Source organism: Populus alba, chromosome 15 (assembly GCF_005239225.2).
Source record: "Populus alba chromosome 15, ASM523922v2, whole genome shotgun sequence".
Taxonomy (NCBI): Eukaryota; Viridiplantae; Streptophyta; class Magnoliopsida; order Malpighiales; family Salicaceae; genus Populus; species Populus alba.
In genome coordinates this window covers 6,881,570-6,953,658 of record NC_133298.1, presented here as the reverse complement: position 1 = coordinate 6,953,658, position 72,089 = coordinate 6,881,570, and the positions used below count along the sequence as shown (strand labels likewise).

Below are 72,089 nucleotides of genomic sequence, written 5' to 3'. Positions count from 1 at the left end.
AAGCCATTCTGTCAATCCTCCTCCCATCCCTTTACACCTGCACCAAGCATTGAAGCTTTGCAGCTGAGTGCTTGTCGGAATCCTCCCCGACAAGTGATTGTTGGAGAGGTCCAAGAAAGCCAGAAAATTTAGAAAAACCATTGTGAGGGGAATCACTCCTGATAATTGGTTTCCTGACAAGTCAAGTGATTCCAACTGTTTCAACTGCCCAATCTTTAGAGGGATTTCTCCAGTCAAATTATTTCCGGATAAATTCAGTGCAAGCAACAGTAAGAGTCCTGTTATTTCTTCTGGAATTTCACCTGTTAATTTATTTCTTGCAAAATTAATGATCCTCAAAAGTCCTAGTGTGTTTCCATAACATCCTCTCTTCCTTTCCATCCAACCCTGATCTTATTCTGATATATATCATAGCCACCTCCATCCCGCTTGTAAAGGGGCATGTAAGGCGTACTAAGAACAGCATTATTTGCAGGGAAATATTCTGACTCTGTTTTTTGAACCATGGAAGTGAGGTTATTAAGGCACTTTGGAATGACTCCTGAGATATTGTTTAGAGATAGGTCCAAGATCCGAATATTTGATAGGTGACAAAGATTTGGCGGTATGCTTCCACTGAATCCATTAGATTGTAGGGAAAGGATTTTCAGAGATGGCATCCTTTCTCCTATCCAACCTGGTATTTCTCCTTGCAACTTATTTGAGCTCAGGTCTAAAAATACTAGAGAACTACAATTCCTCAAAGACAAAGGTAATTCTCCAACAAAGCTATTATTATGCAAACTTAATGTTTGAAGATGGCGCATTAATCCAATGGAGCTGGGAATTTTACCCGAAAAGTTGTTGCTGGCCAAATTCAAAACACCTAGACTTCTGAAATTCATTACACAATCAGGAATCCATCCCGTCAACAGGTTATTTGAGAGGTCAAGGACAATGAAGGTATTACTTTCAATATTACATAGAAAAGAAGCTGGACCTGAAAACTTATTGTAAGAGAGAAACAAGGTTGATGCGATATTTGATGAAAAAAGTGGTAATGGACCCTCAAACTGGTTGGAACTCAAATCTATCTCTAGAATATTGGAATATTTTGATGAGAAATCTGGCAAAATTCCACTCATCTTGTTGTGAGAAAGGTTTAAGTATTTCAAGTTGGAATTCGACAAGTTCCAAAACCAATTAGGGATTGTATCTGAAATTCTCGTGTTCGAGATATGCAGCTTCATTAAATTATTTTGATTTCGCAGCCATTGAGGGAAACAAGGACCCAGATCACAAGACGAAAGAAGTATGTGAATCAATTGAAAAGAAGGAGCCCAATTAGACTCAAATTTCAAAGCTAGAGAGTTACCAGATAAATCCAATACCGTTAATTTGGAGAGATTTGAAAAGTGAGCTTCAGACATCACACCTTGTAGGGAATTCCCTCCAACATGCAATTTCTCGAGCTGAGATAGGCTTCCAATACTTTCAGAAACATTCCCATCTAATCGATTGTTACTAATCACCAACTCTCTCATGGAAGTGAATCTTGTGATGTCTAGCAGTGAACCTTTAAGCTGATTTCCGTTTAGTTGTAGAATTTGTAGTGAGCTCTCCACGCATCCATGCCAGTCTTGAAACAACTGAGGCAGCTCTCCAGTGAGATTGTTTTCACTTATATTCAGTACATTTAAATTGCACATACGCCCAAATGAACTCAAATCACCTTGTAATTGGTTATTGGATAGATCAAGAGTCCTAAGAGAAGTCATGTTTGTGAAAGCATCTGGAATTGAACCTTGTAAATGGTTATTTGAGAGGTTAAGATCAACAAGGCTGTTACCGAAGTTGGCCAACCAATAGAATATTGAAGATGTAAGCTGGTTATCAGAGAAATCAACGATAGCAAGAGATTCAGAGGAGTTTACAAGAGAAAGAGCTGAGAAAGAACCGATAATTGAAAGGTTAAAGCCACTCAGATCAAGATGAGTAACATGACCAGTTCGATTGTTGCATCCAACTCCTCTCCATTTGCAGCAATCCCTCTTCTCTTCTTCACTTCCCCAGGTTGAAAGAAGACCAGAGTCATCAATAAGGTCTTCTTTAAACTTGAGAAGGGCTTGTCTCTCCCTCTCTATGCACTCGAAAGTTGCCCCTTTCACTCCAGAAAAGAACCCAGGTGCAAGTTTCATGAGCAACAGAAGCACAATAAGCACAAAAAGAAGATGAAACGACTTGTCGTGATTTATCAGCAGCATGATCACAAAAAAAGATAATATCGAAGTGGGTATGGAAGTAATAATTGAGAGCAATGAGAATTTGGCGGGTAATTTAACTTTGAATATCCATTCACTTCACAACTGCTCTATATATAATATTAAATCTCTTTGGACGCTTACTGATAGGGTGTTTAAAATGAAAGATGCCTAAGCTTCCACGTGAAGTGCAAGTCTTGATCAATGGAAATTATTTAGAGCATCAAGTCTTGGTCAAGGTCATCAATAGCCCACACATTCTCTCTTTCCTTTCTTTGGTTGCACCGTTGTGGTTTAAAAATATTTTTTAAAAAAATAATTATATGTTTTAAAATTATTTTAATATATTAATATAAAAAATATTTAAAAAAAAAATTATTTTAATATATTTTTAAACAAAAATACTACCTAGTTACTTTTATGATAAATATTTTTTTTTGCATCAACTTATATTCTGGAGTATTAAATTATATTCTAGAGGGGATATTATAGTCAACTTGTTCTTTTTTATAATTACGAACTTAAATCTATTACTCATGTTTTTCTTGTCCTTTTTTTTTTTTTTTAATAATTTTTTTAAAAATAATTTTTACTCATGTGATTTTTAAATTTATCTGTTCATAGGATGAAAAGAAAGTCGTGGATATTGATTTGAGCGTTGATGAAAAGCAGAAGATGCTACCGTGTTCTACAAATCTCCACGTGGCCAAAACACTGCTTCTCTAAATTTATTTGGACATTTATTAATAATATGTGCCCCTTACTTTTGGACAAAGATTTTCAAGTCACCTTTGTGTTTAAGAAGATGCCGCGTGAAAAAAAATAATTTCAATGTTTCAATGTTTTATTCATCTTATTATGTTGTCTATAGCCTTAATTTCATAGGCAAAAACCATTTAATGTTTTCCTAAAAAAAATTTATTTGGATATATTGTTTTTGTTTTTCAAAAAAAAATTAAAAAATATTTTTTAAAAAAATTATTTGCTTTAAATTAATTTTTCTTTGATACTTTCACATCATTTATCATTTTTAAGTGTTAATGTCAAAAATAATTTTTTAAAAAATAATAAAAAATTATTTTAACACATTTTTAAATAAAAAAATATTTTAAAAAAATAATCTCTACTACATTGCTTAATATCCTCTAATCATGCATGCCCCATGCTTTTAGGCAAAGAATTTTAAAGTCATCAATATGTTTAAGAAGATGTCACTTGCAAAAAATGGTTTAAATGGTTTAGATGCCTTATTTATCTTATTATATGGTCTTAGCCTTAACCTCATAGGTAAAAACCATTTATTGTTTCCCTAAAAAAATTTATTAGGATATATTTGTTTTTTTAAAAAAATATATTTTTAAAATCATTTAAATATTTTTTCTTTGCTTTGAATTAATTGTTTTAGTGCTTTCAGATTATTTTAATGTGCTAATGTCAAAAATAATTTTTTAAAAAAATAAAAACTATTATTTTAATACATTTCTAAACAAAAAAAAAATTAAAAAATAATTTTTACAATACTATTAAACATCCTCTAATCGTGAGTACCCCATGCTTTGGGGCAAAAACTTTTCAAGTCATTAATATGTTTAAAAAGATGCCATGTGGAAAAAATAATTTCAATGGTTCACATGCCCTATTTATCTTATTATGTGATTTATAGCCTTAACCTCATAGGCAAAAATCATTTATTGTTTCCCTAAAAAGTTTTTATTTAAAAATATTTATTTTTATGTTTCAAACATATTTTTAAAAAAAAATTAATTTTTTTTTACTTTAAATGAATTTTATTTTATTTTTTAAAATCATTTTAATGTGCTAATATAAAAAATAATTTTTAAAAATAAAAAATAATAATTTAATACATTTTTAAACTAAAAAAAAATTTAAAAATCAATCTCTACTACACTATTAAAGATTCTCTAATCATGCGTGCCCTATACTTTGGGCAAAGACTTTTTAAGTCATCAGTGTGTTTAAGAAAATGTCACATGGAAAAAATAATTTAAATGATTCAGATTCCTTGTTTATTTTATTATGTGGTTTATAGCCTTAACCTTATACACGCCAAAACCATTTATTATTTTCCTAAAAACATTTATTTGGATATATTTGTTTTTATATTTTAAAATAATTTTTTTCTTTGCTTTAAATTAATTTTTTTCTTGATGTTTTCAAATTATTTTAATATGTTAATATCAAAATATTTTTTCAAAAATAAAAAATTATTATTTTAATAAATTTCTAAAAAAAAACGCAAAACATTCTCTAATTGTGCATGCCCCATACTTTTAAATAAAGATTTTTCAAGTCATCATGTGTTTAAGAACATATAAGAAATCAGCACTTCCATGTGAAGTGCTTGCCTTCATCAATGGAAATTATTTAGGGCTTCAGTCTTGCTAAAAGTCATCAATAACCCCACGGTTTCTCATTCCTCAACTACACTGTCAAACTTCGTGCTCAATATTTTGGGCAAAGATTTTTCAAGTCTTTCATGTGTTTAAAAACATGGCAATGGAAAAAATCAAAAACAATTTAATGTTTTCCTACATTTTTTTATTTGGATATATTTATTTTTGTGTTTTAAAAATATTTTTAAATAAATTAAATTTTTTTTCTTTGCTTTAAATTTATTTTTCTTTCTTTGTGTTTTTAAATCATTTTAATATACTAATATCAAAAATAATTTTAAAAACATAAAAAAATATTATTTTAATACATTTCTAAATAAAAAATATTTTAAAATATAATTTCTATTAAACATCCTGAAATTATATATGACCCATACTTTTGAGCATAGACTTTTCAAGTCTTTAGTTTGTTTAAAGAGATGTAATGTGGAAAAAATAAAAAAACATAAATTGTTTCCCTAATGTTTTTTATTTTAATATATTTGTTTTTGTGTTTTAAAAATATTTTAAAAACATTTAAAATTTTTTTTATTTACTTTAAAATAATTTTTTTCTTTGTGATTTTAGATTATTTTAATGTATCAATATCAAAAATAATTTTTTTTAAAATTAAAAATTATTATTTTAATCGATTTCTAAAATAAAAAAAAACTATTTTAACAAATAATCTCTACCACATTATTAAACATCCTGGAATTGTGCTGCCCCATACTTTTGAGCAAAGACTTTTCAAAGTCTTCAATATGTTTAAGAAAATGTCATGTGGAAAAAACCATTTATTATTTTTTTTTAATTTGTTTATTTAGATATATTTATTTTTGTGTTTTAAAAGTATTTTTAAAAAATTAAAAAAAAATTCCTTTAAATTAATCTTTTTTTCTTTGTATTTTTAGATTATTTTAATGTATGAATATTAAAAATAATTTTTAAAAAATAAAAAAAAATATGATTTTAATACATTTTTATACAAAAATATGTTTTAAAAAATAATTTTTATTATATTGTTAAACCTCTTAGAAGGAATTGTGTGTGACTTATACTTTTGGGCAAAGACTTTTCAAGTTTTTTTATGTGTTTAAGAAGATGCCACGTGGAATAAATAATTTCAATGGTTTAGATGCCTTATTTATTTAATTATGTGATTTATAGCCTTAACTTCGTATGCAAAAACTATTTACTGTTTTTTCTATAAAAAAAATTATTTTAATATATTTATTTTTGCGCGCCCCTTGCTTATGGGAAAATACTTCCAAGTCATCAGTATGTTTTTAAAAAAAGGTCTTCTGAAAGGAAATTATTAAGAGCTTCAAGTCTTCGTCAAAGTCATCAATACCCCACACGTTTTCCCATTCCTTTATTTGATAGTCATTCCCTCCCGCATCAACTTATGGTCTAGGGAGAGTAGCAAGTTCAATTTTTTTTTTTAATTTAAAAGTATATTTTAATTTATAACATTTTAATTTTTTTCTATTTAATTAGTTTATAAATTATTTAGTTTATAAATTATAAATAATTTGGTCCAACATGTGATAGAGCACGGGAAAATATGCACGTCTACTAACCTTGTAGGCAAAAACCATTCATTATTTCTCTAAATTTCTTTGGACATTTACTATAGTGGGTGTCCATTACTTTTGAGCAAAGACTTTTCAGGTTATTAATATGTCTAAGAAGATACTGCGTGGAAAAATTTAATTCAATGATTCAGATACCTTATATATCACATTATGCTGTTTCCATAAAAAAATTTATTTCCATATATTTATTTGAGTTTCAAAAATATTTTTAAAAAATTAAAATATTTTTTATTTTAAAATATATATTTTTTAATTATTTTAATATGTTAATGTCAAAATTAATTTTTAAAATATAAAAAATATTATTTTAATATATTTTTAAATACAAAATATTTTTTACAAAATCTCTACTACATTGTTAAACTTCATGCTCCATAGTCCATACTTTTGGATAAACACTTTTCAAGTCTTCAGTGTGTTTAAGAAGATGCCACATGGAAAAAACCAAAACCCATTTATTGTTTTTCTAATTTTTTTATTTGAATATATTTATTTTTGTGTTTTAAAAATATTTTTAAAAAATTATTTTTTTTCTTTGTTTTAAATTAATTTTTTTCTTTGTTCTTTTAAATCATTTTAATATACTAATATTAAAAATATTTTTTTAAAAAAACACCAAGTTACTTTCCACAATCAATCTTAGATTGATCCAAATAACTGTTAATGGCAGCACAAGTGACAGCCATATCTATGTTAAGAAGACCTCCCTTGTTATTTTCAGGGATATAAATTGTCGCACCCTAAAAAATAAATCCAATAGAGGGTTCGATTGGTGATTTTTTTTTATTTTACTGATTTGGTTCTTTGGGAGTCGCTATCTAGTATTTTGGTCACTAGGAACCCTAACTGGTTTTTCAGAGATTCTAAGGCAAGGGACTGGTTGCGTAAAGAGAAGGTATTAGCACCCCTAGTACGCCCTACCGAAGGTAAGCTGCTTGGTGTTTGGTTTGCTCTATAATCTATGGTGTTGGTGTTTTCTATTCCCGTCAATTTATTTTGGATAGAAATCTAAGGAGATTCCATGTGCTTTGAAAGCTCATTTTTCCCTTAGTATTTCAAGAGTTTGCGACTCGTAAATCGCAAGAAGGAGGAACAAATTAGAAATCTAAGAAAATTCACAACGCTTAAAAAAAAAAATCTTGCCTTAGTATTTCATACATTCACGGCTCGTAAACCGTGGAGGAAAAAAATTTGAAATTTTGAAATGTCCTCGATTATAATCAAGGCTTCTTTCAAAGATGTGTGCGGATTTATTACTCCCACTAATATTTTGGATATTCGTCCTTTAAGGATTTTTTTATCCAAACATTAGCGGTGAATAATAGATGAATTCCCCTCAAAATAAAATTTTTTATAGTTTTTGAAATATTGGCCAATACCCTTTGGAGTTTTACAAACATGTTGTAAAATCCAGAAATGTAAGAAAATAGTTTGTGTTTAAGAAATCTATGCAAAAACACATTTTCAAAGCTTCCAATATTTTTTTTTTGTAAAAAGAACATTCAAAACATGTTAGAGTATTGGCCGTATGCAACACGCAAGAAAACAATTTTTTTTTTAAAACCTTTTTTTTTTTTTTTTACAAAAACGGGTATTTTAAACACTGAATTTGTATCTCCACAGTATAAAAATAAAAATCAATAAAAAAATCATAAAAAAAATGTGCGGGAAAAATCAACAATATTTTTAAGGAAATTTTTTAGAATTTTTTTTGAAAGTAAAACGACATTTTTTATCTTTGAAAATCTTGGATATCTTGACGAAAAATCGGGTATTTTAAACACTGAATTTGTATCTCCACGGTATAAAAATACAAACCAATATAAAAAAAAAATATATATATATATATATATATATATATATACATGCATAATATAATATAATAATATAATATAATTTATAAATATATTAATATATTAAATGGGCTGGGCCGGTCTAGCTAACTGGGTCGAACTCGGCCCAAAAGGGATTAGGCCAATCTCGGCCCAACAACTAATCTACCTCGGTCTTGGCCGGACCCAGCCCAGATCGTCGGCTTGGGCCAGAAACACTCTGGCCCGTCCCAATAGTTCTGGGCCAGAAACCATCTGGCCCAGAGAAGAAAAAAGGGGGGGTAATTATTCCCCCCCCCCCGCCTCCTGCATGCAGAACAATTCTGCATGCAGGAGGCAATTTATGCAGGCTTCGGGGGAAAGAAAAAAAATGCGCAGGGGGGGAAAGGAAGCGTACCTGGCGCGGTGGAGACGATGGCTTGCTGGTGGTGGAGGCGGTGGCAGTGTCCTAACTCACGGCGGCTCCTCACGGCGATTTCCAAATAGTCCGGCGACGTCCTCTCGTTTTTTTTTGCTTGGTTTTCGTTTTCTGAATTCCCTCCCGGCTTCAAAACTTCCCCTTTGCTCTCGGTTTTTTTGGGGTTTTCGGTGACTTTCTCCTTTGTTAGGTTGTTTCTCTATCATCCTCTCTCTCTTCGGTTTTCTTTGTTTTTCTTTGGGTTCTTTTTTTTCTTCTTGTGTTCTCTCCTTTGTCTCCTTTTCTGTTACTTTGTTCTCTATTTATAGAGCCAGTGGGCGTGGCTTTTCACTGTGGAGCCAAGGAGCGGGTCGCGCAGCGGCTGGTCGGGGAGCGGCTGTCCAGGCGGGGCCTCCCTCGGTTTCGGCAACGCGGCGGGTGGTCGGCCAGTGTCTTCTGTCGGTGGCTCAATGGCGTGGGGCCTCGGTTGGTCGGTGGGCTAGAGGGACCGACAAAAATTAAACAATGCAATCTTTTCCTTCTTCCTGCTGTATGTTCGGGGGGGAAGAAGAAATGGGAACAGTGCCGTTCAAAATGGCACCGTTCAGTCTTCTCTTTTTTTTTTTATGTATGAAACGGCGTCGTTTTGGAGAAAACGCGTCGTTTCATTTAAAACAGGCGCCAAAACATTTGTTTTTGAATCAGTCCTTAATTTATCATTTGTTCTATTAAGTCCTTCAATCGAGTCCTGATTTTAAGAATAAAATTCAATTGCGTCCCTGCCAAATTCTGTCATCGCCCCTATTGTTGGCCGCGTTTTTCACTTTAGTCCTTGGCCTCTGATTTATGCAATTTAGCCCTCAATTGATCAATAAACTTTCAATTTCTTCAATTAAGCCCCTGAATCAATTCCAAACAGCCCCTTCTATCTCCGCGCCTCTTCTAATTTGGTCCCTGGTTTCGGATTTTCTCAATTAAGTCCCCAATTGGTCATTAAACTTCAATATTTATGCAATTAAGCCCCTGATTTGATCCAATAAACTCCTAAAAAATATATTTTGGCCCCAGAACTTAAATTTCTTCTAATTAAAGCCCAAATTGACTTAAAAAATCAATTTTCCTTGCAATCAAATCCTCTATAAATCCAATTAAAAATCCAATTAAGTCCATAAACATCCAAATTTGGGCTTTTCTCCTCAAAATTTAAATTTTCCTTCTAAACAGGGCCCTCATCCTTCAAGAATATACTATAAAAAATCCAATCTTTGTATTTTTATACTCCTTGACCAATTTTCTGACCATCTTCTGAGTGCTTCTGCCTTCCGTTATTTTCTAACCTCCTTTGGCTATTTATTTTATTTATTTTTGTGGGGACCCGAAAATGGGTTACAACATAAATGTTTCCGGATCTCTTCAAAACACTATCAAGTTTCGAGACAGAGTATGTACAACTACATGTTTGTAGCAAGAAACAAAGACAATTCAGGAACATTTTTTACTACATTTCACTAGGAAGAGCACCATAAACAGGCAATATGATCAATTCAGGAACATTTTTTCATAATCCTTTCATCCTCTCATAAAGAGACTGACATGCAAAATCAATCTCCTCATGCCCTGTCAAGAATAGAAGTATGTCACCTTCAAGTTCTGTCAAGTGGATTTGCAAGACACTAATCAGAGATGCATCTAAGTAGTCACTTTTTGGCTGTTTGTGTTGTATTAAACTAAATCCAAAAGAGTAAGGATGACAACCACCGATTGCAACTACCAACTACTAACTGCAGTCGTCAATACACCATCACCAACCATTAGATAGTTAAGTTTGATTTTTCTTACTTTCAATTTGTGTATAAATAGATACTTAAATTTATGCTATTATGTATGAGAAATATAAGAAAGAAACACTAAAGAGAAAAAGAGGGTTTGTTTAAGAGCTTTTAGTTATTTGTAAGTTTTTTGTTGTTAAAATAAAATAATGTGTTTTATCCTATCTGAATATTTCAAAGCCACTACTAGTGATCTTTCCCATCAATAGTTTGGTGTACAATATCTCCATGGGAAATGTTCATAAAATTAAGTCAAGGTTGATGTATAAGATTAGCTGGATATATATATTTTATAATTTTATAATTAATAATACTTAATGAACACAAAGAAAAGAGAGAGAATCAGTTCGAAAGTTTTCACTTAAATTCTTTTTAATTCTCACTCTTCTGTCTTTATTATTTGTGTATATCTCTCATATATTACAAGTAGCGATATAACTTAAACACTACTAGAAATTTGCTTAATAGCAACGGATTTATCGACGAAATATTTATGTCGGTAATTTGAGGTTGAAATTACCGACAAAACTTTTTCCGTCCATAAGAAACTTTCCATTGGTAGTTGTCGATTGAATTACAGATGGAAAGTTTAAAATTAAAAAAAAAAAAAAGACGGGTCGCTGACGTAGAGGTTTTGGCTGGGTGATTTTTACTGAAGGATTCAAAACGGTAGCCCCATATAGTGACGTGACCAGTTCACCGTTAAAAATGCCGACAGAATCACCGAGAGATTTGAAATGGCAGATCTGTACATTGACGTGACCAGTTCACCATTTAAAATGTCGATGGAATCACCGAGGGATTAGAAATGGTAGATCCGTACGGTGACATGTCGATTTTTTTTGTCAGAATAGCTAACAGAATAATCCGTCTGTGAGTCCGTCGGAAAAAGTTAATATATGCCCTCTCTGTCGACCCTCTCCTCCCCTATTTCTCCTTCTTCCTAATCCCAACTCTCCCCATCTGCAAACAACCAGCCCCCCCTCCCCCCCCCCAAACAAAAATCTCCCTCATCTCAACACACCAAGTTATATTTCTTAAAGTTTTGTGGTCACAACATCCGCATTCTGATTTACCGACGGATTTTATTAATTTTTGTAAGTAATTCTATCTTTTTAAATTTTAACATTTAAATGTCAATTTTATTTTTTTTTAGTATATGTATTTTGTTAGTAGATGTATATGTTTTCTTGTTATTTCTCAAACAAACTTGTAGTATATGAATGTATAATTTTATACCTATTATGGTTTGTTTTAGATTTTATAAGATTGTATTTGTTTGTAAATTGTTAAAACTTTATGGAATTACCAAATTACATATGCTGTTTTGAAATAATTAATAGTTTGCTTAATGGGTTCGTTTTAAGTTTTATCAATGGTATTACGGAGTGGTAATTTTCATAAATTTTTATATATTAATTTGTATGGACATTGATAAATTATAATGAATATTTAATATTTATGAGAAGTTATGATTGGTTTGTTGGATAATGTCGAGGTAAGGTAATATTTTTGCAAGTTTATTTACCTAACTTAGTTCATTAATATATGATGTCATCATAATTTTATAGAGATTCGATATAAGTCATGGATGTATCGAGAGTTACCCCAAGGATTGCGGAGGATGGATTATTGTAATGGGGTTCAGGGTTTTATTAATTTCGCAACATCTATTCCCATAAATTTTACTGGAGGCGGTATTAGATGTCCATACAGGAAGTGTCAAAATAAAAAAGTATCTGCATCCAGATGTTCTAATGATGCATCTTCTACACAAAGGGTTTATGGAGAATTACCAGTGTTGGTATGCACATGGAGAAGTATTTGTTAGTAAGAGGAGAATGAGAGAAACGGTGTTGGGGTCAACTTCTAGTGCTAGCAACGTGCATGAAGCAACAAATAACAACACTAATCCTTACAGAAATATGGTTATGGATGCAATGAGAATGAATCAAGGTAATGTCAGTCAATGTCCAATCGTAGAAGAAGAACCTAATGCAGATGCATCTAGGTTTTTTGATTTGTTGAAAGATTCTAACGAACCATTATGGGATGGCTACACAAACCATAGTAAATTATCGGCCGTAGCACAGGTGTTCACCATCAAGTCATATCACGGGTTGAGTGAGGCCGGGTATGACAAAATTATTGAATGGGCGAGAAGCATTTTACCTGAAGGGAACAGGCTGAAAGAGAACTTCTATTCTGTGAAAATTGACATGTGCCCCAACTTCTGCATGTTATACTACCTTGAAAATGCTGAGATGACTAAGTGCATGACATACAGGCATTCCCGTTACAAACCCAGAACTGGCAGGGAAAAGACTCTAGTGGCATATAAAAAACTTAGATACTTTCCGATCACACCTAGACTGCAGAGGTTATTCATGTCATCAAGGACTGATGAGCACATGACATGGCACCAAACACATGATGTGGTTGATGGTGTGATGATGCATCCTTCTGACGGCGAAGTGTGGAAACGCTTTAACAGTGTGCATCCTCACTTTTCAGCTTAATCAAGGAATGTGTGTCTTGGGTTGTGTACAGACGGATTCAACCCATTGGGTTATTTGTTGCTCCTTATTCTTGTTGGTCGGTCATACTCACAGTTTATAACTTGCCACTGTAATGTATATGAGGCCGGAGTTCATGTTTTTATCTACTGTCATACCCGGTCTAAGCAGCCCGGGGCAGAATATAGATGTTTGTCTTCGACCGTTAATTGATGAGGTGGCACAGTTGTAGTCCTCCAGAGCTCTGACTTATGATATATTGAGGAAACACAATTTCCTTATGAAGGCGGCTTTGATATGGACTATCAATGATTTTCCAGTTTATGGAATGCTTTCTGGTTAGAGCACGCATGGGAAACTCGCATGTCCATACTGCATGGAAAACAACAAGGCATTCACGCTAGCACACAGAGGTAAAGCTTCTTTTTTTTACTATCATCGTCGCTTCTTGCCACTTAATCTCAGATACAGAAAGAACAAAAAAGATTTCTTTGTTGATAGAGTTGAAAAAGATGTTGTATCCCCGCGTCTTTCTGGTAAAGAATTGCATGATGTTGTATCAGAGTACAGTGACATTATGTTTGGCCTTCAATCAGGTAAGCAAAAGTTTTCTGGTTTTGGTTTGACCCATAATTGGATAAAGCGAAGTATCTTTTAGGAGCTTCTTTATTGGAAGACCAATCTGCTCCACCATAACCTTGATGTCATGCACATCGAAAAAAACATGTTTGAGAACATTTTTAACACCGTCATGGATGTGAAGGGGAAGACAAAGGACAACATCAAGGCTAGATTGGATATAGCTTTATACTGTAACCATAAAAATATGAAGTTGGTTTATGATGAGTCACAGGTTGTAAAACCAAGAGCAAGCTTCATGTTAGAGAAAAATGCACAACTGCTAGTCTACAAATGGCTTAAGAGTCTGTGTTTTCCGGATGGACATGCATCGAACATATCAAGGCTGGTTAATATAGAGGACTACAGATTGTATGGAATCAAGAGTCATGACTGCCACGTGTTTATACAAACACTCATCCCATTAGCTTTTCGTCATTTGTTGCCAAAGGGAATATAGGATGCACTGACGGAGATTAGTCATTTCTTCAGAGATATATGCTCTAGCAAGTTGAATGTTGAGCACATTGAGAGGCTTCAAACGAATATCGTCGATACATTATGCAAACTTGAGATGATATTCTCTCCATCATTTTTTGACTCAACGGAGCATCTCCCTATACGTCTACCATTCAAGGAAAAAGCTGGAGGACCAGTCCAGTATAAATGGATGTACCCATTCGAACGGTTAGATATTACAATTACAATGTAATTCATATATAAAAATATTTTCTATATTTTTCTTAATTGAAAATACTTGATTAATTCAATGCAGGTACTTGTTTAATCTTAAGAAAAAGGTTAAGAACAAGGTGCATGTTGAGGCTTCGATATGTGAGGCTTATATTGTTGAGGAGATCTCAACATTTATCTCATACTATTTCGAACCCCATCTGAGAACGAGAATCAATCGCGTTCCACGGCATGATGATGGTGGTAAAGTGCCTTCTAGTAGGGACTTGTCAATATTCTCTAATATTGGACGACCCACACCTAAAAATACCGTAAGAGGAAGATATTTGTCGGAAATAGAGTTCAAACAAGCACACAACTATGTTCTTTTTAACTGTGATGAGCTAAGACATTTTATTCAGTAAGTTTATATATGTGTAATATTAATTAAAATTTGTTAGTAATATATTGTTAATTATATATTGTAATATCATTCACTCATTATCACTTGCAGGCAACATCGATAATATTTGCTCTCCAATAACTCACAACTCACCGAATCCCAAATCTTTTAATTACAAGATGAATAATTTGCCACGTGGTTCAAAACACATGTAAGCAATATCACAAACTCATTCTAACTTGCAAAATTACTGTATGTATGCATGTCATTACGATATTCTTGTTCATTTACTTTTTATTGATGTACATTACATACAAGGTTGATCAAATAGGAAGGAGTGCGCCTAAGTCATTGTCTTCACTAAGCCTGGGACCTGAAAGAAAAGTTAAGTGCTACAACGGTTATTTTGTCAATGGATATGTTTTTCGTACTGAAGAATACGGACAAGGAAGAAAGACATACAACAGCGGTGTTTGTGTTAAGGGATCCACTAGTAGTGAGTTAGAAGTTGACTACTATGGTATATTAGAAGAGGTCGTTGAACTGCAATATCATAGTGAGCAGAGTAGAGTGTTTTTATTCAAATGCTATTGGTATGACACGACTAACTGAGGAATCAGAGTTGATCCGAACTATGGTCTGGTTGAAATCAACTCAAAAGCTAGACTCTAACATAAACGATGTCTTTGTTTTCGCAAAGCAATGTCAACAAGTTTATTACACATATACCCCTTCATTTAGAAAGGATTGATCAAGAGTGGATTGGTTGTCCATTTTAAAAACAAAACCCCGAGGTCGTATGAGGTTTTTCAGGATGAGAACGAAGACACAAATGTGCGAGATGAAGTCTTTCAAGTTAGTGAGTTGGTTGAACCATATCGAGTTGCTTCTTCAATTGAATTGGAAGAAAATTCAAATTTTCGTGTTTTCGATGGTAGTCTTGTTGATGTTGACATAGAGGAGTTGAATGTTGTTTTGAGCTCTAGCAGACAAGCAAATGTCGACAAAGATGATATCCATATTGAAGATTGCGATGAAGGTGATGACTATTCAATTGATGACGAAGAAGAAGAAAATTTTGACTAACTATCAAAATGAAGCCCTGTGTAAAACCCTTTTTTTTCATGTAATTTAGATTATGGATGATATATCTTGTAACACGAAATATTTATTTTTGAAGCACTGCTGTTATTGTTTTTTGTGATGGACAATTTATCATTTAAGTTTTTGCAGAAAGGTAAATAGGCAATACAAATACAACCTTTCTTATACAATGCAACAATTATCGACGTCCATACCGACGCATAAACGTCTGTCAGCATTTCACAGAGAGTTAAAAAATAATTACATGAAATGCCACAATCACCGATGTTAATACCGATGGATTCGAGTCCGTCAGCATTTCACAGAGAGTTCGAAAATGATTACATGAAATGCCACAATCACCAACACCGATACCGATGGATTAACGTTCGTCGGCATTTCACATAGAGTTCGAAAATAATTACTTGAAATGCCACAATCACCGACTTTATTACCGACAGATTATCGTCCGTTGGTAAGTTGTCGGCGGGTCAATGTTACCGATAAAAATACCGACGGACTGCGCAAATTCCAAAGGTGGTGCATTAAATGCATCTCTGATCGCGTCAGCTTGTTGACGAAATTACCGACGAACCACGAAAAATATGGAGGGTAATTAAAAATTTTGGTGCGAAATTCAAAAATTACCTACGAATTTTTGACACTTCATAAACGGAATAAATTAAAATAATAATAATTTTTTATTTCCGTCGGTGAATCCGTCGGTAAAACTGCCCTATAAGTTCAAGCAACCGCCCCTTTAGTTTATTTTTTCTTCTCCTCCATTTATCACCTTAAATTTTGATTTTTTTTTTTCCTCTCAATTCTTCAAAGCTTTCACCTAGAATCTCTAGCAAGATTTCTTGTGAATCTTCATCAGATTAAAAGGTATGTGTTTCTTCTATTTCATTTTACTTTAAGGGTTATTTTTTTTAGCTATTTTTATTTTTGTTATGTTTTTTGTTTTGGTGTATTTTTTGTAATGTAGATAAAGTTTTGAATTCAACACATTATTAAGGTACGCATATTTCATCCTAAAGTCTATAGTTTTTTTTTAATTTATTGAATATTTTTTAATGTTGTATTGGTATAATTATTATTAGTTAATTTGTTTAATATTTATTGTTAATGTTGAATTTACCTTAGAATTAGTAATTGAATATGTTTGAATAATTAGTAATTTTACTCTATTATTGCATGATTTGTGTTTAATTATTTCCATTGATTTTAATTGTTAGTCTAGAATGTTTTTAAAATTTATTGAATATATTTTATTGTTGTATTGGCATAATTATTGAATAATTTGTTGAATTGTAATTGTTAATGTTGAATTTACCTTAGTATTAGTAATTGAATATTTGGAATAATTATTAATTTTACTCTATTATTGCATGATTTATGTTTAATTTTTTCCATTTATTTTAATTATTAGTCTAGAGTTTTTTTAAAAACTTTATTGAATATATTTTATTGTTGTATTGGCATAATTATTGAATAATTTGTTGAATTGTAATTCTTAATGTTGAATTTACCTTAGGATTAGTAATTGAATATGTTGGAATAATTAGTATACATTGGATCAATTGGTTGTGGCTATTGTTAATATGTACAACTTTGTGGATTTAAGTAGTATCCAATATAAGAGAGATGCTGTCGATTTGTTTTTAACATTTGAATCTAATTATATAATTATTTGTATAGAATTGTGTAGATGCGTAGAATGAAAACCAAAGTTGGTCACTTACGTATGGTCGCAGCTAGTTCGTCTAACAACGAGGATGATATTTTCTTAGGTGCCTCTCAAGAAGAGGCACCTAAACCACCTATATTGTCAACCGATGCTGCCTTTTCCAGCGCTAGTTCACAGTTGAGAGGCACCTAAACCACCTATGCCGTCAACCGATGATGCCTCTTCCAGCGTTAGTTCACAGCTCAGAGACAGCGTGCCTTCACAGCGGAATCAATTTACCCGCAAGTATGAGGCACAGTGGAAGGACGACCTTTCAATGTAAGTTTGTTAAGGTTTTAGTCTTAAAACAAATTACAACATAATTTATGAAGTAATCACTATTTCATTAATTTCATTTATTTTCAAGTTCACAAACATTGAGGCCACTCAAGTAATATCATCGGCGTTTAAATCGTCGATGGAGATTTCATTGTTTCAATGGAGTCAAATATCCAAGCATCCTGAATGGATGCCTCAAATCAATGCATGGTTTGACAGATTTGAGGTTGGTGTTAATTTATAATTTTCAGCTTATTTCTAATAAATTATTAATATAATTGTAAATAAATTATTATTTTTATTTAAAATTAATTATTTATACACATGACAAATTCTACTGGGACAATGAGCATAACACTATTATGAGGAGGGTGTGGGAAAATCACGCGGCAACTAAGTAACATCGAAACAATACAAGATTTTTTTTAGACAGAAATTTATGTTTTGAAATGTAATTTTTTGTTGCATGAAGTAGGTTGCGTGATTTTTGATATGGAGCACAAAAAAGGGCAAAAAAAACCGCGATAGATAAGGGGTTCCAAGGCTGGAACGATGTTGCGGTTTGGAGGGATTTCAAACCAAAATACATCCTGGATGATATATGGTCGCACTATCTTGAGCACGTGACGTCTGAGCAGTTCACACGATGTTCACAGTCCGGTGCTGGCAACCATAATCGGCCAATTCATGGCTCTACAACAATGCACACCGGCGGCTCCGTTCCGTTTGCTGTACATGCAAAACGGATGGTAAGATTAATTTAAATGAAATATATCATTAAATTAATTTGTTGTTAATAAATCTTTTTTCGTTATAAGCCACGTCTCTTGGACGTGAGCCAAGCCCGATGAAGTTGTTTGTGGAGACGCACTTGCGGAGTCAAGACCGCCAAAAGAGAGTGCAACCGTTTGTTGATAACTGTGCTCAACATTTATGGTATGTTTGTTCAACCATTTTATTTTGTAAGTTATTATGTTTATTGAAATGAATATGATGATTACCTTCTTTTCTTTTCTTTTTTCAGAATACCTATAATAATCGGTTAAGGGAGAGATACGGGGACGATACTTTGACTCATCTGGAATTCGATCCAGATTTGTGGATGGAGGTTGGATTGTTAGGTGCACCCGATAAACATCAGGTTTACGGGCTCTCCAACACTACTGTTGACAACTTGGGGTCAGCCCGTAGTGCTTCAATTGTTAGGAGCACCCAATCAATATCGAGCTCCCAATCTAAGGAGTTCGTGGCCTTGCAGCAACACACGACTCAGCTTACCAAAAAATACGACCACCTATCAGAGGCGTACACACAACGTAAAGTGTCTCAAGCACAACAAAGAGCGGAGTCTAAACAACAAAAAGCAGCTTATGAACAGCTTCGCAAAATGGTCATAAATATGGCATCATAGAGTGGAACATGTGCGCCTAATCCTTTTTGGCCGTATAATCACCAGCCTCCTCCTCCTCCTTTATATTAATTTGTAATAAACATTATTTACCTTTAAAATTTCATTTAATATTTTTTTTGAAACACATTCAGTTTGTAATGAATATTATTTAACTTTGATTTTTTGTTTTTGATGTTTAATATAAATTTTATTTGCATAATTGGTTTTTATTACCATTAATTTATATAATTTTATATTTTATATTCTAAATAATTTTTAAAAAAAAAATTTAGAAAAAACTATTACAAGGGGTTTTACCGACGGAATGAATCCGTCAGCATTTGACAGTAGCTGCCACAATCATCGACGACTTTCAAAACGGATACATTCGGTCGGTAATTCATACACTCACCGACAGCTTTACCGACAGACTAAATCCGTCGGCATTTGACAGTAGCTGCCACAATTACCGACGAATTTATAGATGGATATATCCAGTCAGTATTTCAAACACTCATCGATAAATTTACTGACGGTATGTGTCCGTCGGAAAATCATGCTATCACCGACGAAATAAATTCGTCGGTATATTTCAAGCGGGAATTTTTTTTTTTTGGCACGCAAATTCCGTCTGTAAAGCCATCAGCAAATGGTTTTTTTGTGTTTCTGACCGATATAGCGACGGAATGTGGAATTACCGATGAAAGGAAAGCCGATGGACGTATTTCGTCAGTGAAGATGTCGGTAAATAATTTATCGACAAACTCATAATCACACACCGACATAATATTTCCGTCGGTAAAACTGTGAAATCTTGTAATGAAACATCATAGCAGGAAAAAAAAAAGATTTTTTGACCAAAGCACAAAGGATTAAAAACTTGAGGGAGCTAGACTGAAAAAATGGTCATGGATATTGATTCGAGTGTTGATGAAAAGTAGAAGATGCTACCGTGCTCTCCAAGTCTCCTTTAGCATATTAGTAATTTTAGGAGAAAAGAAAACATGTGGACAAAGTGATGGTGTTCTTCATCCAGCATGTCGGCTTCATAATAGATTGGTGAAGGAAATCAATGGATTGAGATTTGATGGACATTGAAAGGTACAATTGCAAGAATGAGATGAGAGAGGCTAAAGGATAATGAAAATTTGGGATGAGCTTTTGGGATAAACAGAAATTCTTTATTATTATTATTATTATTATTATTATTATTTGTTTAAGACAACGGGTTAAGATATGACACCTGAAAAAAATAATTTTAATGGTTCAATGCTTATTTATCTTATTATGTGGTCTATAACCTTAATTTATAGGCAAAAACCGTTTCTCTAAAAAAACTTTATTTCCAAAAAATTAAATTTAGTTGAATCTAGTTGAGTTCATGGTCAGCTCACGAGTTTGACGAATTAAACCACAACGTTGAAGCTATTATTTTTTTTTTTCTAATATTGCTTCTTTCTTTACTTGTATCTTCTTTTAATATTTTTTTAAAATAATTTTTAAATTTATTTTTTAATTAATATCCCTCATATGTAATTTTTTTTATTTAATATTTTTATAGAGATTATTTTTAAATGGTATTGTGCATATTTAATTGAAAAAATTATTCTTATTCATCTATATTTTTTTTTATCATTTGTATTGAAGAACTTTATTTTTCAAAATTAAAATTTTTAATTTTCATATAATATTTCTAATATGTGTAGCCTTACATAATATTTTTTATTTTTATTTTATTTAATCAATTTAATATGTATGTTTATTTTGAATATTGTTTGATTTATTAAAAAATAATTTTAATAAAAAAATTCAATAAACATAGCCGTGTAAATATATTATCTTGCAAGATTAAATGTCTTGATATATACCTGATTCTTGATTCTTGATTTTTTCAAGTTTTATTTTTAAATATTATTAATAATTTTTATCTCATTTATTAATCCACGTATATCTCGACTTATTTGATTATATGAGCTTTTTGATTTACATTTAAAAACTTTTTTATATATAAAAATACATTAAAAAGCCTGCATATATAATATTTTTTTTATGAGAAATTCTAATGGCTAGTGTGGTCTGTAGACTGAACCTCATAGAAAATCTACTGATACAATGTATACGCAAAAACCATTTACTGTTTCTCTAAATTTCTTTCGACAGTTACTTGTGCGTGCCCCTTACTTCTGGGAAAAGACTTCCAAGTCTTCCTGAATGGAAATTATTTTTGGATGAGAAATTCTAATGGCTAGTGTGGTCTGAAGCCTGAACCTCATAAATAGAAAATCTACTGATACAATATTGTATACGCAAAAACCATACTGTTTCTCTAAATTTCTTCCGACAGTTACTTGTGCGTGCCCTTTACTTCTGGGAAAAGACTTCCAAGTCATCAATGTCTTAAAAAAAATGTCTTCCTGAAAGGAAATTATTGTCTGGGCAGACCTGCACTTGGAGAGAGATCTTGGGAAGGCCATGGAGAGTGCTTCAAAGTTTGTCAAGGAGAGGGTGGTGAATAAGAAAGTGACGAGTGATTCGAGGAAGGATTTCTTAGATGTTCTGCTTGAGTTCAGAGGCAGTGGAAAAGACGAGCCTGATAAACTTAAGTCATTATATTGTATAAGTCAAGGTCGATGGATATAATTTCTTTTATTTTTTATTATTTTATAATACTTAAAGTGTAACTAATAATACTTCCATAAACACAAAGGAAAGAGAAATAATAATAAAAATGGTTCAGTTGCCTTATTTATTTTATTATGTTGTTTCCAAAAAAAAAAAAAAATTGGATATATTTATTTTTTATTTTCAAAAGTATTTAAAAAATAATAATTTTATTATTTTAAACAAATTTTTTTCTTCTTTCAAATTATTTTAATATGTTAATGTTAAAGTTAAATTTTAAAATTAAAAAAAATATTATTTTAATATATTTTTAAATAAAACACATTTAAAAAAACTCAACTACACCATCAAACTTTGTGCTCCATACTTTTGGGAAAAGACTTTTCAAGTCTTCAGCGTGATTAACAAGATGGCACGTTGAAAAAACCGAAAACAATTTAATGTTTCCCTAATTTTTTTTATTTGGATATATTAATTTGTTTTTGTATTTTAAAAATATTTTTAAAGAAATTAATTTTTTTTCTTTTCTTTAAATTATTTTTTCTTTGTATTTTTAGATTATTTTAATGTACTAATATCAAAAATAATTTTTTTAAAATAAAAAAAAAATATTATTTTAATATATTTCTAAAAAAAAATCTTAAAAAATAATTTGTACTACATTGTTAAACATCCTAGAATTACATGTGCCCCATACTTTTGGGCATAGATTTTCCAAGTCTTGAGTGTGTTTAAAAAGATATCACGTGGAAAAACCAAAAATCATTTACTGTTTTTTTATTTTTTTTTATTTGGATATATTTGTTTTTGTATTTTAAAAGTATTTTAAAAAAAATTAATTTTTTTCTTTAAATTAACTTTTTTTTAATAATTTTAGATCATGTATTAATATTAAAAATAATTTTTTAAAAAATTTAAAAAATATTATTTTAATATATTTTAAAAAAAAAAAAAAAAAACATCTTTATACTATTAAACATCCTAAAATTATACGTGCCCTACGCTTTTAGGCAAAGACTTTTCAAGTTTTCAGCGTTTTTAAGAAGATGCCTCAGTTTCATTTTCATTGGTTATCCATTGGTATAATGCCCTCCTCCAGGCACCAAATTCTTGACTCAGCACTTGGATGTGTACCTTTCCCTCAGCCTCAAACGGTCTCGGACTGGAGCTTTCTTTGAGACGAAAAGAAATATAAAAAAATTAGAATCCAAGTGATTTTACCAAATAAACTATTACTAAGATTGATCCAAATAACTGTTATGTTTTGGACGTAGCTTATTGTGATAGTTTTTTTTGGTCAAGTTAGAGTTTCCAGATGAAAACATAGGCTTAATCTAAGTTGAAGTATATACATGTCAAGCTTTTCAGGAAGATAACATGGGCAAAAACCCGATGTCATTTGGATCTCTAATCAAACCTGCAAACTCGGGTCAAAATCCTATTCGCAGCAGGATTCTCTGCTTTCACATTAAATATTTAATCAGGAATATCTTGAACTTCAGTTATCGAAATCAGAAAAGTAAATAGCCCAAATTCATCTACACATCAAATACTACAACTTTGGTGAAGGATTTCAATTCAGATAAAATCACTTTCAAGGCCAAACTCCGGACGCAATCCGGAGGACGAGATGGGTTTCCTACTCTGATAAGGAAACCAGCAATGTCGAGCATCGTACTATAGCTGAGAGTCTGACATAAAAACGGGGGGCCTTCGGACCCAAGAAAGATGCAAATCAAGCCTCTAACACACCATGAATGAATGAATGAATACAACTGGGATAGTCGGATATTGCAAGAAACCAAATCAGAAACAAAGTATAAGTTGCAGCAAAGATGGAATTACAACAGAATTGTTATAGCAACAAAATCAGTTTTCAACATAAATTATGAGAGATTTATCCAACCTTAAAGATCAGATAAAGAAGAAACAAATTTAGCATCATGAAGATTCCTAATTAGTCTAAGAATCTTGAAGATTTAGGCAGCAAACAGGGAGGATAAAGAGAGCAGAACACGGCTGAAACAGGGTTCAAAAAACATTCATTTCTTCTCTGCTTTTATCAATTTTCCAGCAACTATGAACTAAACTCCTGAATTCGGTTCAAGAGGGAGACAAATCATCTCCATTAGCACATTGTGAGAAGTAACGTTATTATTATAATTTTTTCAGATTCAAGTACTTATTTTTCATTGTTCAGAATTATACTATTGATTGTTATTCAAGCTTATTGAATTGTTTTGAAATAGCATGTATACTTTCTAGTTTCTTTCAATTCGTAATTGTTGTTAGGGACTAGAGTAAGAAGCAAAAAAATAAATTTGATTATTGCAACTCTCGTCTTGATTTATTAAGGAAGAATAAACTAAATTAAAATTGTCAAGCTTTTCAATGTTTGCTTAGAATAAATGCATAGATTTTATTCCTAAGACTATTGTCGAGTGAACAAAAATTGCTTTCAATATTACATTCGCTTGATAATAATAAATTGATTAGAGAGCTTTTTCTAATTAATGTACTAGTAATCTCATCGATTTCCCTCAGCTTTAAGAGACATTGAATTTATTTGCTTAATGTTAAGGAATATTTATTTTACTTCAATGATCAACATATTTATAAGAATGATCAACATATTTATAAGAATGGATGTGTGGACCCTTAAACTGATTTAACAACATCAATTTATTATTTTCAGAATTATTATTTCTTGAATTTTTCATCCAAATCCCCCATTTTTTCTCATTCAATATACTGTAAGAAAATTAAATAAAATTTTCCTTGAATTCAACATGATTTTCATAATCATAATACAAATTTATTTTGTTTGTGATAATTAAGTCCAAATTATATGTTGATAGTTCCGACGACCAACCAGTACCTTTCCCTCAGCCTCAAACCGTCTCGGGCTGGAGCTTTCTTTGAGACAAAAAGGTATAAGAAAAGGAGAATCCACGTGATTTTACCAAATAAACTAGTTACTTTCCACAATCAATCTTAAATTGATCCAAATAACTGTTAATGGCTGCACAAGTGATGGCCATGTCTATGTCAAGAAGAACTCCCTTGTTATTTTCAGGGATATAAACGTTTCCGGATCTCTTCAAAACATTATCAAGTTTCAAGACAGAGAGTATGTACAACTACATGTTTGTAGCAAGAAAAAATGAATTACGATTGAAAACTAGTTGATATAAATAACTCAAAACACATTAAGCTCGCCTTTTACTCAAACGCCATGAATTAGGTTCGTGGTATCTATCGTAGAGAGGTTCAATGCGTTCTTGACGCTTTCGCTTGCTCATTTTTGTAGGATCTGATACTTTAAAGAACCTGGGAGCTAGCTCCACAAGCCATTTGGGATCTATAACCGTGACCTCGCGCATATACTCTTTTGTAGTCATTACCAGCTCATGGTAGATGACCCAGTCTGGTTGTCTCTGGAAAAGAGCACTGCTGGGGTGGATATAAACTGGCTGGTTCTCAACCAAAGTCCTATAACCCTCCTGTGGGTCCTTTCTAGCTGCATGGAAAAAGAATCCAGCTGTAATCGCTTTCCTTATCTTGGTAAAATTCTTCCCAGCACTAACAACATCTAATTTGTACCTGAAATCCAGCAACAGTGTTGAGTTAGAATCATGTAGACAAACACGTAAGTGAGGGTTTTCTAGATCTACTATTAGCATTTCCTTATTTTAAATGTCCATCAGATAAAACTGCTGGAAGAATAATTGTATCATAAGGGGGTCAGGTAGGAAAATAACCAGAGCCAATAACTGTTACAGTTAAATGCATGGTAGGATCAAGAAACAACAATTTTCATAAGAACACCCATCGAGTGAAAAGTTAGCAAATAAAATGACGGGGGTTAAAAGAGAGCATTGGGGTGCAAAGTTATTTACCAAAAACAACCGACAGCACAGGTTAGAGGGATGACAAATTCACCATATCTCAACAGGTTAGGAGAGTAATTAAAAGCATTGCGTATAAAACACAAGAAGTTTACAACTAAATGAGCCTTGACTTGGCTTGAGCAAATGGCAGTTATAGTTAATAGTGTCCCCCCCGCCACCCCCATGAACAAGTGTAGGCATACTAATTGAATCGATGACAATAACAAAAAATAATAATAATAATACAAAGCATACAATCCTAGCCTGACCATTTAAAAAAAAAAAACAGAGGCAGCACACGTCATGTATATCAGGACAAACACAACAGCAGTTATGCAATGAACAGGCTTTTCATGCTAAAATGCTCAGTGACATGCATACTAGTAGCATCTCATAATTCACGATAATAAGGATATTAATAGCACTCTACAATGCTCAACGACAAGCATATTAGCCAAGGCCAAATATCATTGTTCTTAATCATGCACAAGTCTCAGAAAACTAATGATGAGCATCAATAAGGAAAACATTGAGCAAGGATGATAAAATATCATGAAAAAGACATTAGCTAAAACAAAGGAAGTTGAAGTTGCAGATCTTACTTATCCATGATGCTTAGAAGCTGTTTTCTGACATCCTGTGCTCTCCTCAAGGATCGAGATTGGACAAAGTTCTCAAAACACCAAGGTCCTGAAAAGTTCTTGGCTTTCCAAGCCTCGTATACAGCAAGCAAAGTCAGATGGTCTCCTTCGGGCTGGAAAAACTTGGCCCTCTTCTGATCAGCCTGAGCTTGTTTTTCTCTAGGTCTGTAAAAGATGTTACCAGTTTGGATCATGGCAATCATAGTCAAAATCTCATCACTGCACCCGAGGTCTACACTAGCCAGCAACATTTTAGACAATGGTGGATCCAGAGGAAATTCTGCCATTTTCCTCCCTAGTTTGGTCAGAAGTCCTTCCTCATCCAGAGCTCCAAGGCTGTATAGCTGTTCCATGGCAGAAATCAGGGCCTGCGGTGAAGGTGGATCCATAAAATCAAAAGACAATAGGTCATTAATTCCCATAGCCTTCATTGTAAGCGTAGTGAATCCAAGATTAATTCTTTGGATTTCTGGAATTGAGGTGGGAGACATCTCATTGCGGTATGCACTTTCTGTGTAGAGACGGTAACATTTTCCAGGCCCAGTACGCCCAGCACGTCCAGCTCGTTGCTTGGCAGATGCTTGTGAAATTGGTGTTATAACTAGAGAATCGAGCCCTTGCTTTGGATTATACACGTTCTGCTTGGCAAACCCAGGATCAATAACATAAAAAATTCCATCAATCGTCAAAGAGGCTTCAGCAATATTAGTTGCCACAACCACCTTCCTCTTTCCAGGTGGGGCAGGATCAAAGATTCTTGACTGCATTTCACTAGGAAGAGCACTATAAACAGGCAGAATGATCAATTCAGGAACATTTTTTCCTAATCCTTTCATCCTCTCATAAAGAGATTGACATGCAAAATCAATCTCCTCCTGGCCTGTCAAGAATAGAAGTATGTCACCTTCAGGTTCAGTCAAGTGGATTTGCAAGACAGTAATCAGAGATGCATCTAAGTAGTCACTTTCTGGCTGTTTGGTGTACAATATCTCCACGGGAAATGTTCTCCCAGGAATCGTGAATATGTTACAGTTGAAGAAATACCCTGAAAATTTCTCCGCGTCCAGTGTGGCTGATGTGACAATCAAGCGAAGATCAGGTCTTCTCTTCACAAGTTTCTTGAGCAACCCGAAAAGGACATCAGTGTGAATGGTCCTCTCATGAGCTTCATCTAGCATTATCACCGAGTACTGAGAAAGGTTCTCATCAATCAGAATCTCCCTAAGCAGCATACCATCTGTCATATACTTGATTACAGTATCTGGTCCAGTGCAATCCTCAAAACGAATAGCATAGCCAACTTCCTCACCTAAACGACAGCCAAACTCTTCAGCCACCCTCTTGGCTACAGACATAGCAGCCACCCTACGAGGCTGAGTACATCCAATCTTACCCCTAGTGGTATAACCTGCCTCAGCAAGATACTGTGTCACCTGAGTAGTCTTACCTGAACCTGTCTCACCAATAACCACCAGAACCTGATTGTCATGGACAGCCTGAATTAACTCTTTTTTCAATTTGTAAATTGGCAAGCTCTGCCTCTGTTCCTGGATAGATAACTTGGATCGCTGCCCAAATGTCAGTGCTTTCCCAAATGCATCCTTCTTCCATTCAGGCATGTCATAAGCAGATAAGCCAACACCACGCAGCTCCTGGGCAAGATGCCTCTCGCCAGTCTCGGGCATTGGGTCTTCCCAAGGACGATTAAGATCCTTTGGTATTGAATCAAGCATAGTCCTCTGCTGCTGCTCCCTCACTTCTCTTCTCTCCTTTATAAGTGCAGACTGAAGAGCAGCCGCACGACTCAATGAACCTTCAGGATTCTTAAAAATCTTAACTGGTGACATATCAACAGAATACCTAGTCTGCCCTTGCAAAAATGCAGGCTCGTCCTCATTCATCTCAATCTCAAGCTCTTCCTCAACTCCCTCTTCTTGATAAATCAACCCATCTATTTCCTCATCATACATGGGGTACTCTTGCACACTCAAAACCCCCGAAGCAATCAACTGTTTTGCTTCCCACTTCTCTGGCGAGCTCATTCTCTTTAAAGGTCTCCGTGACGGACCAGTATCCTCCTCCTCCACAATCCTAATCCCTGACAACCCTGTCCTCGTCACCGGCAGCTCCTTAGACAAACCCAAAGCATTGCTCCTAAAACCATCCTCCTCATCATCCCTCTTCTTCAATGGAAGCAAATCTTTCCCACTATTCTGATCAACATCCCTCATCGAAAGACTCAGCTTGTTCCCTGAGACTGAAATCACCTTAACATAAACTTCCTGGTCCCTCTTAACCACGTCCTTTGCATTCCCAACTCTCCTAGTTGCAATCTGCGAAACATGAACCAAACCCTCCTTCCCCCTAAAATCACTCAACTGGACAAAACAACCTGTATCCATCACCCTCGACACCCTCCCCTTATAAACCCCATACAATTCCGGCTCATTACTATTACCACCACCATACCCATGTCTCCCATTCCTTCTCTCCCTCTCACCTTCACCATCCTCTATATCATGTCCATCTCTCCTTCTTCCTCTATCTCTCCTCCTATCATATCTATCATACATATCTCTTTCTCTCTCTCTATCTCTATCCCTATCCCTCTCTCTATCCCTATCTCTCTCTCTCCTATCTCTCTCTCTATGTCTACCATCGTTATCTCTTTCTCTATGCATGTCTTCATTCTCTCTTCTACTTTTCTCTTCAGCTTCAATTTCCAATTCCCTATCAATTTCTTTCACTCTGTCTCTACTATCTTTAATCGAGAGAGCTTTAAATTTAGAATCTTTACCTGACCCATCATTCTCCTTATCTTTCTTCCCCTCCTTCTCCGCTTTCGGCGGCAAAATCGCGTGAATAATCGTCAGCAATGTCCGAACAAAGTAATCAGGCATTTCAGCTCCATTTTCCTTCAGCTTCGCATCGAACTCATCTACTGTTTCGCAACTCCGACCTAACTCGGTGATGAACTCAGCTAAGATCTTATCTCCAAACCCCAAGTGAGTTTCGAGTTCGCTGCAGACCTTGGAGACGAGGGAGAGGTACTCGAGCTTCTTCAATCCGGCGTCGTTTTCTGCTGCGGTTGCCATTAGAAAGAGTTGAAATGTGGAGATCGTAGAGAGAAATTTTTTTACTTTAGGGTTTTCGATTTTTTAGGGGTTTTTTTTTTTTTTTTTTTTTAATTTTCGTCATCTGATGAGAATTTGATTCTTTCTTTTATTTATTTTTAAACACATGATGTTTGTTCAAGGGCTGAAGGCGGTGCTGTGGTAGGGATAAACAAAAGGCAAAGTAAAGACCCAAATAAGCCTGGATAATGATAGCCCAAACTATAATACAAATGGAGGCCCATAAATTGTAATCTAGCCTAGACCTTTGGCCCAAAGGAGAGGATTGATTATTTTTATTTATTTATTTATTTAGCACATATTTGCTTATTTTTTCACAAATATCAGATAATTTCTATGTTTAGTGAGTATGGAATATTTTTTAAAAATAACTTTTAATTTCTTGGGCAGGTGTGTGCCATGTGATGGTGCTGACAAATAGGTTAGAGAACTTGCTGGATTTAAAAAAAATTTCAATTATTGATATTTTTAATGGAAAAGGAATTTTGAAAGAAATTTTTTTCTATGATACAGCACCTATCTTCCAAAAATCATCAGTTGTAATGCATCTCACGGTGCTATTTATTTTTACATTTGTTTTCATTTTCTATAAAAGAAAATATTTCTGATAATGGAAATAGCCTTGAAGTTATGGGGCTTGGGCTCTGCTTTCTAGTTTGTTCTAGATCGAGATATTTTCACTCTCTTGAGCCGAGGAAAATGGTCAAATTGCTTTTTCTTTAAAGAGGCCAATCTCCTCCTGCCAGGAGTATTGAAAGCCACTCTACATGCATTATTGCATTCTTTATTTACTGTTCCAGTTTATGTACCCCTTTTTTGCTCCAATTTAATCGACAGCAGTAGGGCTAGCAGAGTATTTACTTTTTTTTATTTACTTTCCATATTAAAATATTTTAAAATACATTGAATATTCAGAACACTTTTTTTCCGATATCATTGGATTGATTGGCAATGAGTTCAGTTTCGCGAAATCTTCAAGTTTTTCGCGATGAGCCCCACCATCGATCAAGAGTGATGACGGGCCAGGGAATGCTACGCTAATAATGATTAGAAATTGAGAGGCAATTGGCCCAATCCAATAATGAGCAAAATCGTAGAAGATCCAAACTGGATCTAATGACTCGAGAACCTGAATAGAGGGTTCTTGGACCATGTCAGGGGCTTTCTTGGTGGCCTCATCATCTAGAGAGAGACCATCTACTTGGGGCAACGGCAGCTTCACAAAGTGCAGACTGCAGAGCTGACATGTTAACTGCCTGACATGGTTTTTGATAAAAATAAATAAATAAATAAAATCCGGCGGTATTGCTACCAGGGTACTCTCTTTCTATACAAAATACAAGCATGACAGACTATATTGCCAAAAAAAGAGGACGGCGACAATAGACGGTGGCTGCTACCCGTTCAGAGTTCACCTTTTCCCAGCACAGATATGAACAATCTTGCATGCAATATAATCACAAGGTTATAGAAGACAGACCTCTATGCTTTCATCTTAATCATCATCATCATCCTCGAGATCAACTACCATCCTCAACTTCCTTTTAAGTCTGGCACTTGTCATTACTGTATCAGAAGCTGCAGCATCCTCCAAATCTTCCAATGCATCATCCATTTGTTGATCTGGTATATCATCTACATAATTGACTGGTGAAACCCCTGTTGATTTCCCACTTCTGCTGTTAGTTGCTTCAGCTTCTGAAGCGCCTTCCTTGCTGACATGGTCAAGAACAATATCCTCGTCAATCCCTACAACATCCTGCCCAGTGGACTCGCTGCCTCTGTCCCTGAATTAAAATAACAGGCAACTTATACTTCATATACAATCCACTAACCACTAACAGTTGATCTCTCATGTCTCAGCAACAGATGCTTAGTTCAAGCAAAATACAATTCTCACACAGTTATTTAAACAGTTCATTGCTCATTAGAAAAAGACAGGTTTTAAACCTAATTCAAGTAAATATATACCTTCGTTCTAGATCGTTAAGAGATTCATTCCCGGCATCTTCATCAGGCATTTCACTCTCAGTGGAAGAAGTTCTGAGCTCTTTACCTTTTGCCTTCGAAAGGAGCTTCTTGGTTTTACTGAATCAAAAAAGATAAAGCTAGTAATATAGAAAACCAGAAAACACATAATAAGAGACGAAAGCATGCCACTTGAGGTGTTTTTCAACAGAGCTAGACAGCAACATTATAGAAAAAAACATAGGCAACATTACTAAATAAGAACTTCATCTAAACACTCAGTAGCAGCACCCTGATTGTCCTTTCATGGAGAAACACAGAGAGACTCACTTGATTTTAGAGCTCAAGATTTCTTTATCAGAATTGTCAGAAATCTCTCCTTCGTTATTCTGTTTCCCAGCAATCATTCTATCACCAGCATTGTTTTTAGGCCTAAGAAAGAATATGTAGTTTATGAGTAAATTGAGTGAGCAGTTTATGAATAAATACAAATCAATTCTGATGGAACTTCATGTAAATAGAAAATTTAGCAATGCTTAGAAAGAAAGTTCAAATTCAATTTTTTTAAGGAGCTTTGCAGAAGAGAATCTTGCATGTGTTTTTTGAAATTTCAATTCAAATGGTTTTTTTAATAAAATTGTTCCTTTTTTCTAATGACTTTCACTGAAGAGATTACATTAATTAAAGAGTACTCTAATAGCATCTCTTACTAAAAGCAAAGAACTGTTTAGCAGAAGGATTTTTTATCAGGCAGCTGAAAATACATCAGCAAACGGAAAGTCATATTAGAACTGGACCAATTGATAGTGCCAGACAAAAATAACAAATAAACTAAAGAGTACATAAATCGCAAGTTAAAACACTGGATAACAAAGTTAAATCATAAGCAATATGTCAAGTTCAAGGATACAACTCATCCTGCATTTCTGTTCACAGGAAGAGAGAGAGAGTTACTTGAGAATAGAGCATAGGAGTTCATCATCAGAATCACTAGATGCTCCTTCAATGACCTGGCTTGGCAACTCATCACCAAATAATCCACCATCATCCTTGTTTTTACTCCTACAAGTTAAAAATAAATAAATTTTAAGCGCTGTTAGCTTTGAGCTACAAGTAAATCTACCAACAGTTGGCAAGAAACTTTACAACCAGCTTAGAAAAACTTTTCTAGTTGCAGCTGCTTATCTTAAAGGTTTCTTTTTTATCTGTTCTCACATTGCATAAGAAACGTGCTCACAAATAACATACCAAGTCAACGTTGCCTAAAGAGGCTATCAGTGCATAAAAGGATAAAATCAGAAACTAGTCCCATGCAATACCAAGGAATTAACGCAGCAGGAAATTAAACATGAACTTAGATGAATTGGTGATATCTGAAGTAATCAGAGAACATTATTTCTATGATTAACATGGTCGTATAATTAAGCAAAAGATATGCTTGAATCAATGGGGAAAAGGAAAGAATCATGTGGCCTTTAACACAGTTTACATAACCTTAATGCTAATCTTGGTGGGGAAAACTCAGATCAGTTTGGTGAAAAAGAAAGACATCAGACCATATAATAGGTTTTGAGTTTGGCATTTAACTAAAATTTCAAACTAGCAACATTTCTCAAGATTCCAAACTTTAGCAATCCACAGCCAAATGCTAGAGTAGAACAAATGCCAAGTATGGAGCATGGTTTGCACAAGTCACAAAAACAATATTAAAAGGAATTCCCACAGCCAAGGGCACAAAAGCAGTACCTATTTTTTAACGATAACAATGTTTCATCATCAGAATCTTGTCCTCCAACAGAAAAGCCATTCAGTTCCTCGTCTCTGAGATGCATATCTGTCTCAGACTGCTTCTGCCGAGGAGCACGTAAACCAAGTTGCTTGAGTTTTCTGGACACTTGGGCAGCTGTGAATGAATTATCAGATCCCAGTGCATTTGCAATCATATAGCTGCATCTTCGATGGTCTTTGAACCTGTAGAAAGTATATAAAAAAATGTCCTCAGGTTAAATATATCATTCCACAAACAAAGATCCCACTACTTCAATCAAGGCTTTTATAAGTCGGAACATGAAGAAAATAAATGCTAAAGCATAGAGCAGTAATCATTTCCTAGTGCTCCTACTGCATCTAATAGGTGGATGAAGATAATGTAAGAATGAACCATGAACACAGGTTAATGGATCGGATTAAATCTTAGGCTACAACATCCAACACCACTCACTGCTCAAATAATGCTTTAATCATTTCCTCCTGATCTTTGTTGAAGGCCCTCACTCTTTTCCTAGTGCTCCTGTTGAAAGGCAACACATCAGACAACTTGGATAGAAAAAGGAAATTATTTTGCAAGCATTTCATATTTTAAATCATGCACTAGGATATGCTTTAGATAAGAATCGAGTCTTTAGAGCTCAGAGCTTCAGCTTTGAATACAATACTGAACATTGCACTAAAAGACCCTAGAAAACAAATGCATTCAAAAGCATTTCATAAATACTTACAGCCTTGGCAAACTTCCTTCTAAATCAATTGAATTGTGAAGATTGCTTTCCTTTTCAATTATCTCTCCATTCTCACCAAGTTGATCAGGATTAGTAGAAAATGGTCTACCAACAGAGCGCTTCCTTTTCTTCAATGCAACTTTCAATCCTAGCTGCTTGAGCTTGTTGATAACTTGTGCTCGTGAAACTTGACCATCAGGATCTAAGGATTCCGCAATCAAATGACTGCAATTCTCATCATCTTTGAATCTACAAGAACCATCTTTGTTATAACAGATGCAGCGAAAACAATTTAAGAAACTCCAATGAAAGAATGAGTTAGTCAAATATGCTATCATTCAATTTTCATGGAGAAGACAAAAATGCACACAATCAGTTCCTGATAACAAAGATTAGAAGCAAAAGACAATGAAACTTCATCAATGCATTCAGCCAAGACTATCATTTAATCTAATGAGGAAATGCTTGCAGTCCTAAAATGGCTGGGCCAAGGCACTTACTTCTCATACAGATCTTTTATTTTCATCTCCATCTCGTCTGTCAGAACAAATCTTCTCTTCCTCCTAGGAACACTTACACTTTCATGTTCTGGAGCATCTCCTCCACTGCAACAGCCAAATACATTAAATAAGGTTGGGGAAAACCAAGAATCTTACATGCTAAAAATCATTACTTAGAGATTTTCCTCACTACTTTATATCCTATCAATATGGTTGCTTGAAATAGATGTGATAAATTTCTGCACTCCAGTCCTCACCGATTCTTCTTTTTCTTTTAACCTTTCATTCTCAACAACAAATGGTGATATAAACCATTCTCATGAAAATAAGACGTCATTGGATCCCTTGCAGACCAAGAAAATATTTTAATTAAATGGGAAAAAAATGTCATTTTCCAACAAAGCCAGACTACTCCCAGATAACAAAAGAATATTAAATTATGTTGCTAAAGCACCCATGTAAAAATTTCCAAATTCCCTTTTATATAAAAGTACAAGATACACAACAGTGAGTTAAATCAAGGTCAACAGGCATGTCTTACTTCTGATATCCCGGTTCATGAGGGATCACAACATCTGCTTCATCCTCACCCAGTGCATCTGCTATGCTTCTGGGAGCCCATCTCTTCCCCTGTGATGACCCAATATCTTCGTTTGCTGAAGCATTTCCCCAGCCTGCACTTTCTTTCTTCAAATGACCAAGCTCATGCAACATATATTCAGCATTAATGTAATGGCATTCTTTTCGGGATTTCCAAAAGAGAACTTCAACAAAAAGAAGGGGCTGATTCTTCATTTTTCTTAGCATTCTTCTAACCAAACTCGTAAGGAAATCAACAATATTTGCATATTCCTTGCATGGACATGACTTTTGCTCTTCCAGAATCTCATAGAATGTCGTGAGCAGCGATAACTGCACATTGTTTTTTCCAAAAATAGAACAAAAATAAGAGATGATGATTACATTTGTGCCCAATATTCTCAAGGATGGGATTTTGAGTTTTGAACCTGATATAGCATTGGAGAGAGATCCAAATCATCAGTGATTCTCTGCAACATGCATACTATGTAGTGATTTGTGCTGACAGAATTGTTCTTATAGAACCTAAGTAGCCAGCACAAATTCTGAATAATGCTGTGGTTTGCCAAAGATGATATAAAAGTAGAGACTTTAAAATCAACTTCATAATTTTCAGCAGGTTGCTCATCGCCTGAAGAATCATCAGAGCTGCAAGAAAGATCATCAATATCAATCTTTTTATTCTCCATCTGCATATTGCTGCCAAGATTCTCCATCACTGGTACAGATATTTCAGGCTTTTCAAGAACATCAACATTTATGTTTTCTTGGTCACCAGAAGTTGCAATTTCTGGGCTTTTCTTTTGCAAAACAGTTGATTGTTCACTATTAGACAGAGCAGTGGGATCCTCAATAGCGGCTTCAACATTACACTGTTCATTTCCATTTTCCTTCTTGTCACTCAATGTTTTCTTCTTTCTACTTCTCCTCGACTTCTTAGAAACCTTGATCATGAAACACAGTTTTAATTTTGATCTTCACAAAAGAAAAACTTTCTAATACAAAAGACTAAGACACTTGGGATTTATAACGACAAAAGTATGAAACTATGGATGCAAAAAAAAAAAAACATTTCAAAGAAGCAGAAATTCTATAACTGAGGAAAAGTAAATGAACCGCAATTTCTTTTACTTTTCGTTTCTTTCAGCAAGTAAATGGGCCTTGGTTTTGAGTTTTTATGTTTGGCAAACAGATTCACATTTGGCTCAATGTTGGTTGTGGAAAAAACTAGTAAAAATAAGACTTTAAGTATGACGACGCATTGAAAGTGAACTAACATCATTTCCTTTATAGCAAAATCAATGAATTGCACTCCCCAAAACTCCCATTGTAGCTTGAATCCTATTGGTGTTGTATCATACTTTGGAGATGACTGCAGTTTAGAGAGCAAAGAGAGATTGAGAGAGAGCAGTAAAGGGAAAAGAAAGAAAGTGGAGGGAGAAGATAGGAAAAAATCTGAAATTACAAATTTAAGAACCTATAGTTTAGTCAGCGAAAGGGGAAATTTAAGGACAGTTTTGCACTTAACCTGCTTGCAGAGGGAACATATAGCAGCTCAGATATATCTACATTTGTCGACATATGTAATGGAAAGCTACTTATTATTTGTTATTTTATGTAACTTTTTTTTCCAGTGATAAAGAACCAAAGACAGTGAAATGATTCTATACTATCGAGACAACTTTTCAAGCAAGATGCATTACAAGTTCATGAAAAGGAAAAACTAGAAAGAAGACAAATGCTGAAATTGCTACAGCTAGATCCAAAATCTTTATTTTCTGTAGGTCAGCATTACCTGATATTGCACCAAAGATACAAGACCACAAAGCTGATCTCATTAAAGGCTCACAAAAGAATCGTTAAGAGGGTTTTGAGGAAAGCAATTTCAAAAGGTTGGACTTAGGTGATGGCATTGGTTGAAATTGTTGAAAGTCTTACAGAAACATGAAATTATTATATGATTGGCAGAATGTGGCACATATTCAAGTTAAACTATACCTACATTGAATTTACCTTTTTTTATTTTCAAAAAATAGATAAGTAAATCACAGACTTCTTTTCAGCATGGTATGATGACTGATTTAGTCAAGTTCATATGTTACAGAACTATCTTACAAACAAAGCACCATTTCAATCTGCTTAATGCATTGATAAATTCAAAAGGAATAGAAAAACAAAATACAAATACAAAAAAAAAAAAATACAGAACTGCCCTGTAAAGAAAAGCATAACTTACTCTCAAGGTGCCACGTGTTTGAAGATTCTCCATCAGCCTTACAAGTACATGAATCATTTCTACCAGATCTGAAAGATCACTGGCCAGAAAAATAAAAACATAGCATCAGCAACAACATCTTGAAGCATGTTCAAACAACCACATATTTCTGCACGGGCATAGCCTTAGTAAATGTTTGTTCACAAAAAACAAATAAACACATAAAACAGGCATACAGTTAAGGAGAATGTTTGTTGTCCTTTTGAAATAATCAGATATCACTAACAGAAACTAGGGAACACAAATTGAGGGCATTGGGTTTAAAATTAATAATATGCTTGATTTGAATGAAGAGATGCAAAAATAATACAAAAAATTACAATATTGAAAAACCTTTCTCACTGTTTAAGTGAAGAAAAAAAAGATTCAAAGAGCACTGATTCTCGCAAAAAGAAGATGACAATTCATGAAACTAATCACATAACAATGATTGCCAGATGATTAATCATTAAAAGCTGCACCCAAATCCTAGTATAACCAGAAACACATGAACAGCAAGTGAGGCTCTCAAATCATTCAGAATTTTATGTTTGTAGAACTAAAGTTCCACAATCAGGACATAAATACATTAAAAGATCCAAAAGATTAACCACAAGTTTATTTTAGGTCTTAGCATAAGAAGAAAACCTTTTGGTTTGCTTGTGTGTGTCAAATGATTTGATCAGGCTCAGGAGGAACTGAGTCATTCCTTGATCAGTCTGATCATAGAACAACTTGTAAAGCAGGATGCGAGCTGTTAAAGGCTCCTTAGAATCTCCTGGCAGTAACTTAAGCACCAAATCTAACATGCGAATCTGTGGAAAAACAGAAGCGCTAATCAAGCACCTCTTAACATGCAAATCTGTATATTTTAGGGGAAAGAATAAGGAGGGGACGGGGGAGACATCATCAGGTTAAGTATAATTTACCATAATTCTCATAAGAGCACCAGCTGCAGACAGAAACTTATAATCATGTGTCACCTTCAAGCCTTCAAAAGCATTTTTCCATCTTGAAATGACTAGTAGAAACATTGATTCGTTCATTGATGCTGCAATGGGTCCACATATACCTCCTTTGAATGATGTGTTATCAGCATACTCATCAGAGAAGGCTTGAGAATTGTCTTTTTCCATATTTGGCTGGAAAAATTACAAACATCCACCAACAATTGGAAGAGGCAGTTGGATTTGCATGCTATTATTGTAATGTTTCCTAACCATAACATTAGTATTTAAGCTTTGGAGGGAAAAAAAAAGCTGCAGATGTTTATCGAATTCTTTTTCTTATTCATTTATAAAAGAATCCATCCACTGTAGCTTACTTTCTTACTCTTGAATTGCAACAATCAAGAGCTATTTTACAGTCACTGAATGTTATGCAGAAAAGCATTCATAAGCCAAAATTATTAGCAATGACAAGATCAAGTACTGCAGAATGCAAATCATATACTAATCATTGGCCAACCATGTTGATACATAAGCTACTGAAATTAAACACATACTACAAAGGAGAGGGCAGAGCATGACAATTCTAATTCCACGAGTTCTACTCACTCTATCACAAGTGATCTGCTTACCATGTACAAGCTCAAACATATCATTAAACGAACCTAAAATTTCCCATGGTACTCTAACAAACAATTGGTTGATCTGTTTAGACTAACTTAGAGATTCAGTTATGACTGTTTTGGAATTCCAAAAGTTCATTATATGACAAAAGAAAAGGAAGAACAGCAAAAGACAAGAATGATAACTTCAAATATCAAGCCACATGACAGACACTAACTACAAAGATAAACTTCTATTTAAATTGAAGCCATCAGAGAATATAGAATGTCTATCAAAGACACAATTATAGATACAAGTACCTCATATCTCACCTTGGAAGTAATATACTTGTGATATTGAAAAGAAGTAACAAACTGAGCAACCTGAAAGAAAACAACAATGTCACTGTTTTGAATTGCATGATGCTCCTTCTCGATATCTTCACGGATCAACTCCATCAAATCTGACATGAATTCAGTTCATGATAAATGTTAGCAGTATAATCAGTAGAAAGCAGAAGCAAGCAAATGTTTTATGTGAGATGATTTTAATTCCAGAACATATACCATTGTAACCCCCTGATAGAAACTGGTTCAGAAAATCATGCAGTAACTCCAAAATATTATCCTTCATTGAAGGTAATCTCCCATGGTCCCAAAAAATCTTTTTACTGGGACCCTTTTGAGCTTTATGAGGTTTAAGTAGAATCTGAGAAGCAGAACTAGGGTTTCCTAAGCATACTGCTTTAGAACCATCCTGGAAAAGAGAAGGGGGAAAAAACCACTTACATTACAAAAGTTGTATACAAAACCCCTAAAAAACATCATTTATAGTGAAACTTCATACCATGGTAAGCCGGGTAAAGGTTCCACTAAATTGTGAATGACGGACCACGTTTCGTTGTCTAGAAAGCTTCATTTTGTTTTGTTCTTCTTCTTTCATAATGGACTTGAGGATGTCAAGAGAAGTGCTGCTTCCACAAACCTACCAAATTAAACTTATTAAATCAATTTCTACATGCACATCATGTAACAACTGGATGTCTAAAACAAGGATAAAACCAGTATAATGATACTCTGCTTATCAACAACAAAAGCCAAAAGACAATAAACAATAAAAGTGCTTGATGATTCAATCTGCAGGGAATAACATTAATGGGAAGAAAGAAAAAAGGGATCCCAAAGGCTTTTTTGCTTTTCAGAAGTTCAGCAATTCAAGATCAAAATTACAAGATATAGGAGGCTTTGCTCAACCTTATTTCAGCTTTTACTTGTTTACAAAACAAAGGATTTTCTAGTTGCCATGAAAAATTTACCGTTGAAGGAGAAGAAAAGAATGCTCGCTAACCTTGAAATCCTTTAGACCGGCATTAACAATCAACCCTGGCTCTTGACCCATGAAAATGTAATGGAAAATTTCTAATAAAAGCAAGTTATCATGAAGAAAATAACTGCATGAACCCTTTATATTCTGAGTTATAACTAGAATGATGTCCATTACATTCTCATGGAACAAAAGCTCCAAAAACCTATCCCTTAGAGACAAAAACTGACTTGCTGATTCCCCAACTTTCAGCAACATTGAAAAATCATGAACTGCTAGAACGTTTCTAAACAATGTCAGCACCAACTGAACCAATTTCCAGTCATCCTCAGTAAACGCCTCACTGCACCACGCCCAATCAATATTAATAGCAAAACCAATAAATTTCTCCAAATGAGCAGTTAAAGTAAAACATTATTTACCGGTCCAAATTCTCCAATGGGCCTTCAAGAAGCGAAACAACCACTGGAATCGTACCACTAAGCGTAATTGCAGCCTTCAAACCCCATAAATACTCCACTTGTAGCCATATATCACTCGAAGACGGCTCAATTGGCATAGTAAGAAAAACTAGAACCTTAACTAAGATATTTTCAAAAAACAGAAAAAAATAACAAAAACACAAATCAATACCGAACCTTTATCCATATATAATTATAAATAAATAAAAATTAGCATTAACCTGCATTTAAGACCAAATTACGATCATCTTGACAATACTGAATAATCGGTATTAAATCTTTCCCCACAGTATTCCATTTACACACTTGTTTGAATACTCCTCGCGTTTGTGGATCATCGCGCCTTAAGAATCTCAACAAATCTTTTAAATTATCTACAATTACAAAAGGAAAAAGGAAAAAGAAAACTCCAGTTAAAAACATAGAGCTAAAATTGGTATCCTTTCAAAGTAAATATTTATATATTTGTGATTGAAAATTTTACCTAAGCAGTTAGCGCCTTTAGTGTAACCAATTCGATTTCCGTTGTCGTCTTCTTCAGGGGTGCCTAGACCGACGCAGATACCGGCTAAACCTTGCATTTCCATTTTTTAGGGTTTCTGTGTGAGAGATTGATTTTGGGTTTCTTGTGAGAACTTGAGAATTTGAGATTAATTTGAGATTATTTGAGATTGGATCTGATGTTAAGTTGCGACGGTAAGAAAAATGGTGGAGAGAAATTGAGGGTGTCGATTAGGGTTTTGTTGTTGGCGGGAATTTGGATGCGAATTTTCCCGCGCTTTTTGAGCGTGATACTTTCTATATTTTTGGAGGAGGAGAAAGCATTTGGTGTCGCTAATATATAAAGAATGTTTTATGACATATTATGTGGCAAGATCTGATTGGTTATACATTCTGATTGAGAGCCTGGCCCTCGTACGGAATCTAAAACAAGTTTTGTTCAATTTGGGCTGTAAACGGCCCAGGTTTTTAACGTGACATGACATAATATCATGATTATATTATCTATGCCCATAATCTTCATAATTAGTTCATGTTAAAAATTTGTTTTAAAAATAGTTTAAAATTATTTTTTTATATTTTTAAAACAAGAAGTAAAGAAAAAAATCTATATATTATCTTTGTTTTTTTCATCTCAAAAAAATAACAAAAAATATATTTTCATCAAAAAGGAGATTTATTTAACAAGTTTTGTTCAATTTGGGCTGTAAACGGCCCAGGTTTTTAACGTGACATGACATAATATCATGATTATATTATCTATGCCCATAATCTTCATAATTAGTTCATGTTAAAAATTTGTTTTAAAAATAGTTTAAAATTAATTTTTTATATTTTTAAAACAAGAAGTAAAGAAAAAAATGTATATATTATCTTTGTTTTTTTCATCTCAAAAAAATAACAAAAAATATATTTTCATCAAAAAGGAGATTTATTTAACACGAAACATCAATTCAAGAAAAAATATTAATTGAGAGTTTTGCAGTCTTAAATGTTCTCTGGCACTAAGCTTCTGTTAATTTTTCTCAAAATGCTCTAACGTGATTATTGAATGTGATCATATCGTATTAAAATATAATTTTATTATTCTTAAAAATAGATAAATGACATTAATTGTGGCTACAAAGCAAGACACTTTTATAAAAATCTAATTAGACTTCGGATCAAGAGAGAATCTTTGTACCTGGGATAATTATTTATATTATAGTTATAATTCAAACATAAGCAAGGATATAAAACACACAATTACAGTATAATATTGACATTAATATATTAATTCTTGAAAGATTAGAATACAAATCAGATTGATTTATTTTCTTTTTCAGGGGCTCATTTGAAATGATTTTTGTGAAGTTACCAACTGAACCAATTTCCAGTCGTCCTCAGTAAACTCCTCACCTTTTGCAATATCCCCTAGGGGCGGAGACGCTAATAGCCCCACTGGCAGCCTTCTGAACCTCTCGGCCCCCGGCTTCGCTCCTCGAACTCGTCACTGATTTCCTTTTTTTCCCTCTGCCTGGGTGTTGATTTTGAAAGTGGACATGGCTGCTTACATGGTTCTTGACTTCTTGTTGCAGACAAGGATTGGGATGGTATAAGATTCGGAGTGGAGAGCAAATTAAGTTGCCTTTAATGCTGTTTTCCTCGTTAAAGATGCACAAGTAGTTCATGAATTGAAGAATTATCTACAAAGTAATATATCTTTTAATATGTTCACCCAAAATTAAAAGGAAATTTGAGTTGCATAACAATCCAGCTTACTTAACTCGAACAAAAAAAATTCCCATTTGGCAGGCTGTGGTGCAGATATACATGTGATTGTATGAATTGAAAGTGCAGATTCTAATAGCAAATTTACTTTCAATAATCACAGCATCTGATGGGCCGGGAAGTCATTGGAATCCTTAGAGGTCCATTGAGTTGCTGAGGATTTAGGTGCTATTCAGATGTAGTTGATCGGATCCAGTTATCATGACTGGTCTTGAATTTTTTCTAAGTGAAGCATATTTTTTATTACTGTTCTTGAAAATGGAAAATGTTTTTTGTTTCTGCTATTGCCACCGGCCACTTGGTGACTGGCTGCTTTTTTTTCTTCTTTTTGTGCTACAAAATGCTGGAGCTTCGATTTTTTTTCCCTAGTTCAGATGAATCTAACATTCTCCAACCATAGCTGATTTCACAGGGAATTTTTTTTGGATGGCAGTGATGACCAATAGGAAATGACATTATCATGAAGTTGTTCATACGTGGCAGATAAGAAATGTGATAGAGGCCAGAATGGCTTTACCCATTAGTACCAGAAATAGTTGGCAAAGAAAGTCAACGTTGAATAAACATTACAACTCAGGAAGTGCTCGCAGGGTGATTAATGGGACATGAGTTTTATTATCTTAGATTATCTTAAGTAGGACTAATTCAATGTTTCATACACTGCTGATAATGGAGGGACTGTACCCATTCTGATCATCCCAGAACTTTGACCAAAGCATGACACCTCCATACTTGGGTGACTTCTTTATCACCGGAAGAATTTGAGAAGTCAACACATCTGGTGGAATGTACCCGCTTCCGGCTGCCGAAGGAGCTGCCGGCAAGCCTAGAAATATCTTTCCCGCGTCTATTGATGTAGTCCAGCGATTCCATGAATTTAAGAGGTTAGTTGTGTTACCTGAACTATACTGGCAAGGACGGTTGTTGTAGAATTGGACCCAGACATAGTCAAAAAGACCAGTATTAAGGGCAGTCCCTAAATTACTGTCCGGGAATGGACACTGAGGAGCTGCTGCTAAATACACTTTTCTTCCATATTTAGATAAGAAACGAGCAAGATCCTCCCAATATAGAGTTGATCCTTGCTCGATGTCAAAATCAATGCCATCCAGAACAGCATCACCTAGAGGACGAGAAGATGATTGTCCACCTAAGAAATTGTTCCACAAGTAATCTGCAAAGTTTCTGGCATCGTCTTTAGAGGCTAGAGTATAGTTTCCAATGCCACCACCGAGAGAAAGCAGCACCTTGATCCCTTGCTGCTGACAACTCTTGATGCCACCGCTGACAATTGTACAGCCACCGTTTGCGGGGTTGCAATGTCCAGCAAGGTTCATTTCTGGGGTTTGACCATTGCCAAACTTGTTGAGAAAAGCTATGTTAACATAAGCATATCTTCCCGTGGCACATGTCTGAGCTAGGGTTCCTTCATTGCCATTTTGACCCCAGTAGATTGAAATCCCACCAGCAGCATGAGAGGATTTAATTAGCAAAAGGACCAGGAGAGGAAGGAGAAGGAGGGTGGCTTTTGAATATTTGGCCATATTTGCCAACTACCCAAAAGGTTTGGATTGTTTTTTGTGTCTCTAATGGCAAAGGATTGCCAATTATATAAGAGCCCAAGAGGGCCTCCACTAGGAAAATTTGACCCTACGAAAGCAACATCTGCTTTGCTAGCTGTATGCATACAATTAATCGGTGAGAGGTCTCCAAGCCGAGTTGGTTGACTTCAAATAAGGAGATTTTATTCTCCAGAATCCAAATATTTTCACTTTAAAGTTTAAAAGAAATGATTTTGCACGCCTCCTCGTCAAAGATATTAGAATGAATAGTTTTTTTTTTTGTTTTTTTACAAGAAAGGAATGTTAAGCTCAATTGTGCATCCAATATTAAATGTGTATTCGGTAAAGTGGGAGTAAGGTAATTTTAAAAAATATTTTTTAATTAAAAATATATTAAAATAATATATATTTTAGATTTTATTTTATTTTTTATAATAAGATATGAAAATTATCAAAAAAACATAAAATAATTAATTTAATAATATTTTAAATAAAAAATAGTTTGAAAAACATTTTGTAAAGCAGATTCAACACAAAAACAAGTATTTGCTAAGGATTTGTTTAACATTATTATCCAACCGTGTTTTTATTGATAGTTTTAAATTAATATTTTATTATTATTTTGATGTTTTAATATTAAAAATAAATTTATAATAATAATAAAATATTATTTTAATATAATTTAAAATAAAAATATTTTTTAAAAAATAATATCTATAATATTTTTATCAAACTCTAATAATGCTGCTGAAGGCTTTTGACTTACCTCCCTGTCTCATCAATTCTCACTTCATAATTAAATTTTAATTTAGTCTTCTCCAAGTACAAATAACCACATATTAACTTTTCCCACACATACAAAATAAAATAAAAATAAAATCATGAAAGACTAATAATGCTGCTGAAGGCTTTTGACTTACCTCCCTGTCTCATCACTTCTCACTTCATAGTTAAATTTTAATTTAGTTTTCTCCAAGTTCAAACAACCACATATCTAACTTTTCCCGCACATACAAAATAAAATAAAAATAAAATCATGAAAGATTCAACTGTTTGTTTTTATATTTTAAAACTATTTTAAAAAATATTTAATTTTTTTATTTTTATCTTCATTTTAAATTAATTTATTTTTATATTTTTAAATTATTTGATTTACTAATATCAAATATAACTTTTAAAAAATAAAAAATATCATTTTAATATATTTTTAAATAAAATACATTTTAAAAAATAACTAGAAGTAGATTCTCAAATAATTGTAAAACAACTTTAACTCGAAGAAATACATGCAAGATGCAACACTCTTGTAATATCTAATAAACCCTTACATGTCAATGAAATGTTTTTTTTTTGTTTTTAATTGAACTATTTTATTGTATTTTTTTTGTTTTTAATTGAAAAATAATATATTTTTTGTTTATAAGCCGATGATGAAAGATTGCCAAGAGATTAATGTGTGATTTTTTAAACAAAAATATTTAAAAATATAATAAAAGTTGTTTTTTTAAAGTATTTTTTTACTTAGAAATAAATTAAAATAATATTTTTTATTTTATTAAAATTTATTTTTAATATCAGCATATCAAAAACAATCCAAAAACACTAAAATACATTTAATTTGAAGAACAAAACCAAAAATTTAATAAAAAAAAATTGAATTTCAATATCAAACACCCCTAAACAGACCAGTTTATTATTTTCTTAAAAAAATAGTGACTAACTTATAATTTAACTTGTTACTTTATTAATTATTCTAGCTCCCATGCCCAGGGACGGATGCTACCCAAGTGAAAAATGTTCAAACTTCCATGAAAATTAATCTACAGTGGTTATGCATTAAACTCTTTTCTCTTCCAAATCAACATTGTTCCGTATAAATTATTTTTTAAAATAAAATGTTTTTGAAAGATTTTTTATTTTTTTTACTTTTAAATTAATTTTATTTTGATAATTTTAATATACTAATATTAAAAATATTTTTTTAAATAAAAAATATTTTAAAAAGCAACTATTACTATAATTTTTAATTACATAAACTCATTTCAGTAATAACTTGAAAAAAAAAACCTCTGCCACAATATTTAATTGCTTAAACCCATCTCAGTAATAACTTGATACAAAATTTAGTTTATAAATTTATAATATTAACTATAATTAACTTAAATAAATTTAAAATAATATTTTTTTAAAATATTTTTTAAACTAAAACAACTACGGATTTAATAATAGTGGTTTCCCAAAGCGCAGTGCTGTCTTTTCCATTGAAATAAAAAAACAGAGCATTTAGAAAATAAAAAATAGAGCACGAGGCAGATAGGCAACTTAGCTGAGTCAAGGCAAGGAGCATTTATGTGTTAGCTGGATAAGATTGAAGTTCAAACGTCACCGTTGTGCATTTTTTAAGGCAGATGAATCACTACAAGAAGAAAAGGCCAGAACATGAGTAGACATGCATGTTTGACAACTATAATGAATTGAACACTTTCTCTTCTAACTTACACGGCAATAATTAACAAGAACTAATTGTAACAGGAATTTGTGAGGAGGGGAACAGTGATCCCTCCTTTTCAGCACTTTGTTTTAATTTTATTTTTTACTTTTAGATTTATTGAGGTTGATAATTTATTTTAGTTTATTTTTACGAGGTTATTTTAATTTTATGATTTGAGTTGCTAGTTTTATGGTTTAATCCGGTTGTTTCGAGTTTTTTGATACATGAAATTTTTGTTTTTAATTTTATCCTTTATTGTTGGGTTAATTGAGAATTAAACTTAATAATTTATTTTTATTTGTTTTTTATAATGCTATCTCAGTTTCATGATCTGAAAAAAAAAAAAAAAATTGATGTGTTAAACTGAGTTGACTCATGTATTTTTTTTTATTTTTTTTTAATTTTATCATTCAATATTGAATTGATTAGGAATTGAACTTCATAACTTATTTTGTTTTGTTTTTTATTAGATTATATTGGTCTCATGATTTATGTTTGACATGCTAACTCTAATTGAGTTAAGTTTTTTTATTTTTATTTTATTTTTTTAATTTTATTTTTTAATATTAAATTAATTAAAAATTAATTTTTAATATATTTTTTTATTTACTTCCATGAGATTACCACATTTTTATTATTCGAATAATAAATTTAACATATTAACTTGATTTGATTTGATTTAATTTAATTTAATAATATTATGTTATTTTAATATAATTTTTTAAATATGCTATATTGAAATTTCTTTAGTTAAATAATTTGTTCTCTCTCAATTATTTAGATTATTTTTAACTTCAAGTTTTTATATGTTTTTTTTTCCAAAGAAACACGCTAACTGGAGATATTTTCTTAAACCTTTTTTTTTAAAAAAAAGTTTATCTGGCTTTGTAAATTATCTAATAACAAGCCAGCTTTATAAGTCAGATTAGTTGGGCGGCTATGTGTTTGAATTCTCTCTCCTCTTTTTTTTTTTTTTTTTCGTTTTTTTTCTAACTTCTAGAAGTTCTAAGATTTTTTGTACTAGCTGGGCATTGAATATTTCAAACACATTCAACAAAATAAACCTACCAAATTTCAATCAAATAGAAAACAAAAGTGAAAGCCTTACAAATACACCTAACAAATTTAATTTTTTGGAAGAAAACTCGAAGTTAATTTTTCAAAAAATCTCAATAATGCTATAAAACTATAATTTCCTATGCACAGTCTCGAAGACCAACTTAGAGAAATATTAAATTTATTTCTTAAAAGCTAATCAATGGATAGTTATAATATAAGAAAAAAAAATACTATGCTATGTAAGAAATTGACATAAGATAATAATTATTTTTTAAAGTTTTATTATTTACTTATTACTTATATGAGAAAAATAGGAAATACGTCTTTTGTTTTAAACAATTCATTGTTAAAATTAACCATTTACCTATTTTTATAACTAAATTTGACAATATTAAAACTATTGTTGAAATGAATAAAGCTTTGGTAACTAATAAAATTTAATACATATATAATTTTTTTAAAGCATATGAACTACTATTTTTTTCCCGTCAAGCATGACGAGTGGTTGTATAATCAAATTATTTATTTTTTAATTGGTTTCCTTATTTAATATATATCTACATAGTTCCTGTTCATAATAAAATTGTTTTGGTTATTGCAAAAACCTTATTTAGATTTTAGAGTAGCTCTTATTTTGACTAAAGCAAATGATTAATTTATTGCTAGATTTTAGTATCTAGTATTTATTTTTGGGATATTAAATTATGGATTTAAAAGGAAATAACCCGTGGTTTAATTTCAATAAACCCGTAAGTTTTAATCTAAATAATTGATTATTAAATTTCTATTTCTGGTTGATTCTCCATTAAAACAGTTTTTAAGTTCTGTTTGGGAACGCGGTTGAAACAATATTTTTTCAAATTTTATTTTATTTTTTGTTTAATTTTTTTATATTTTTAAATTATTTTAATATGATGATCTCAAAAATATTTTTTTACAAATAAAAAAAATATCAATTTAATATATTTTTAAATAAAAAAAATTTTTAAACCATAACGCTATCATAATTTCAAAAATTTGTTTATTCCTGTTAACCTTAGTCTCGTTGATTCAATATTCATTTGTTTGACTACTTTTCTTTTCTTTCACATTTTGCCTTTGAAAATGTCAGCAAATTAATATATCAAGGGATTTGCATTCATGGATCGAGTGGAAAAATTTAGACACCCCAGCTGAGTTTTGGAGTCTCTAAGTCATTTGAACAACTCATAAAACATTGTCAACACCTTAGAAGGCATAAAGTTACTCCACAACCACAAGACTTTTGTTGAGCGTGATGAACAAGAAAAAAGAACAAAAAACACTATAAGGAATTCACTGGTAAATTGATTATATTTTCCTTGTCAGGGAACTGTAATTTCGTTTTATTTAGCTTGAAATTTAAGTAAACATAATATTCTGATTGCCGCATACACTCTTTAGATCAAACATGCTGTGGATATATATATAATTTATTCAGGAATCAGGAGCACACAGCATGCGGAAGAGCAGGGCTGAAAAAAATCTAGACACTGCCCTTTATAGCTGCACTATACCCATTGTCATACTGCTTGCTCCAGAGCATAACGCCTCCATACTTTGGTGAACCCTTGATAGATGGAAGGACCTGAGAAATGAGCACATCGGGAGGGATGAATCCACCACTAGGGGCTGCCTCGGGAGCAGCAGGTAGACCCAGGAATATTTGATTGGATTGAACTGTGGTCCATTGGTTCCATGCACTCAAGAGACCGGTAGCATCATTTACGTATTGACATGGAGGATTGTTATAGAATTGAACCCACACATAATCAAAGAGGCCAGTTTTGATTGCAGTGTCTAGATTAGCATCAGGGAAGATGCATTGTGGAGCTGCAGCTAAGTATACCTTCCTTTGTTGGCTAAAGCTATTAAGTGCCCTAGCAAGATCATCCCAGAACTGACCTGAACCTGCCTCGATGTCAAAATCAACCCCATCTAGGATGGCATCGCCTAGCGGACGTGAGCTGGACTGACCACCAAGGAAGTTATTCCAGATATAGTTTGCAACTTGCCCTGCATCGTCGGCCGATGAAAGGGAGTAGCTGCCTGCACCACCTCCGATGGAAAGTAGCACTTTGATTCCTTGATTTTGACAAGATTTAATGTCATTGCTTATGCCGGTGCAGGTACCGGCGCTGGGGTCACAATGGCCTGCTAGGTTCAGCACTGGAGTTTGGCCATTGCCGAAACTAGATAGGAAAGCTACGTTCACAAATTGATAGTTTCCTGAGTTACAAGTATCAGCTAAGCTGCCTTCATTGCCGTTTTGACCCCAATAGATGGCGATGCCTGCACCGTTTGAGGGTTTGCATAAGGAGACAGCTAAGATGGATAGAAGAAGGGTGATAGCTTTTGCTTGGCAAGCCATGTTGGATCTCAAGCTTGTTCTGTGTATCAACAATGTGGAGACGGAACATATTTATAGCTTCTGAGGACCATGCGTGTCTAGTTGTCTAACTAGAAAAGTCTGATTACCGTGGTTTGTGGGCAAGAAATTGTTGCCGTTCTCATTGAAAGTATAGAAGAATTCTGCAAAAAAATAATGTAGAAAGTCTAAAGTCTTCTCTTCTTGTTTCGAGGCACCATGGTTATTAAAGATTACACTGGTCCTCTCTATTTATAAATAGGAGGACCATGACGGTTTTGACTTGGCTGTCTAGGCAGATACCATTTAAGTCCCTCAGTGAGTTTCCTGGGATCAAAGGGGATTAGGGACTGTTTTTCGGGCAGTATTAAATCGGTTTCCACTTTGACGATTCCATCAAAAGCAGGCAATGAATTTCATTGTTATCAAGGTTGTTTTTTTTCTTTTTCTTTTTTTTCTTCTGGTTTCATGATTTTTTAGTTTTTTTTTTAAATTATTATTTTTAATGTTTTTAAATTGTTTTGATATGGAGATATAAAAATAACTTTTAAAAATAAAAAATATATATTATTTTCATGTATTTTCAAACGAAAAATATTTTAAAAAACAATTAATGTTATACTTCCAAACATAACTTAAAACAATTCCAAAAAAAACTGGTTAAATTTGAGTAACTTGACTAATTAACTTGTGATTTAATTAACCTGATCAAAAATCGAGTAAGACTACGTTGTTCCACTTCAAAAAACCTTTTAAATTTTTTTTCTCTAAAATGATGATGTTTTAATTAAAAAAAACTACAAAAATTGATCAAATAATCCAATAACTTTAAGTGTTTGACAGTGCAATCAAAACTCTATTTATCTAAAATTTGAATATTTTTAGTTTAAAATTAGTTTTTTTAAAATATTTTTAGATTATTCTAATATTAAAATAAAATTTTAAAAAATAATAAAATATTATTTTAATGGTAAGTGCTGGAAGCATATTCAAACTTTTTTGTTCTTCTTTGTTTTACTACCTCCTGTGACAGCACACTTTTCAGATGGCAAGTGCCCAGATTCAGAACTAACAAGTCCATGAGAGCGGCTCAGATTGATTTTGGTTTGCAACCCTCATTTCCTGTCTTCTTAAAAAACTTGACCCAAACTCACACCATCAAATTTACTTACGACTCCATGAGGGTGAAATTCATCTCCCACAATAAGGAGAGCTGAAGAAACCATAAAAGGCTTGACATTTGCATAACTAAAATTATATAAATCATATTTATAAGCTTTAAATAATACTTTAAATTTTTAGATTAATATAAGTATTTAACATAATATTAAAGTTTTGTCAACCAATAATCACGAGTTCAAATCTTATTATTTTTATTTTATTTGATAAAAAATAAAAAAAAATAATATAATTATTTATAAGTTCAAGTTTAAAAAATTTTCATTTAAAAAGAATATATTAAAAAAGTTAATTTTTCAAAAAATCTCAATAATGCTACACAACTATAATTTCCTACGCACAGTCTCGAAGACCAACTTAGAGAAATATTAAATTTATTTCTTAAAGCTAATCAATGGATAGTTATAATATAAGAAAAAAAAATACTAAGCTATGTATAAAATTGACATAAGATAATAATAATTTTTTAAAGTCTATTATTTACTTACTAATTATATGAGAAAAATAGGAGAATACATTCACGATTCATCTTTTTATCTCAAAAAATATAAATTAAATTCTGGATTAATATATGTCTTTTGTTTTAAACAATTCCTTGTTAAATTTAACCATTTACCTATTTTTATAACTAAATCTGAAAATATTTAAATTATTGTTGAAATTACTAAAACTTTGGTAACTAATAAAATTTAATACACATAATTTTTTTAAAAGCATGTGAACTACTATTTTTCCCCGTCAGAGGGGTTGTATAATCAAATTATTTATTTTTTAATTGGTTTCCTTATTTAATATATATCTATATAGTTTCTGTTCATAATAAAATTGTTTAGGTTGTAGCAAAAACCTTATTTAGATTTTAGAGTAGCTCTTATTTTGACTAAAGCAAATGATTAATTTATTGCTCGAATTTAGTATCTAGTATTTTTGAGATATTAAATTGTGGGTTTAAATGAAAACAAATAATTGATTATTACATTTCTATTTCGTGTTCATCCTCCATTAAAACGGGTTTTATTTCTGTTAACCTTAGTCTCATTGATTCAAAATTAAAACCTCATTAATTTGCCTATCTTATCATAGATTCAAGTAAAACTTTAACGAATACAAATAAAATAAATATTTTTTTTTTTTATCTTTATTTAGAAGTAAAAAAAATCACATTTATGAATCAATGAAGGCTATGTTTATTTTTGTAATGGTGTTGTAACCTATTTTTGGGTCCCCACAAAAAAATAAAATAAATAAATAGCCAAAGAAGGTTAGAAAAATAACAGGAGGCAGAAGCGCTCAGAAAATGGTCGGAAGATTGGTCAAGGAGGTTAAAAAATACAAAGATTGGATTTTTGACAGTATATTCTTGAAGGATGAGAGCCCTATTGAGAAGGAAAATGTGAATTTTGAGGAGAAAAGCCCAAATTTGGATGTTTATGGACTTAATTGGATTTTATTTGAATTTATAGAGGAGTTGAGTGCAAGAAAAATTGATTTTTAAGTCAATTTGAGCTTTAATTGGAAGAAATTTAAATTCTGGGGCCAAAATATAATTTTTTGGAATTTATTAGGTCAAATCAGGGGCTTAATTGCATAAATATTGAAGTTTAATGGCCAATTAGGGGCTCAATTGTGAAAATCCGAAACCAGGGACCAATTTGGAAAACGCGGGTAAATAGAGGGGGCTGTCTTGAATTGATCCAGGGGCGTAATTGAAGAAATTGGAAGTTTATTGATCAATTGAGGGCTTAATTGTATAAATCAGAGGCCAAGGACCAAGGTGAAAAACGCGGCCAACTATGGGGGCGAGGACCGAAATTGGCAGGGACGCAATTGAAAGAGACAAAAGATAATTGAGGGCTGAGTTGAAATTTTGCGTATTCTGGCGCCATTTTCAAATGAAACGGCGCGTTTTCCCCAAAACGACGTCGTTTCATACACAAAAAAAAAGGACCGAACGGTGCCGTTTTGAACGACACTGTTCCCCTTTCTTCTTCCTCCCCGAACGTGCAGCAGCATGGACGAAACCTTTGTTTAATCAGTCGGTGCCCCTCTCTCCTCGCGTGCGCTGACAGACCAAGCCCATGCACCTCGGACGACGCGAAGCCAGGAGGGCCACGCCGTGATCGACCACGCTCACCGACCAGCCGACCGGCGCTGCCCCCCACGTTGCCCAGCTCAACCCACCTTGTTCTGCTCCCCACGCTGCCCATGCAGCCCCGCTCCTTTGCCCGCCTATAAAAGAAGGGGAAAGATGTGAAGCACGGGAGAAAAGGGGAGAGAGGACAAAAACCCGAGACCAAGAGAGAGACACTAAAGGAGAGAGAAACAGTGGAACTAAACACCTAATACTCGAAGAAACAGCACTGGGAGGAGGGAAGAAGACTGAAACCGTGGGAAAGCTTAGGAGAAAGGAAGACCCAGCACGACCGAGAGATACCAAGACTGTTGAAAATCGTCGTTTTGAACCGCCCGACCACCGCTGCAGCACCATCAAACCCGGACGTTCGATCCAGCAGCATCACCTCCGCCGTGCCAGGTATTCTTCTTCCCCCTGCGTGTTCATTTATTTAGATTTATTATCCTCCTGCATGCAGAATCGTTCTGCATGCAGGAGGTAGGGGAAGGGAATTGTTTTCCCTTCCCCGTTTGTTTTTACACTGGGCCGGGTTTCCGGCCCAGTTTTGTTATTAGTTTTTTTTTGGGCCAGACCAAGTCTGGCCCAATCCGAAGAGAAGTTTTTGCGGGGCCGAATTCGGCCCATCCACCCTGCGGGCCGAGATCGGCCCGATTTCAACTGGGTTGGGTTTTCGGCCCATTCATTTGGGCCGGCCCAACCCGATTTGTTTTTTTTATTATATATATTTATGAATTATAGTATATTATCATATATATATATATATATATATGTGTGTGTGTGTGTGTGTGTGTGGTGTGTGTGTGTGTGTGTGTGTTGTGTGTGTGTGTGTGTGTATTTGTGTATATATAGTTTTTACTTAAAACAAATATTTCAAAAAAAAAAAAATTAAAAAATATTGTTGATTTCCCTGAATATTTTGGTCAAAAATGGGTTAATGTTGTTTGGTATTTTTATACTGTAAAGATACAAAACCAACGTTAAAAAATACCCGGTTTTCGTCAAAAATATCAAAGATTTTCAGATTAAAAAATATTTTTGCTTTCAAAAAGAATTTTAAAAAAAAGTCCCTAAAAATGTTGTTTGATTTTTCTGCATTTCTTTATCAAAGTGGATTAATATTGGGTTGTATTTTTTATACCGTAAGGATACAAGCTCAGTATTAAGATACCCAGTTTTTCGTCAAAAAAAGGATAAAATTTTTTAATATTTTCCAAAAATTGTTTTTGTTTTAAAATACGGCCTAGTCTCTCCAATATATATATATATATAAATATTATAACATCATATTTTCACACCACAAAGGAAATTTTCAAAACAATTATATATATTTATCATGCATTTTGGCTTTAAATAACCAGTTTATTCAAGCCATGAGAACTAGGCCAATATTTCAAAAATTCTAAAAAATCTTTTTGGTGCTATTAGTAGTATTTGGGATTACGAATTTATACGTAAAAACGTATTCCTAAAATATTATTTAATAAAGTTTTGGTATAGACATTAGAACGGTTAGGATTTTACCCGATAAGATAAAGACCTTCTTACCGAGGAGGATTTTTCTTGAACCATAGACAGACCAACAACTAGAAAAACACGAAAATACCTTAGATTTTATCAGACAATAAAACAATGCAGCTTACCTTAGGTAGGGCGTATTTGGGGTGCTAATACCTTCCCTTTACGCAACCAGTCCCCGTACCCGATCTTTGAGACCAGTTAGGGTTCCTAGTGACCAAAATACTAGGTGGCGACTCCCATTCCATTTTCCACCCACAAAAGACAATATTTTCTTGTATCCCCATAGATATAGATAGATTTACATTGTAGATAAGAAAATGGAACAACTATATTTTTTTTTCGCTGCGACGCCGCACACGTGCGACAGAATGGCGACTCCACTGGGGACCTTGTAGACTAAGCTTTGTTTTTGTCTGATTTGTTTGGGTTTTCGTGTGTATATTGTTAATATGCATATCCGTTTATTTGCATACTTGTTTTTTATTTTACGCGTTTTATTTATGCATTGTATAAAATTGTCCCATGCATCACTTGCTTTTATTTCGAGAAGCACACACAAGCTTTAAGTTAAGTGGGGAATTAGCGATTTACCCTAAGACTATTGGTCAGGGTTTAAATGTGTGAAACACCCAACTCATATCTGAGTGCCTGCTTGGCAATGGTGGGCATACGTGTCTTAACTGTTCCCTGCAACGCCCCCATACTGTCTTTACGAAGAACGTCACTGGGCAGATATGAGACCCTTCAAGACTAGATAGAAAAACTACCCACTCTCACTTATTAAATAGAGCTTGTCCTTAGGTTATGTATCTTTGTTTGCAATGGTATACTCATCGCACATCAGTTGTGCATCACATTTTCATTCACGCATTTTATTATCATATGCACGCTAGATTGTGAAACATAGGTCCCACATCTAGAGTCCACCAAACCCGGTCCAGATCAAGAATGGAAAACGAAGAAAGAGCTCACTTAGAGTCGCACTACCAGACCGATTTGAAATCCGTGAAAAATGAAGTTTCTCGGCTGACCGATCTACTCGAGCAACTTCTAAGAGCTAAGAATGGGGAGGGAACATCAGCACAACCACCTGAAGGAGCGCCAACAGCTCACGTCCCTCAAGCATCTCAAAACCAGGGGGCAAACTCGGCCAATGAACAACATTTCGTGCCTATCACCCCTATCCAGCCAACTCATCCTCCAATCACTGTTGACTTAACAGTGGAGAGAACCCCGGATAATAGGTCTCCCAGTTTGATGGACCAGGACAAGCTATTTGCTTTGGAAGAAAGATTAAGGGCAGTTGAGGGTAATGACTGGTTTGACCCTATGCGAGCAGCCGAAGTATGTCTAGTACCGAACATTGTGGTGCCCAAGGATTTTAGGATACCCGATTTCATTAAGTACACCGGTTTGGAGTGCCCAAACACTCATCTTCGATCTTACTGCAACAAAATGGCAGAGGTAATCCGTGATGATAAATTGCTTATCTATTTCTTTCAAGATAGCCTCGCGGGATCTGCTTTGAGCTGGTACATGAGGTTAGATAATGTCAGGATCAGGAGCTGGAGAGACTTGGTGGAAGCTTTCCTTAAGCAGTACAAGTTTAACATGGAAATCGCTCCGGATCGAACAAGTCTAATGTCAATGGAGAAAAGAAGCCAAGAGTCAGTAAGGGCATACGCGCAAAGGTGGAGGGATGAGGCAATGCATGTCCAACCCCCTTTAATAGAAACGGAGATGGTGACTTTGTTCGCCAATACATTCAAGGCACCCTACTATGAGCATTTAATGGGTAGCTCAGCTCAGCATTTCTATGATGCTGTACGCATAGCGGAAAGAATAGAGCAAGGGATTAAAGCTGGACGCATAGTTGAGCCATTGCAGACGAAGGGTTTTATTGGAAGAAAAATGGAAGGTCCCGTTAACAACTTTGAAGGGGGGTCCAATAGCAAGATAACGGATTCATATAACCACAAAATACCTACCTCTCATATGGCCCACATAAACTTTAACAAACCTTTTTCCCCTAATCGAGAAAATAACCAGTCAAACAAACCACAACAACCATCAAAGACCAAACACAAGATACATTTTAGAACAACTACCACCATTTACCCATGCCTTTGAAGGACATGTATTGCCAAGCTACTAAGCATTGGACAAATAGCTCCTATCCCCACATTACCACACAGCCACCATTCCCTATCTGGTACAAGCCCGAATTGGCTTGCGAGTACCATGCTGGTATCCCCGGGCATGGTCTTGAAACGTGTTATGCTTTCAAGAAAAGGTTGTTGGAGCTCATCAAGATAGGATGGGTGTCATTTGAAGACCCACCCAACATCAATTCAAAAACCATTGCCTAGTCATGACGCAAGTAATAGTGGATAAAAGGGCTGAAAAACCTTGGTCAAGAATTGTCAATAATGAAGAAGGTAAGATCGAAAGAGATGACAAGGAAACACACGTGGGGGAAGAAGATGAAGCGCTGCTACGGTTGATTGTCCACACACTAGAAGAAGTCTCTGCCAAGACCTTTTTTACGCGAGTAGAGAAGTTTCAGAAGGGGGTGACCCAAGAAGTTCCTGTAGTTTTCAAAATGTTAACCGACTTTATTTGCCTTAGCATGCTTTTGTCATTGTTTTTTATTTGCTTTTTATTTTTTTCTTTAGTTGACAATCAGGGCTCATGATGTCAGCCAGATTTTGTATTTGTCTTTGAGCCCACCTTTTCTTTAAATAAATGATGAGATTATGCACATTTTTAAACAAAGTTGAGCGGTTACAAAGAAAGTATCATAAATCGGTCAAAGATGAAATTTAAGAAAAGCTACCCCTAAAGTACAACTATACCTCTGGATAGCATAATGAATCACCCGTAAACTTCTTTCAAGAATAAAAATAGAGTTTATCAAATCCTAACATGTGCATTTTGAAATGAGAAAAACTCATTTTCCTTTCACTTTCTAAAGAGTTTATCGTTGGTGATCCATTTGAGCCAGAAAGAATTTCTCCTTTATAAAAACCTGGACTAGGATCACACTCCACACTGGGGGCAATAAAAGATATTTCATGAAAAGTTTTACATATTTTTCAAAAGCAAGATGAGAGCCGTAGATTTGAAAAAGATAAAAGCATTTGACAAAAGCATGACAAAAAGGCAATAACAAGTCATACATTTTGAGAAAAGACTACTTTGAAGCAAAGTCAAAGACTTCTTCTCCAAGAATATGATCAGTTAAAAAGAGGCAACACGAGAGATGAATCCAGCATACGACTTCAAAAAGCAAGCTCGTGTTAAGAAAGAGCTTCATGAACTAGAAGAAGATGATGAGGCCTTATGTTTTCAAAACCAGGTATGAATGCATGCATTGCATCTAATCATAAAATCCATTGCATGTTTGTTTTTATCGTTACAGGAGGAGATCTTAGTGCATTCCAACAAGATTGTGGACGAAGAAAGAATCATTGAGTTGATTCTAGAACAACAAGAAGAGAAGATAATAACTTCCAAACCCTGCCCGTAGGAAGAGCGACATCGATATCAGCCTTGGTAATAAAGAATCGCCTGATGGGATTCCAAGTTGTTTGAGATCGCCATAAGGGATCTCGTATTTTGCTATTTTGGAGGTCGCCAGATGGGACCTCATATTTCATGTTGGTTAAAAGGAATCGCCAGATGGGATTCCGAGTTGATTAAAGGAGATCACCAGAAGGGATCTCGTGTTTCGCTATTTGGAGGTCGCCAGATGGGACCTCATATTTCATATTGGTAATAAGGAATCGCCAGATGAGATTCCAAGCTGTTTGAGATCGCCAGAAGGGATCTCGTATTTCACTATTGTGGAGGTCGCCAGATGGGACCTCATATTTCATGTTTGTTAAAAGGAATCGCCAGATGGGATTCCGAGTTGATTAAAGGAGATCGCCAGAAGGGATCTCGTGTTTCGCTATTTGGAGGTCGCCAGATGGGACCTCATATTTCATGTTGGTAATAAGGAATCGCCAGATGGGATTCCAAGTTGTTTGAGATCGCCAGAAGGGATCTCGTATTTCACTATTGTGGAGGTTGCCAGATGGGACCTTATATTTCATGTTTGTTAAAAGGAATTGCCAGATGGGATTCCCAGTCGATTAAAGGAGATCGCCAGAAGGGATCTCGTGTTTCGCTATTTGGAGGTCGCTAGATGGGACCTTATATTTCATATTGGTAATAAGGAATCGCCAGATGGGATTCCAAGTTGTTTGAGATCGCCAGAAGGGATCTCGTATTTCACTATTGTGGAGGTTGCCAGATGGGACCTTATATTTCATGTTTGTTAAAAGGAATCGCCAGATGGGATTCCCAGTCGATTAAAGGAGATCGCCAGAAGGGATCTCGTGTTTCATTATTTGTAGGTCGCCAGATGGGACCTCGTATTTCATGTTGGTTAAAAGAAATCGCCAGATGGGATTCCAAGATGATTAAAGGAGATCGCCAGAAGGGATCTCGTGTTTCACTATTTGGAGGTCGCCAGATGGGACCTCGTATTGCATGTTGGTTAAAAGTAATCGCCAGATGGGATTCCAAGTTGTTTGAGATCGCCAGAAGGGATCTCGTGTTTCACTATTTAGAGGTCGCCAGATGGGACCTCGTATTGCATGTTGGTTAAAAGGAATCGCCAGATGAGATTCCAAGTTGTTTGAGATCGCCAGAAGGGATCTCGTGTTTCACTATTTAGAGGTCGCCAGATGGGACCTCATATCTCATATTTCATATAGGAATCGCCAGATGGGGTTCCAAGTTGATTAAAGGAGATCGCCAGAAGGGATCTCGTATTTCGATAGTTGTCAAAGGAGGTCGCCAGAGGGGACCTCATATTGTTTCATTTTCAGGGAATCGCCAGATAAGGATCCTAATGTTTTAGGCCGAAGAGGATTGCTGTAAAGAAAGAGTTTTAGATCGATCAAGCTCCAACCAAATCAGTTTCGGGAGTTCTGTTTCGGGTTTATCTTTATAAAACTTACTGCGCAAAAACCCTTGCTCCGTAAGCATTATAAAGAGGGGGCATCTGTTGTAACCCATTTTTGGGTCCCCACAAAAAAAATAAATAAATAAATAGCCAAAGAAGGTTTAGAAAAAATAACAGGAGGCAGAAGCGCTCAGAAAATGGTCAGAAGATTGGTCAAGGAGGTTAAAAAAATACAAAGATTGGATTTTTGACAGTATATTCTTGAAGGATGAGAGCCCTATTGAGAAGGAAAATGTGAATTTTGAGGAGAAAAGCCCAAATTTGGATGTTTATGGACTTAATTGGATTTTTATTTGAATTTATAGAGGAGTTGAGTGCAAGAAAAAATTGATTTTTAAGTCAATTTGAGCTTTAATTGGAAGAAATTTAAAATTCTGGGGCCAAAATATAATTTTTTGGAATTTATTAGGTCAAATCAGGGCTTAATTGCATAAATATTGAAGTTTAATGGCCAATTAGGGGCTCAATTGTGAAAATCCGAAACCAGGGACCAATTTGGAAAACGCGGGTAAATAGAGGGGGCTGTCTTGAATTGATCCAGGGGCGTAATTGAAGAAATTGGAAGTTTATTGATCAATTGAGGGCTTAATTGTATAAATCAGAGGCCAAGGACCAAGGTGAAAAACGCGGCCAACTATGGGGGCGAGGACCGAAATTGGCAGGGACGCAATTGAAAGAGACAAAAGATAATTGAGGGCTGAGTTGAAATTTTGCGTATTCTGGCGCCATTTTCAAATGAAACGGCGCGTTTTCCCCAAAACGACGTCGTTTCATACACAAAAAAAAAGGACCGAACGGTGCCGTTTTGAACGACACTGTTCCCCTTTCTTCTTCCTCCCCGAACGTGCAGCAGCATGGACGAAACCTTTGTTTAATCAGTCGGTGCCCCTCTCTCCTCGCGTGCGCTGACAGACCAAGCCCATGCACCTCGGACGACGCGAAGCCAGGAGGGCCACGCCGTGATCGACCACGCTCACCGACCAGCCGACCGGCGCTGCCCCCCACGTTGCCCAGCTCAACCCACCTTGTTCTGCTCCCCACGCTGCCCATGCAGCCCCGCTCCTTTGCCCGCCTATAAAAGAAGGGGAAAGATGTGAAGCACGGGAGAAAAGGGGAGAGAGGACAAAAACCCGAGACCAAGAGAGAGACACTAAAGGAGAGAGAAACAGTGGAACTAAACACCTAATACTCGAAGAAACAGCACTGGGAGGAGGGGAAGAAGACTGAAACCGTGGGAAAGCTTAGGAGAAAGGAAGACCCAGCACGACCCGAGAGATACCAGACTGTTGAAAATCGTCGTTTTGAACCGCCGACCACCGCTGCAGCACCATCAACCCGGACGTTCGACCAGCAGCATCACCTCCGCCGTGCCAGGTATTCTTCTTCCCCCTGCGTGTTCATTTATTTAGATTTATTATCCTCCTGCATGCAGAATCGTTCTGCATGCAGGAGGTAGGGGAAGGGAATTGTTTTCCCTTCCCCGTTTGTTTTTACACTGGGCCGGGTTTCCGGCCCAGTTTTGTTATTAGTTTTTTTTTGGGCCAGACCAAGTCTGGCCCAATCCGAAGAGAAGTTTTTGCGGGGCCGAATTCGGCCCATCCACCCTGCGGGCCGAGATCGGCCCGATTTCAACTGGGTTGGGTTCGGCCCATTCATTTGGGCCGGCCCAACCCGATTTGTTTTTTTTATTATATATATTATGAATTATAGTATATTATCATATATATATATATATATATATTATATGTGTGTGTGTGTGTGTGTGTGTGTGTGTGTGTGTGTGTGTGTGTATTTGTGTATATATAGTTTTACTTAAAACAAATATTTCAAAAAAAAAAAATTAAAAAAAATATTGTTGATTTCCCTGAATATTTTGGTCAAAAATGGTTAATGTTGTTTGGTATTTTTATACTGTAAAGATACAAAACCAACGTTAAAAATACCCGGTTTTTCGTCAAAATATCAAAAGATTTTCAGATTAAAAAATATTTTTGCTTTCAAAAAGAATTTTAAAAAAGTCCCTAAAAATGTTGTTGATTTTTCTGCATTTCTTTATCAAAGTGGATTAATATTGGGTTGTATTTTTATACCGTAAGGATACAAGCTCAGTATTAAGATACCCGGTTTTCGTCAAAGGATAAAATTTTTTAATATTTTCCAAAAATTGTTTTTGTTTTAAAATACGGCCTAGTCTCTCCATATATATATATATATAAATATTATAACATCATATTTTCACACCACAAAGGAAATTTTCAAAACAATATATATATTATCATGCATTTTGGCTTTAATAACCAGTTTATTCAAGCCATGAGAACTAGGCCAATATTTCAAAAATTCTAAAAAATCTTTTTTGGTGCTATTAGTAGTATTTGGGATTACGAATTTATACGTAAAACGTATTCCTAAATATTATTAATAAAGTTTTGGTATAGACATTAGAACGGTTAGGATTTTACCCGATAAGATAAAGACCTTCTTACCGAGGAGGATTTTTCTTGAACCATAGACAGACCAACAACTAGAAAACACGAAAATACCTTAGATTTTATCAGACAATAAAACAATGCAGCTTACCTTAGGTAGGGCGTATTTGGGGTGCTAATACTTCCCTTTACGCAATCAGTCCCCGTACCCGATCTTTGAGACCAGTTTAGGGTTCCTAGTGACCAAAATACTAGGTGGCGACTCCCATTCCATTTTCCACCCACAAAAGACAATATTTTCTTGTATCCCCATAGATATAGATAGATTTACATTGTAGATAAGAAAATGGAAACAACTATATTTTTTTTCGCCGCGACGCCGCACATGTGCGACAAATGGTATCTTGTTTTTTTAAAAATAAAATTTTTTATTTTAAATTAATTTTTCTTAATGTGTTTTGGATTGTTTTTATGGTGTAATTTTAAAAAAATAAAAAAATTATTATTTTAATATATTTTTAAATGAAAAATATTTTAAAATATAATTTCTACCATAATGTTAAATACTTCTAAAGTAATTTGTAAGTTGAATTAACTTCATAAGTTGTGATAGTTAATGTAACTTAATAATATGAGCATCTCATTAGATCATATATATATTGAATTATATGAGAAGTTTTGTGATAATGTTATTAAATTTGATATGATTTAGTTAGTTAATATATTAACTTAGTTTATTGTTTTGATTTGTATTTTAAATTAAATTAAGTTGGAGTTTATTTATATAAAATTATCACTTAACTCAATAAAAATTCATTTTTTTAATTAAATTCATATTATTTTATTTTTTTAAAAAATATTTGAAACAAAAATAACTTGAAATTGAAATTTCAAAAAAAAAAAAAAAAAAAAAAAAAACAGATTTAAAATCTTTGATCAACAAAAAACATCTCAAAATTCGCCCTTTCTCCTCCAACCCATCGTTCCACCCTCCTTTTCCTCCCTCCTCCCCCTTCTCATCCGCTCGCAAATCTCCAATAATGGCAGATCCAATAACAAACTACACAAAAACCCAACACATCCTTCGTCTCATAGACCTAACTCTACTCCTCCACCACTCCCCAAAACCTTACATCACTTGCCTTCTCTCCTCCATCAAGCCCCTCCCCTCTCCACTTCTCTCTTCTCTTCCAAACTCTTATTCTCCTTCTTTTCCCCTCTTCTTTCCTCTTCGAACCTCCTCTTCTCTCCTATTTCCCTCTCCTTTGACCACCCCAACAATACCCTTTGTAGAAGAACACGTCACCAACACATGTTCAAATCCTGTTTCAAAAGAATAACCATTCTGTAAAACTTATCTTATCAGTAAGTTAGGCATATACTTATCTTATTTGTTAGCTAGGCATGTATTTATTTTTAAAAATCAAATCCTTGTAATAGAATGAGTTCAGATGAACTCTATTTAAATTCCTCGTAACTAGCAAATTTAAAACAACAAGGAATTTTATTATCAAATAGCCACTTTACACACTCTTCACTCTCTCTCAACCAGTCTCTCTTCTCTCTTGCCCAAAATTGAGCAGTCTTCCTTTTCTCTTAGGGCAGTCCATGTGGCTACTATGTTGTAGGAGATACTTCACGAGTATGCCCGGGAGTCTGATTCTTGTGATTCTTTAATAGGCGTGTCTCAAAATTCTGATTCTTTTGTTATTAAGTCTAATTTGGTTATTATGTTTTCACCGATCATGAGGTTTTTAAGTGGGTTTCGAAGATTCTTAACATGGAATTGAATTATAGGTGTTTAGCATATGGGGATTTGTTTAATGAGAAGTTTAATAGAGTTTTTAAGAGTGTTAATGAAGGGTTTGTTAGTAAATGTTAGAGAATAATATAAATTATATTCTAGAACCTCATCTAATAGCTTAAACTTTTAGGTTGAGATGTTTTTTGACATGGTATCAGAGTCTTATGACCAAGCAGTCACGAGTTCGAATCTTACCATCCCTATTTATTTGATAAAAATTAAGTACAAGATGATGTGGGCTTGTGCAAGTTTCAAGCCCAAAGGGTTTTCACTCGAGGGGGTGTGTTAGAGAATAATATAAATCATATCCTAGGACCTCATCTAACAGCTTAAGCTATTGGGTTGAGATGGTTCTTTGATAGTAAATATATTCACTTTAGTTAGGTTGATTTGAAATGTGAAGTTAGGTGTGTTAATTTTGATGAGTCTGAAGTGCGTTTTGAGCTTTTTGAGAGGGGGATTAATGTCTTAGACTTGGGATTTTGTTCTGGTGATTCTGTTGTTTTAGGTTCTGCTCTTGTTCCTTTTGGTTTGATTTATCCTAGGATTAATGTTTCGCCAAAAGTTTTTGATTTTAATGTTTGTTGTAAGAAAGTTTCTTCCCAATTGAATCTTGAGACATTAGATGTGAGTAAAAAGCCTTGGGAAAGTAAGTGTTGTGATCTTGAATTAGTTAACTTGGACATGTTTTCTAGATTTAGTTAGAAATTCATGAATTCACATACAGGTAGTTGTGAACAAAGGAAAATGGTTTTGGAAGATTTTGGTGGTGGAATTGCGAAATTACATGTTGAGGCAGTCCAATTCTTTTATGAACGTACGTGAGCTTTCAAGGGAAGTTGAGAAAGACCAAAAAGAAAATTGCAGTGAGTTGTCTGAAGATAAGGTTCTTGACATGATTGGGATTGAAAATAGGTGAGTTTGTCTTCAGAAAATCCACACCTATTTGGCAACATCTCTTGAGTTTTCTGTTTAAAGAAGGTTGTGGGTCTTTGATTTCTCTTTTGGAAGGGTGATGGCAACTCGTGTTGAAGAAATATCTCATTTAAAAATTTAAATTATTAATTAAAATGATTTATATAGTTTTTTAATATATATATATTTTTAAAAAAAATTTAAACTTGAAACTTGTACATAATTATATTAATTTATATTTAATTTTTATCAAATAAAATAAAAATAATAAAATTTAAACTTGTAACTGTTTAATTAATAAAGTTTTAATACCTTGTCAAACAATTATATCAACTTAAAAATTTAAACTGTTTTAATAAATATAATTTATATAATTTTCTAAAAACTCAGTTACATCTTTTATGGATTCTTCAGCTCTCCTCTTATCGTGGGAGATGAATTTCACAGGTAAATTTGATGGTGTCAGTTTGGGTAAGTTTTTTAAGAAGACAGAAAATGAGGGTTGCAAACCAACAATCAATTTGAGCCGCACCCATGGACTTAGTGGTTCTCAATCTGGGCACTTGCCATCTGATAAGTGTGCTATCACAGGAGGTAGTAAAAGAAAGAAGAATAAAATTACAATTAAAATAATTTTATTATTTTTTAAAATTTATTTTGACATAAACTTTTTTTTAAAATAGTTTAAAAAACCTAATTTTAAGCTAAAGAAATTCAAATTTTAGGCAAATTGTTTTTTGATTGTACTGTCTAACGCTTAAAATTATTGGGTTATTTGATAAATTTTTGTAGTTTAAAACATTATCATTTTGAATAAAAAAATTTAGAAGTTTTTTGGAGTTGACTCAGCTGAATCTCACTCAGTTTTTGATCAGGTTTATTAAATTATAGGTTGTTTAGTCAAGTCACTCAATTTTAACCAATATTTTAGAGTTGTTTTAGGTTATGTTTGAAAATATAATAATAATTGTTTAATTTTTAAAGTGTTTTTCGCTCGAAAATATATGAAAATAATATATATTTTAATTTTAAAAAAATTATTTTTAACATCTGCATATCAAAATACACTAAAAAAACAATAATTTTAAACAAAACCCTAAAAATTCAAGAAACGAGAGAAAAAATAACAATTAAATTCATAGCCCGCTTTTGATGGAATCGTCAAAGTGGAAACCGATTTCAGACTGCCCGAAAAACAGTCCCTAATGCCCTTTGATTCCAGGAAACTCACTGCGGGACTTAAAAGGTATCTGCCTAGACAGCCAAGTCAAAACCGTCCTGGTCCTCCTATTTGTAAATAGAGAGGACCGGTATAGTGTTTAATAACCACGGTACTATATTCTTGTCTGCATTATTTTTATGCAGAATTCTTCTATACTTTCAATGTGAACGGCAACAATTTCTTGCCCACAAACCACGGTAATCAGACTTTTCTACTAAGACAACTAGACACGCATGGTCCTCAGAAGCTATAAATATGTACCGTCTCCACATTGTTGATACACAGAACAAGCTTGAGATCCAACATGGCTTGCCAAGCAAAAGCTATCACCCTTCTTCTATCCATCTTAGCTGTCTCCTTATGCAAACCCTCAAACGGTGCAGGCATCGCCATCTACTGGGGTCAAAATGGCAATGAAGGCAGCTTAGCTGATACTTGTAACTCAGGAAACTATCAATTTGTGAACGTAGCTTTCCTATCTAGTTTCGGCAATGGCCAATCTCCGGTGCTGAACCTAGCAGGCCATTGTGACCCCAACGCCGGTACTTGCACCGGCATAAGCAATGACATTAGATCTTGTCAAAATCAAGGAATCAAGGTGCTACTTTCCATTGGAGGTGGTGCAGGCGGCTACTCCCTTTCATCGGCCGACGATGCAGGGCAAGTTGCAAACTATATCTGGAATAACTTCCTTGGTGGCCAGTCCAGCTCACGTCCGCTAGGCGATGCCATCTTAGACGGGGTTGATTTTGACATCGAGTCAGGTTCAGGCCAGTTCTGGGATGATCTTGCTAGGGCACTTAATGGCTTTAGCCAACAAAGGAAGGTATACTTGGCTGCAGCTCCACAATGCATCTTCCCTGATGCTAATCTAGACACGGCAATCAAAACTGGCCTCTTTGATTATGTGTGGGTTCAATTCTATAACAATCCTCCATGTCAATACGTAAATGATGCTACCGGTCTCTTGAGTGCATGGAACCAATGGACCACAGTTCAATCCAATCAAATATTCCTGGGACTGCCTGCTGCTCCGGAGGCAGCCCCCAGTGGTGGATTCATCCCTTCTGATGTGCTCATTTCTCAGGTCCTTCCATCTATCAAGGGTTCACCAAAGTATGGAGGCGTTATGCTCTGGAGCAAGCAGTATGACAATGGGTATAGTGCAGCTATAAAGGGCAGTGTCTGAATTTTTTTCAGCCCTGCTGTTCCCCATGCTGTGTGCTCCTGATTCCTGAATAAATTTGATATGTATACATGCCACAATATGTTTGTTCTAAACAGTGTATGCGGCGATCAAAATATTATGTTTACTTAAATTTCAAGCTAAATAAAACGAAATAATATAATCAATTTACCAGTGAATTCCTTATAGTTTTTTTTTTTTTTTTTTTTTTTTTCCCATCAAGCTCAGCAAAAGTCTTGTGCTTGTGGAGTAACTTTATGCCTTCCAAGGTGTTACAATTTTTTATGACTTGTTCAAATAGCCGAGAGTCTTCAATACTCAACTGGGGTGTCTAAATTTTTCCACTCGATCCATGACTGCAAATCCCTTGATATATTAATTTGCTGACATTTTCAAAGGCAAAATGTGAAAGAAAGATAAGTTGTCAAACAAATGAATATTGAATCAATGAGACTAAGGTTAACAGAAATAAAACCCGTTTTAAGGGAGGATAAACAAGAAATGGAAATGTAATAATCAATTATTTAGGTTAAAATTAATGCACCATTTTATTTAAATTAAGCAGCGGATTATTTCCTTTTAAACCCACAATTTAATATCTTAAGAAAATACTAGATACTAAAATCTAGCAATAAATTAATCATTTGCTTTAATCAAAATAAGAACTATATATGCTAAAATCTAAATAAGGTTTTTTGCTTTAACCCATGCAATTTTATTATGAAAAGAAACTATATAAATATATATTAAATAAGGAAACCAGTTCTAAAAATAATAATTTGATTATACAAATACAACCATGACGGGAAAAAATAGCAGTTCATATGCTTTTTAAAAAATTATGTATGTATTAAATTTTATTACTTACCAAAGCTTTAGTCATTTCAACAATAGTTTTAATATTTTCAGATTTAGTTATTAAAATAGGTAAATGGTTAATTTTAACAATGATTTGTTTATAACAAAAGACATATATTCATCCAAAATTTAATTAAGATTTTTGAGATAAAATGATGAATCGTGAATGTATTCTCCTATTTTTCTCATATAATAAGTAAGTAAATAATATACTTTAGAAACTAATTATTATCTTATGTCAATTGTATACATAGCGTAGTGTTTTTTTTTATTATTATTTTTGAATAATAATCGAGAGTATATTGAAAAGTCCATAAAATTAATAGTTAAAGTGAAATACAAGGATATGAAAAAAAAAAAACTTAGAAAAAAAAAAATTAATCTACTACAACAAACAACAAAGAAATTACTTAAAATTTCTTATTACATTATAATTTGATGTGATTGATTTTCTTATATTATAACTATCCATTGATTGGCTTTTAAGAAATAAATTTAATATTTCTCTAAGTTGGTCTTCAAGACTCTGCATAGGAAACTATAGTTTTATAGCATTATTGAGATTTTTTTAATGATTAACTTAGATTTTTTTTCCAAAAAATTAAATTTGTTAGGTGTATTTTGTAAGGTATCACTTTTGTTTTCTATTTGATTGGAATTTGGTAGTTTTATTTTCTTGATTGTGCTTGAAATATTCAATACCTAACTAGTTCAAAGAATTCATACATATAGCCGCCCAACTAATCTGACGTATAAAGCTGACTTGTTATTAGATAATTTACAAAGCCAGATAAACTTAAAAAAAATAAAAATTAAAAAAGATATCTAAGTTGGCGTGTTTTTAAGAAGATAAAAACTAAATTACATAAAAACTCAAATGAAGTGAACTGGTAAACTGTATAAGTTAAAAGATAATCTAAACAATCGGAAAAAAAAACACATCATTTAAGTAGAATTTTTAATATAATATATTTAAAAAAAAAACAAATTGAGATAATATATAATATTGAATTGACCAAAGTCTACTCAAGTTAACATGTAAAATTCATGATTCGGATTATAAGACTGTGATCATTTTATGGAAAGCATATAAAAAAACATATTGAAACTCAATTCTCAATTAACTCAATGTTGAAAAAAAAATAAAAATAAAAAAATAAAAAAACTCAAGTCAACCAGAGTTAACATGTCAAACATAGATCATGAGACCAATATAATCTAATAGAAAACAAAACAAAACAAGTTATGGAGCTCAATTCTCAATCAATCTAAAATTAAAGGATAAAATTAAAAAAAAATAACAAAAAAAAATACACGAGTCAACTCAGTTTAACTCGTCAAATTCTCGATTCAAATCATAAGACTGAAAATAACATTATAGAAAGCAAACCGAAACAAATTATGAAGTTTAATTCTTAATCAACCCAAACAGTGAAGGATGAAATTAAAAATAAAAATTTTAACTACAAAAAAAAACAAAAACAAAAAAAACAGAGTCAACTAAGTTAACTTGCAAAACTAGTAACTTGAATTATCAAATTAAGATAACTTTATAAAAATCAAATCAAAATAAATTATCAACCCTAATAAATATAATATTAAAAAATTAAAAAAAAAGTGCTGAAAAGGGAATCACTGCTCCCCTCCTCACAAATTCCTGTTACAATTAGTTTTTTATTTAAATATTAATATGGGTATTCAAATCAGTTTACGTACATCTTAACTAATCACATAAATTTTAAAATTAACAACTATATAATCATCCAGTAATTCAATCATAATGTTATTTCATTATAGTTGTTAAACATGCATATCTACTCATGTTCTGGCCTTTTCTTTGAGTAGTGAGTCATCCCGTTTACACTCAGTGACGTTTGAACTTCAATCTTATCCAGCTAACACCTAAATGCATAGTTTTAAAACCCGGCCCGGTGGTCGACCCGGTCCAAGGCCCGGGTTCCGGGTTTTGACCGGGTCGCCGGGGTCGGCCGGGTAAAAAAAAAAAATTAATTTTTTTTTAAAAAAAAATCAAAATGACGTCGTTTTAGCAAAAAAAAAAAATTAAATAAAAGTCAACGGGTTTGGGGCTGGATGTTGACCGGGTCCCGGGTCGACCCACCGGGTCGACCGGGTCTGGCCGGGCCAATTCCCAAACGGGTTTTGACCTTCAACCGGACCGGTCCCATGCCCGGGTCGACCCGCCGGGCCGGGCCGGGTTTTAAAACTATGCCTAAATGCTCCTTGACTCAGCTAAGTTGCCTATCTGCCTCGTCCTTTATTTTTTTATTTTCTATAGATGATTTTCTAGCATAATTGAAGTCAGTGGAAAAGATAGCACGGAGCTTTAGGAAACTACTACTATTAAACCAGTCTTAACTTGGTGTATTGACTCAGTTAAGAAAAGATGTTTTTAGTTAAAAAAACAAAGACGTTAAAATATTGTCGTTTTAAATTTATTTCAAGTTAATTAGAATTCGTTGAATCTTTAAACTAAATCTTGGATCGGGTCATTACTAAGATGGGTTCATGTAACCAGGTAATGTAATAATGATTATTTTTTAAAATATTTTTTTATTTATACAAATATTAAATAATATTTTTTATTTTTAAAAATTTATTTTTCATACCGTACCAGTATATCAAAATTATAAAAATAAAATAAATTTAAAATAAAAAAATTCAAAAATATTTTTAAAAAACTTTTTAAAGGCGCACAAACAGTCTCTTGATATTAAATTTGTACTAAGCAATGCTCATTTTAAAGAGAGAGAAAGGAGTTTAATGCATAACCACTGTAAAATGTGAAAGGAGTTGTTTTATTGTTTTTATTAGTGCTGCTTAATTAACTTCATGGAAGTTTGAACATTTTTCACTTGGCTAGCATCTGTCCCTGGGCATGACAGCTAGAATAATTAATAAAGTAACAAGTCAAACTATAAGTTAGTCACTATTTTTTTAAGAAAATAATTATTTGGTCTATTTAGGGGTACTTGATATAGAGTTTCAACTTGTTTTTATTTATTTATTATTATTAAAATTTGATTTTTTTTTCTTCAAATTAATTTTCTTAGTATTTTTTAAATTGTTTTTATGTGCTGGTTTAAAAAAATAAATCTTAAAAAATTAAAAGATATTATTTTAATGTATTTTCAAATAAAAAATATTTTAAAAAAACAACTGTCGTTGTTATGCTTTCAAACACTTTTATTTCAGAAATCATATATTAATCTTTTGGCAATTTTTCATCATTACTTATAAACAATAAATATATTATCTTTCAATTAAAAATAAAAAAATGACAACAAAATACTTCAATTAAAAACAAAAAACATTTCATTGGTATGTAAGCGTGTATTGGATATTATAAGAGTGTTACATCTTGCACGTATTTCTTCAAGTTACAAGTTGCTTGACAATTGATTTATATATAATAAGTCTTTCGTGATTTTATTTTGTATGAGTGGGAAAAAGTTAGATATGTGGTTATTTGAACTCGGAGAGGACTAAATCAAAATTTAATTATGAAGTGAGAAGTGATGAGCCAGGGAGGTAAGTAAAATGGTATAATCTTTTTTATTTTCACTTAGAATTTTTTTAAATACAACAACGTGTCAAAAAAATTATATATAATGTTTTTTGCTGAAAAAATAATATCTAACATG

At 33.5% G+C, this 72,089-nt stretch overlaps 6 protein-coding genes and 2 pseudogenes across 6 annotated transcripts; 3 read left to right on the top strand and 5 right to left on the bottom strand.

The window, feature by feature from the left end:
- Window positions 1-50: 50 nt before the first annotated feature.
- On the bottom strand, window positions 51-2,327 carry LOC118057174 (receptor-like protein EIX2). Its single transcript, XM_073405030.1, has 2 exons — window positions 1,950-2,327; window positions 51-1,865 (listed from the first exon to the last, which is right to left on the bottom strand). Exons 1-2 carry the CDS (start codon window positions 2,241-2,243, stop codon window positions 345-347), a joined length of 1,815 nt encoding a protein of 604 aa, XP_073261131.1. The 5' UTR covers window positions 2,244-2,327; the 3' UTR covers window positions 51-344.
- Window positions 2,328-12,739: 10,412 nt separating this feature from the next.
- Window positions 12,740-13,463, top strand: LOC140954654 (uncharacterized; annotated as a pseudogene).
- Window positions 13,464-13,529: 66 nt separating this feature from the next.
- LOC140954653 (uncharacterized) lies at window positions 13,530-14,520 on the top strand (annotated as a pseudogene).
- A 10,129-nt stretch (window positions 14,521-24,649) lies between these two features.
- Window positions 24,650-29,349, bottom strand: LOC118057292 (probable pre-mRNA-splicing factor ATP-dependent RNA helicase DEAH5). The gene is made up of 2 exons (XM_035069820.2): window positions 26,094-29,349; window positions 24,650-25,204 (listed from the first exon to the last, which is right to left on the bottom strand). The coding sequence occupies exons 1-2, from the start codon at window positions 29,225-29,227 to the stop codon at window positions 24,811-24,813; spliced, it is 3,528 nt and encodes a 1,175-aa protein (XP_034925711.1). The 5' UTR covers window positions 29,228-29,349; the 3' UTR covers window positions 24,650-24,810.
- Window positions 29,350-29,795: 446 nt separating this feature from the next.
- On the bottom strand, window positions 29,796-40,998 carry LOC118057226 (uncharacterized). Its single transcript, XM_035069740.2, has 20 exons — window positions 40,884-40,998; window positions 40,621-40,773; window positions 40,361-40,520; window positions 39,963-40,281; window positions 39,462-39,599; window positions 39,182-39,371; window positions 38,948-39,078; window positions 37,995-38,207; window positions 37,714-37,880; window positions 37,048-37,126; window positions 35,240-35,755; window positions 34,774-35,144; window positions 34,233-34,337; window positions 33,733-33,981; window positions 33,456-33,524; window positions 32,981-33,205; window positions 32,189-32,296; window positions 31,565-31,666; window positions 31,238-31,354; window positions 29,796-31,053 (listed from the first exon to the last, which is right to left on the bottom strand). Exons 1-20 carry the CDS (start codon window positions 40,984-40,986, stop codon window positions 30,762-30,764), a joined length of 3,807 nt encoding a protein of 1,268 aa, XP_034925631.1. The 5' UTR covers window positions 40,987-40,998; the 3' UTR covers window positions 29,796-30,761.
- A 2,154-nt stretch (window positions 40,999-43,152) lies between these two features.
- LOC118057227 (hevamine-A) lies at window positions 43,153-44,246 on the bottom strand. Its single transcript, XM_035069741.2, has one exon. The coding sequence runs from the start codon at window positions 44,212-44,214 to the stop codon at window positions 43,324-43,326; it is 891 nt and encodes a 296-aa protein (XP_034925632.1). The 5' UTR covers window positions 44,215-44,246; the 3' UTR covers window positions 43,153-43,323.
- A 4,840-nt stretch (window positions 44,247-49,086) lies between these two features.
- Window positions 49,087-50,188, bottom strand: LOC118057260 (acidic endochitinase). The gene has a single exon (XM_035069777.2). The coding sequence runs from the start codon at window positions 50,169-50,171 to the stop codon at window positions 49,287-49,289; it is 885 nt and encodes a 294-aa protein (XP_034925668.1). The 5' UTR covers window positions 50,172-50,188; the 3' UTR covers window positions 49,087-49,286.
- A 16,482-nt stretch (window positions 50,189-66,670) lies between these two features.
- LOC118057259 (acidic endochitinase SE2) lies at window positions 66,671-67,748 on the top strand. Its single transcript, XM_035069776.2, has one exon. It carries the CDS (start codon window positions 66,688-66,690, stop codon window positions 67,570-67,572), a length of 885 nt encoding a protein of 294 aa, XP_034925667.1. The 5' UTR covers window positions 66,671-66,687; the 3' UTR covers window positions 67,573-67,748.
- The last annotated feature ends 4,341 nt before the right edge of the window (window positions 67,749-72,089 follow it).

Coding starts and splice junctions, on each gene's coding strand:
- LOC118057174 (XM_073405030.1), bottom strand. CDS start 2,243: ATGCTGCTGATAAATCACGACAAGTCGTTTCATCTTCTTTTTGTGCTT. Junction 1,866..1,949: donor TTGATCTGAGTGGCTTTAAC/CTTTCAATTATC, acceptor TCTGATAACCAG/CTTACATCTTCAATATTCTA.
- LOC118057292 (XM_035069820.2), bottom strand. CDS start 29,227: ATGGCAACCGCAGCAGAAAACGACGCCGGATTGAAGAAGCTCGAGTAC. Junction 25,205..26,093: donor CTTCTAAGCATCATGGATAA/GTAAGATCTGCA, acceptor GCTGGATTTCAG/GTACAAATTAGATGTTGTTA.
- LOC118057226 (XM_035069740.2), bottom strand. CDS start 40,986: ATGGAAATGCAAGGTTTAGCCGGTATCTGCGTCGGTCTAGGCACCCCT. Junction 38,208..38,947: donor ACAAGTATATTACTTCCAAG/GTGAGATATGAG, acceptor TAATTTTTCCAG/CCAAATATGGAAAAAGACAA. Junction 35,756..37,047: donor AAACACGTGGCACCTTGAGA/GTAAGTTATGCT, acceptor TTCATGATCAAG/GTTTCTAAGAAGTCGAGGAG.
- LOC118057227 (XM_035069741.2), bottom strand. CDS start 44,214: ATGGCCAAATATTCAAAAGCCACCCTCCTTCTCCTTCCTCTCCTGGTC.
- LOC118057260 (XM_035069777.2), bottom strand. CDS start 50,171: ATGGCTTGCCAAGCAAAAGCTATCACCCTTCTTCTATCCATCTTAGCT.
- LOC118057259 (XM_035069776.2), top strand. CDS start 66,688: ATGGCTTGCCAAGCAAAAGCTATCACCCTTCTTCTATCCATCTTAGCT.